This window comes from Xyrauchen texanus, chromosome 35 (assembly GCF_025860055.1).
Source record: "Xyrauchen texanus isolate HMW12.3.18 chromosome 35, RBS_HiC_50CHRs, whole genome shotgun sequence".
Taxonomy (NCBI): Eukaryota; Metazoa; Chordata; class Actinopteri; order Cypriniformes; family Catostomidae; genus Xyrauchen; species Xyrauchen texanus.
Genome location: NC_068310.1, coordinates 15,334,725 through 15,394,313, shown reverse-complemented (window position 1 = coordinate 15,394,313; position 59,589 = coordinate 15,334,725). Strand labels below are relative to the sequence as shown.

General features: G+C 39.2%; 2 protein-coding genes across 2 annotated transcripts; one reads left to right on the top strand and one right to left on the bottom strand.

Moving 5' to 3' along the window:
• The first annotated feature begins 9,286 nt into the window (after window positions 1-9,286).
• Window positions 9,287-35,269, top strand: LOC127628972 (transmembrane 9 superfamily member 4-like). Its single transcript, XM_052105971.1, has 18 exons — window positions 9,287-9,319; window positions 10,221-10,325; window positions 10,648-10,747; window positions 10,899-11,067; window positions 17,398-17,542; window positions 17,790-17,913; window positions 18,213-18,331; window positions 18,417-18,528; window positions 18,623-18,693; window positions 18,778-18,910; window positions 22,615-22,696; window positions 22,790-22,865; window positions 22,991-23,074; window positions 26,020-26,195; window positions 26,313-26,376; window positions 26,869-26,988; window positions 28,621-28,710; window positions 32,922-35,269. Exons 1-18 carry the CDS (start codon window positions 9,287-9,289, stop codon window positions 33,069-33,071), a joined length of 1,953 nt encoding a protein of 650 aa, XP_051961931.1. The 3' UTR covers window positions 33,072-35,269.
• Window positions 35,270-39,312: 4,043 nt separating this feature from the next.
• On the bottom strand, window positions 39,313-44,060 carry plagl2 (pleiomorphic adenoma gene-like 2). The gene is made up of 3 exons (XM_052106124.1): window positions 44,040-44,060; window positions 43,462-43,883; window positions 39,313-42,953 (listed from the first exon to the last, which is right to left on the bottom strand). Exons 2-3 carry the CDS (start codon window positions 43,761-43,763, stop codon window positions 41,480-41,482), a joined length of 1,776 nt encoding a protein of 591 aa, XP_051962084.1. The 5' UTR covers window positions 43,764-43,883; window positions 44,040-44,060; the 3' UTR covers window positions 39,313-41,479.
• Window positions 44,061-59,589: the final 15,529 nt, after the last annotated feature.

Below are 59,589 nucleotides of genomic sequence, written 5' to 3'. Positions count from 1 at the left end.
ACTTGCCGTCTACTGTGTCGTGGTGGGCCGCGATATGGCTACATACACATACACTTCAGGAACATCTTGGTCTCTGGGTCGGGCGTCTCAGGACCGCTTGGGATCTTTCCGGGTCCTCGAAGGGCTGTGAGTGGCGCGCAGACCCGAGGAACCAATCATCCAGCCACGAAGACTGTGGGGAGGACGGAGGGTTCCAGTCTAGCCCCATGCTGATGGCGGCCCGGGCAAGCATGTCCAACATCTGTGCGTCAGCCTCAGTCTGGGCATGCTGGCCCGAAGGCGGCAGCCCAGTCGAGTCAGACGCCGGACCACTCTCCGATGCAACGGCGAGCTCATCAGGCTCGGGGGGCTCAAGAGTATAGGCAGGCTGGCTGTGAGGCTAGCCGCTGTTGCCTCGTGCCCGGATGGAAGTCAACGAGCGTGCTGGGAAGCGGGTGGTTCATGGGGACGTACCCGGCGATACCGAGCCCGCTGCCATCCCCAAATCGCCTCCATTGCCAGCAGCGTCATCCTCAATCTCATGGGAAGAAGGAGTGACGCGGGGGCGGCTGGAGTGCCGTTCCTTCTGAGGAAGGAATGTTGCCATGGTTATGTTCTTGCAGTGAGAACATGAGCCATCCACAAATGCTGCCTCGGTGTGATCACTGCCCAGACACACGAGACAGCGCTCGCGGTCGTCAGGAGCGGAGAGCACTCTACCGCATCCAGGAACTACACAGGGGCGGAAGGGTATCTTTATAAAGACGTGTCCTGAAAAGGACGTTCAAAGCCAGCTGTGTATTTGCTCTTTTATAGGAAATAACTCTTTTAGAGAAATCAACTCTTTTAACTGTGCTGCCGAAGCGCCCAGGGGCAAAGCTGCACTGCTGTGCAGAGAAGGGAGAAAGCCGCTGATATGCGCCGTAGATCCAACAGCAATCGTACTCAGAGATGGGAGGAAACAGTGTGTGACTCGCAGCTCGCAGCATACACAAACAGTCGGCTCCGAAGAAAATTTCTGAATGAAACAGACGCATTTCCTTTATATCCGTATGTCCGGGGCGGGAAGTTCCTGAACCACAAGAGTGGCCATCGCCTGCCCGAATGACTGTGCTGTGACCTTCGTGGCTCTGAGGGCGAGGTCAGTCACCGAGCGCAGTTCAAGTCAAGTCAAGTCAAGTGGTTTTTTTGTCGTTTCAACCATATACAGTTAGTACAGTACACAGCAAAACGAGACAACGTTCCTCCAGGACCATGGTGCTACATAAAAACAACAAAGGACCAACACAGGACCACATGAGACTACACAACAAAATAAAATACCTATATAAACTACCTATATATACCTATATAAAGTGCACGTGCAAACATGTGCAAAAAGTACAGGACAGTACAACAAATTACTGACAATGAACAGGACAATAGATAGTGCAGCGCCGACCAGTACTCAGTAGTGCAAAAAGATGACAGTTTCTAAAAATGTAAACATAACATACTATGAGATAATGTTCTATGCACATAGCAGTTATTGAGGTAGCAGACAGTTATAAAGTGACAGTAATTAAAGTGCAACTCAGGACACGTGTGTGTGTGTGTCAAACCAGTCTCTGAGTATTGAGGAGTCTGATGGCTTGGGGGAAGAAGCTGTTACACAGTCTGGCCGTGAGGGCCCGAATGCTTCGGTACCTCTTGCCAGACGGGAGGAGGGTAAAGAGTTTGTGTGAGGGGTGTGTGGGGTCGTCCACAATGCTGGTTGCTTTGCGGGTACAGTTCCTGCAGCACGTCGGAATCAGGACTACCCAAGTGCAGATCTTTATTTGCCTTGGCTGGTCCCAGTCCCACACGAACAGCAGCAGAGGGAAGAGAGTCAAGGGAAAGAGAAAGCGTAAGAGGTGGGATGTGTCTTTTAACTTCTGCTGGATGTCCCTCCTCTCGAGTCTGGTTTGACCAATGAGAAAGGTGCAATTTCCAAGTGGGAAATTATCCTTTGTTTGGAAGCTGACTCATTTTCATGATTGGGATTAGTTTAAGCCCCTTTATGTTCTGATTAATATAGCAAGCATACAATACATGCTGTCAGAATCATGTATATACCCAGGACATTGTGAATAGGATCAATACTGTCTTGTAAAATGTTTTTGTACTGGATACTGTTTTATGCATGATTTATGACTACCAGTTAATATAAAAGTATTTGTATCATGTTTCCTACCAGATGAATCCTTGTGTGACATCCTGCACAATGGTATATATACAGTTTGTCTATAATTTAGTAAAGAAAAGTCTGTTGTTTTGGGCTTTGAGTCAGTGTGAATGATCAGTGGGGGAGCAGACATAACGGAGTCTGCTTGGGCCTACTTGGACCTTTGCTTGTTACAGTCTTGAGACATCTGTTGGCTTATTCATTAAATAATGAATAATTGTGTGTCTGACTGGCCCAGATCCTACACTGACAAGAAAATAAAATGTAAACGTCTCTCTCGAAAGATCTGTTTCTTCAAAAAGATTGCAGATGGCCTTCCTTGTCCTCTACTTCCTACTGTAGGATCAAGGCTCTTTAACAGTGCCCCTGAACTGCTGATTCCCATGCAGCCATTTCACAAATGTTTTGTTTCATTGCTGCTGGGAGTGCCTTGTTCTCCTCTTTGAAATGACTCCTGTACAAAGGCTTCTGTCCTGTAATATACATTCTAGCAGTTCAGCAGTTCTAATATTGGCTATGATGTTTGAGCCTTGTCTATGTTGGTGCGAAACTCACCGCTATAAAAACAGGTGCACAAACACCATTTCCTCAGAATTTCTGACTGAGAACAAGGAGCACATCGCTCATGCCTCAAGAACTCTGAGTCTTGTAGTGTGGTTAGCATTCGCAATGTCTCGTTTCCTTCATCTCAGGAAATGTACGTAACCAAATCCACTTGACATTGCGTATTAATACATATGGGGAACAGTATCCCATCACGCCTTACTACATGACACAACTTCCACGAGAGGCAACATGGTGGCGCAGTCTTATGTGACGAAGACCAACATGAGCATGCCACAGTGAGCGATCCACGTGATGGCCAGGAGGAGCGCACTCATAACGAATATATATGAACTATAGTCATATAGTGTAATTAACTCCTTATGAACCCAGTCGGGAAGGGAGTTTATTTATAATGAAAATGCTTGTGACTTTATGGTAATTATAACGGCCTGAATGCAGGCGGTTGTGTTATGATGGGGACCCGTACTTAAAGGAAAGGGCATACGTATATGTTTATATGGCCAATGAATAGCTAGTGCTCTAAACAGAGAGTTATTGTGAAGAAAGATATGTTACATCTAGGTTGTGAAAGGACCATCCTGCTGCAAAACATATGTCTTGTAAGGACACACAATTCGTCCATGCCCATGAGGAGGCCATGCCTCTAGTTGAGTGTGCTTTAACACCAATTGGTCAAGTCTGACCCTGCAACGCATAAGCCAGGGTAATTACATTTACATTTATGCATTTGGCAGACGCTTTTATCCAAAGTGACTTACAGTGCACTTATTACAGGGACAATCCCCCCGGAGCAACCCGGAGTTAAGTGCCTTGCTCAAGGACGGTGGTGGCTGTGGGGATCGAACCAGCGACCTTCTGTTTAACAGTTAGGTGCTTTAGCCCACTACACCACCACCACACCTCAATTGCATCGACAAGTCTTTGCTTGGAGATGGACATTCCTTTTGTGCGTACTTCATAGCATATAAAGAGCTGATCAGACAGTCTGAACTCACAGGTGCACTTAACGTATGCATGTAGCGCCCACACAGGGCATAACTAATGCAATGGTGGTTCCTCAACTGAATTAAATTGAGGAGGGAAGAAGGTTAGAAGATGAACCACTTGTGCTTTGAAGGATGTGGTCAGGACCTTGGGTACATAGCCTTTTCTGGGTTTGACAGTGGCTCTGGAAAGGCCAAACTCAACATGAATTGTCGACTGATAATGCATGCATGTCACCTACCCGTTTTACTTAGGGCAGTGCCAGCATTAGTGCTGTTACAATGGCTTGTAAAATGGTGTTCATGACTGAACACGTCAGTTCTGGTGTGTGTTGTGCGCTCTGGTCTCCGGTCAATTCTTTGCTTTTATCTGATTCAGCATTTTGTGAATATATTTCTAATTTAATAGATTATTTTTTCTTTACTAATCAGACTGATTCAATCTCTTATTCCTTACTTTGGGAAACTTTGAAGGCTTTTTTAAGAGGACAGTATAACATAATATATGTTAATAAAGAACGAAGGAATAGGATTAAAATGTTATCTGATAATATTCAAGCTCTAGATATTCAATATTCTCATAGCCCAACTCCTGAGCTACATAAACAAAGACCTAATTTGCAGGCAGAATTCAATCTGTTATCCACAGGTGAGGCAGAGAGACTTTTGTTACACATGCGTGGCAATTATTATGAATATGGGGATAAGGTTGGTCGACTTCTGGCCCACCAGCTGCGCAGCCGAGTGACTTCGCGTCTTATTACTCAAATTGCGCAACCCGGTGGTACACTAACCTCAGATCCTGTAGACTCTTAAAAAATGTTACTCCTCTCTGTACAAAACTGAGGCTTCTGACCAATCAGAGGAAATTAAAAATGTTCTTGGGCGTATTAACTTCCCTGAGGTTGATTCTCTTTTAGCATCTGAACTTGATAGATCCATTACCTTAGAGGAGATTATTAAGTCAATTCATTGGTTGTAATCTAAAACAAATCCCCTGGCCCAGACGGGCTGCCTTCCGAATTTTATACGAAATTTCAATTTCAATAGGCCCCACTTCTTTTGTCTGTATTTGAGGAATCTTTAGAGCTAGGTATGATGCCCCCAACATTGAGACAAGCATCTATAACTCTATAGTTTAAAGATGGGAATGACCCAACACTTTGTAACCCATACAGACCTATTAGCCTCCTCAATATTGATGTTAAAATTTTAGCCAAACTTTTGGCCTCTCGTTTAGAGGCAATACTTCCTAGTATTATCTCAGAGGAACGAATTGGATTTATAAAAGGAAGGTATTCTTTTTCTAATATCCGTACGCTTTTTAATATTTTATACTCAAGACAATGCAGTAGCTCCTCTGAGGTTATCATTTCGTTGGACGCCGAAAAGGCATTTGATAGGTGTGGAGCGGAGGGGGGTGCGCCCGGTCCCCAATCGGCCTGATGAGGCGCGCGAGGGATAAAGCCGGCCGGTGACAATGGTTCGAGAGAGAGAGAATTACGGGCATGTCAGTCATGTGTGTGTTTATGTTTATGTTTGTGCTTTTGGTTTAAGTTGTCATTAAATTATTATTTATATTGACAAGCCGGTTCTCGCCTCCTCCGTGCCCATCCTTTAACAGTGTTGCATTGGTGCCGAAACCCGGGAAGGAGGAGGGATGCCCGTCGCAGAGTCCTCGACACTGCCGTCCACCCTGGGGAGCGCCGCTGCCATCTGACGGGTGACGGAGTAGTCTGACCGCCCGGATGCGGGAAACGGCCGTCGTCCGCAGGGCAAGTGGGGACTGGATTCTCCGACCGCCTGGAGCGAGGGAGCCGCTGCCGGGGGCGGAGGAGTGCCCTGCCGTCCCCAGAGATGCAGAGGGGTCGAGGGAGACCGCCGTCCGCGAGGGGAGGAGGGAAGAAACGCCCCGACTGCCCGGAGCGGTAGGGCCACTGCCAGGGGCGGAGGATTGTCCCCATTTGCTGCCTGAAAAGCGGAGGGGCGTTCTGCCTGCTGGGGGTCGAAGGTTTGACTCCGGTTCGCCCGGGGTTGGAGCAGCTGTTGTCCGCCTGAGTGTGGAGGAGTGTTCGAGGACCACGCGACGGTACATCAGAGAACCGGTGAGTGAGCTTTTTCTCTCTCTCCTCTCTCTCTCTCTCTCTCTCTGTCGCACCGTGTTGGCCTTTTCCCTCGCCTGTTTTGTTTTTTGTTGTTGTTGTTGTCTTCCCCTCCTGTCTCCTCCCAGGGTGAGGAAGGCGGGGATGACCACGCAGGACGCAAGATACACCCCGCCCCGGGGATAGGGGGGGGTGTACGTCATGAGTGTGGAGCGGAGGGGAGCGGGGCCGGGTCGGAATATCGCGCGCCCGGTCCCCAATCGGCCTGATGAGGCGCGCGAGGGATAAAGGCGGCCGGTGACGATGGTTTGTGAGAGAGAGAATTATGGGCATGTCCGTCATGTGTGTGTTTATGTTTGTGCTTTTGGTTTAAATTCTCATTAAATTATTATTTATATTGACAAGCCGGTTCTCGCCTCCTCCTTGCCCATCCTTTAACAGTGTTGCAATATATTTTTTTTATTTTTATTTTTAATTTTTTTATTATTTAATTTATGTATGTATATACGTGTGTGTGTGTGTGTGTGTATGTATGCAAGTCCTGTTGTTCAGATTGGGAATTGTTCTGTTGGGGTTGGGTAGGGTTGTATATGATGTGTGGGGTGGTATAAAATGTAAAAATGCAATTTGCAACAATAAATATTCTATGATAAAAAAAAAAACAGATTCCGTCTGCTGTGTATCGACGGTGAAGGGTAGAGGTCTTCGAGACAAGAGATGATCGCTGCCTTGAAGGAATGAAATTCTGAGGAAATGTGCACCTGTTTTTATAGCGTTGAGTTTAGCGCCAAAACAGGCGGGGCTCAAACACCATAGCCAATATTAGAATATTGCCGCTATTATAGAGAGGTTTCAAGGCACTCCCCATATGCGTTACTGAGTGATTCTATAAGTGCGGGTACATTTGGCATTTCAAAAAGTTAAGGAAATAAACTGTTCACTAACAAAATTCTTTCCAGTATCTTATTGAAAACATATTACATTTTAAAAATGCAGTGCTTGCCAAACACAAGCTTCTTCCTGTTTTTACTTTTAATGAAAAAACAGATTTATTTAGTACCTTTTGTCAATTCTGTTACAGACAAATTAGGCAATGTGTAGAAATAACAATAAAACATAACAGGAAAAATCCTTCTTGTTCCATTAGACAAACCGTCCTTACATTCCAACACTTGAAACTTGAGATAATATTTCATCTATGTATACATTAAAAATGAAAAAAATACCTATGTCTTCTCAGAATCGCCCACTAGGAGCAAATATTTTTCATCTAAAAATGTATTATATACAATATCCAGTAAAAAAAAAAAAATGTAGTTGAAATATTCTAAGGTTGCAAAAATACATCAATAATGTTAATGAGACTTTAAACAACAATTTAATATTTTTTGGTGAAAAAAAGTTCATAAACAGAGTTGAACCTTTAAGTAACAGATTTGACAGAATTGACTAGGTGGTGTACAACCCCCCTGTCCCCTTAACCCCGTCCCTGCCCCCTGCACAACCATGGAAAAATATAGTTAGGTAACAAAAACAATTAATAATTTCATCAATGTAATAATATAATTAGGGGCAAACATTCTAAGATAACTATCATTCAAACGTAAAAAATACTGGCCCATATTTCCTTCTGTATTTCAACATGTTTTGGTTCAACCTTGGTTGGGGATGGAATTAATCTTATAATATCCTCATGAGGATACCACATCACATCTGATATTGAGTAGATGGCCCATCACTAAAAAAGTGAATGAATGATACTGAGGGAAGGAATGTTTTGAGATGATCAAGGATTGGGGAGAGTTGAGCCCATATAGCAGCAGGACCTTTTTCCTTGGAGGATGAAATGGTGCAGAAACACATGTGGTATATATATATATATATATATATATATATATATATATATATGTGATTGTTGCATTTCAATCACAAACACACACACACACACACCCCCCACAGTCTTACCTCTCTCACACACACACTACCCGTATTTCTCTCTCATACACACACACAAACACAACCTCACATGCACAATCATTAACACACTCTTACCCCCCTCTCTCTCTCTCTCTCTCTCTCTCTCTCACACACACACACACACACACACACAACTCTCTTTCTCTCTCTCACACACACACACACACACACACACACACACACACATGTTGTGTTTCCATGTTTTATGGGGACTTTCCATAGACATAATGGTTTTTATACTGTACAAACTTTATATTCTATCCCCTAAACCTAACCCTACCCCTAAACCTAACCCTCACAGAAAACTTTCTGCATTTTTACCTTTTCAAAAAACATAATTTAGTATGATTTATAAGCTGTTTTCCTCATGGGGACCGACAAAATGTCCCCACAAGGTCAGAAATTTCGGGTTTTACTATCCTTATGGGGACATTTGGTCCCCATAAAGTGATAAATACACGCTACACACACACACACACACACACACACACACACACACACACACACACACACACACACACACACACACATGTCAATTCTGTTACATACTGTCAACATTGTTAATCTACCTTGGTAACTGAGTTTGATGGCAACAGAATTGACAATTTTGAACTTTTTGCCAAAAAGTCCACTTGCTAGCATAAATGCTAAGAGCACACGGCACTAATGAAATCGTGATTAAAAGACTTTTAAAGAACCCACTGTGTGATCAGTGATAAATTCAATTTTCCTTTTGATATTCTGGTAATAATTTTGACGTTTTACAAAATAACTCTTGGTGTAAGAACGTTTTAGATTAAAATATTCCTCTGATTTATGGACACACATTTTTTATAAGCTAAAAGATATTTTAAATAATGTAATGTTGTAGAATTAGGAAAATTACTATTTAGGACATTTATAAATACAATTAATAAAATATTACCAAAAGAAAATTAAAATGAAATATTTTGATTAAACAATTGTACATGATGGAAAAAAATACACTGACTAATTCAGACAACAAGAAATCATGATTTTCAACTATATAAGACACTTTTTACAGAACAAATAATATTGTTATGGCCTGTAACATCTTGTGATCCTTGACAATGAGTAACAAATTATTAAAATAATAAAAAATATAACCATTTAAAAAAAAAAAAAAAAAAAATGACTTTGGACACCAAATGTACCCACAATTATAGAATCACCCTACTATGCAATGTCAAGTGGACTGAGTCATAAGGGAACTGTTATGTGGAAATCATTGTAATGATTTGTAATCAAATTATTGTAATTGTCATACTGCTATGTTGCTTGGAACTGCACCTAAGAATTTCACCCAATGTTGCACTTGTGTATGATTGAGTGACAATAAAGGGATTTAACCTCCCTGTTGTGTACATATTCATAAGCCCTAACTGAAAGCATTGACAGTGAAATGACAGCAGCACGATGACGCAGTGAGACAAATACTTGCTGTGACGTCAGCAATGACACGTGTTTTCAAGATGGCGGCGGCGATGGTGAGTGCCGATGCTAAAGTCTTTTCTATTTCTATTTAATATTTCATAAGACGTTTCAACCCACATTAGCGGAGCGTATTATATTTAATTTGTGATATTTTGTGTTGCTTTGTGCAAGCGTGCCATATGATGTGGTTTCTATTTCAGCGCTGTTAATCAGATTACAAATCAGCCGGCTAGCCTTAGCTGTTAGCATGAAGCTAATTATTAGCGAAGAGTGATAGTGCCTTAACGTCAGCAATAAACTCAAAACTAAAGCAGACAACTCTCCTTTTTAACTCACACGACTGTGTTGCACCGCAAACTGAAATGCATTCATGGCAGACACTTAAAATACTATCTGCTCGACCAGCCAGTCTGATATATTTGTACTGCTTTAGCGTTTTGTCAATGCCACTCGTAATCAATACAATTATGATATTGTAAGAGCTACAATAACAGTTAAAGTCACGATTATCTCGATGTTTTGCTCATATGTGTCTGTCCTGCTGGTTGGCAGTGTTGTGATTGTCTGATATGACAACTTGTGCATAGTTGAGGGAAGTATCGAGGACTGTTTATGACAATGTATATACATACTAACCTCAAACTGCTCATTTGGGTGGTAGTGGGCAAGTTTGTTGGGCTCTATGAATACATTTATGTTGTTTCCCCCTTAAGATGTCGTGAAGTTTGTTTCAGATTCACTTGGATTACCTGTTGAGGTGGTTTAGGGACCTGATTTCTATATCGTAGGGCACGAATCTGCTTTAAATGTATGTTTTTAATTTAGGGTCTTCTCTCCGACTGTGAATATTATTATGTAAACGTGTTAAATATCAATATGTTTTTGTCCTGCAATGGGATTATGGCTGGGTAATTAAAGAATTGTGGGGGTTTTGTGTCTTGTTTGTCTTTATAGATGTGGACACTGCTGCTAGTGTCCACGCTGCCTTCAGTAGCACCCTTTTATGTGCCAGGGGTTGCGCCCATCAATTTCCATCAGAACAGCCCTGTTGAAATAAAGGTGAGGCTTCTTTTAAAATGTTTGAAAAACAGTGGTATGTTCAAAGTTATTCCATTATACTATCATTCTAAAGAATATACTTGCTTTATTCTTGTGTTTATTGGACTTTGGTGTAGAAAACAGCTGTGAAGATTTTAGGGCTGATTTCTTATGTACTGACTTCCTGTTTTCCCCTGATAGTTTTATCAGTCTGCTTTGTTTGACAAAACCTTGATCATTCAAATCAGCCACTCCACTGATCCCACATGTTATCAATATAGGTCTCTGTAGTTTTGTGTTTTTCTAGTGCTGTTTAACATGTTTCGATTTTTCTAATTATTAGGCTGTTAAATTGACGAGCTCTAGAACCCAGCTGCCCTACGAGTACTACTCACTCCCCTTCTGTAAGCCTGACAACATTGTCTACAAAGCAGAGAACCTTGGTAAGTTGTAGGACCATGTGTCATAATTATAATATCATTACAGTGCATTCAGTCACACATTTCAGTATTTAATCTTAACTACATAAAAGAAACAAAAGCCTGTTGCCAATTTTAAGGGATTACTTATTACTTTGACTTTCTTTTCGCTCAGGTGAGGTTCTGCGTGGAGATCGTATCGTCAACACTCTGTACACAGTTCTCATGAACCTGGACAAAAAGTGTGAGGTGTTGTGTAAAAAGCCAGATAACCCCATCAAACTCAGCATGGATGAGAGCAAACTGCTAGCGGAACGCATCCAGGAAGAGTACTATGTCCACCTGTGAGTTTCTTTACTACTGTAAAACACTCAATAGGCAGCATTCATGAAACACAAGTTCTTCTAATTTCTGTATATTTAGTAGAGGTCTACTGATAAACAATTTTGCTGATACCTATACAGGGTGTCCGCAGGGTTTTAAGAAGTATTAAAAAGTGATAAATCAAAAGTGTCAAATTTAAGGCCATTAAAAGTGTTAAATGTGGTCTCAGAGGTATTATTTTTTCCAAATTAGGTATTATTTTTTTCAGACTATCAGGTGTCCTAATTCTGATTGAAATTATATCTACGTTCACGTTATTTCTTTTAAATATGGGCTTTAGCATCTCTCCGCACATAATCAAAGATCTTTCGTCTCCGTCTCAACTTATGTTTGACGCTGACGTCATATTCAGTGGTCGTTCGGCATCATCTCAGAACACTGCGCGCTCAACAGAAGTGGCTGGCTTACGTTTTATTTAAGGCCCTGTCCCAAATGGCACAATCCGGACTTGTGGACTTCCTCAGAGTCCACACTTCGGTGACGTCATGTAGTGCAGACTTATAGGGCCCCTCGCGCAAGTCCACAAGGGCGCATTGAGAAGTATTTTTGGGACAGACTCGATCGTGAAGCGTGGTTATTGTTGGACAGGAGCTGCAGGTTCGGTTCGGGGAAATATGCTGCCTATTGTTGTTGTTTTTACTATTGTGTTTGCGAGATGGCTTGCCATGCAGAGAAATCACATTTATACGCTCCGACGTCGTAGAAGACAAGATTATTTTTCATGCATACAAATGCTGATGTTATGCACGGAGGAAAGGGTAAGCAAGTAAATGTTATTGACTTTGTAGATAAACATATAACTTGTCAAAAGTCGTTAATGCATTAAGTCATTATTATTTGATTTACTGTTTAATTTTCTTTTTTCTTTATATACATCCATCCATCCATCGTCAACCGCTTATCCTGTGTACAGGGTTGCGGGGGGCTGGAGCCTATCCCAGCTAACATTGGGCGAAAGGCGGGGGACACCCTCTTTATATACATACATATATATATATATATATATATATATATATTTTTTTTTATGTGTACCTTGTTTTTTTATGTCGCTTTTTAATTTACAGGTTTAAATATCCATACTTCACTTACATATGACTCAGTAAAGCCCTGCCATTCGGTTCTATATAATGAATCGTTATGCGATCAGCCTATTATTCAGCTGCTATTACTATGTTTGAGACATCAACCACTGGTCGATGACCATAATGTTTGTATAAACTGTAGGTAACAACTGGTAAAATGTACACAGTCATAAAAACCATAATGATACTTGCACTTAAATATTTTCTTCTCAGCCATGTTATCAATTGTCTGTGTCCGTGAGCGAAAGCGCTCTTCACACCAGTTGTCTGATTGGCCTTTCGCAAGGACTCCTGGGTACTTGAAGTGCGTGAAGCCTGGATCTATGCGGGCTTCGCGGAAGACCGCTTCAAGGGTACAAAGGGGGCGCTGCTGAGCACACTTCAGAGCGTTAAAATACTAAATGGGATGGCCTACGGACTCGTAGACTCAGCGAGCACGCGCAATTTAAGTCCACGAGACCGAAAGTCCGCATGAAGTGCGCCATTTGGGACAGGGCCTTTTACTTGCTTCAAGGCATATCTTCAACGACTGGACAACCATCGTCGTCTTCATGGGCAAATGCAAGTTTTCTGGTAGCTGGGTGAACGACCCAGCGTTTAAGGACTGGCTCAGGCCTGTAGTAGGGAATAACAGGCAGGCTTATTGTTCGGTGTGTAAAAAAAACATCAATGTCAACTGGATGGGAGCTAACGCACTTCGGTCGCATATGCAATCCACTAAACATAAAAATAGAATGCGCTGTCGGAGAGAGCAGTTAATTCTACCAATCTCAGCTGTCTGTGCGGCTGCACCTCCACCACCACCGCCGCAAATTAGTGCCACTGTTGGCCTACTGTCCAACGCTACGGCTCTAGCAACGTCTGACCTCCGGGTGGCCATGGGTGCCACACCAACACTGCGCGCGGAGGCTCTGTGGTGTCTGAACACTGCAGTTAAACACCACTCATTGAACTCCAATGAAGGAATTTCGGAGCTGTTTAAAGAAATGTTTCCCGACTCTGACATCGCGAAGTCATTCACGTGTGGTAAAGACAAAACCGGGTACATCATCAGATTTGGATTAGCATCGTTCTTCAAAAAACAGCTTGTTGATGGCATCAACAAGGCTGGGCCATTCGTGTTGATGTTTGATGAGAGCCTCAATCAGGCGTCAAAGAAAAAACAGCTTGACATCCATGTTCGATACTGGGAGGATGACCGTGTCCAATCCAGATACATTGGATCTCAGTTTTTGGGACATGGAAGGGCCGAAGATTTGTTGCATCACATAAAGGTAAGTTATTTTTTATATAGCCCTACTTACGCTCTATCCTGTGATCACTCATTTGAAGAGTTATTTATTCACAGGTTTTGTATATTATAGGATGATGTTGGCTAATTTACTGTTGGTTACACAAAATAATAAAATTGGCCAAAGTCCTGCAGTTACTTGAATGAAACATGTAGGCCCACCTGCATTTATTGACCTGTGGGGTATAGCTCAAGGTACAAGAAAATTATGTTTTTAGTATTTTGTTAAATTCAACAACTTATCACAGTTATGTAAGGGATAATGTATAGCGAGGCGGTTGTTATAACGAATGCTACCACCCCGACAGGATGACTAGGAGCCCGAAGCGGAGGGATCTTAATCAGCCTGAAGGGGTGGTATTCGCTATAACGACCGCCTCGCTATACATTATCCCGCTTATTACATGGCTACCTACCAAATAAATCAATAATTTGACTCAAAATAGTTTATTGGAGTTTATTGATTTAAAAACGATTGTTTTGCTTCCGCTAAAGGAAATAGTCCCTTCCGTCTCTGAACTGCGTCCATGGCAACGCTCTGTTTTTCATGGCAATGCTCTGTTATACTAAGCAGCGTCTGTTATCAAGAAATAACAGACCGCATTCTACATTGGAATTCTACCAAGCCATGTAATAAAGAAATTTAATATTTGGCTCAGGTTTTGTTGTTGGGAAAAAAACACTAAATAATTTAATTGCTGAATTACCAATTATTAATTGAAATCAAATGTGTATGCAGTAATGCTTCTCCTTAACCAACCTTTGTGAATGTTGAGATCTATTTGAGATCCTGTTGAGATTCTGCCAGAGCGTTTTACTTCTTTCACATGGACAAGCCACCGTGGAGAGGGGCTTCTCCATTAACAAGGAGGTGGAAACCTGTAACCTTCTAGGTGAATCCTTGGAGGCACTGAGGTTAATCTGTGACGATGTCAGTAGCTGTGGTGGTGTCCTCAAGGTGCCTTTAACCAAGGAACTGCTGGCTTCTGTGGCCTCAGCAAGGTCCCAGTACAGGCTCTACCTGGAGCAAGAGCGTAAAAAGAGGGAGAGTGATACTCAAACACAGAAAAGGAAGGCCGCAGAGGACGAACTACAGGAGCTCAAGCAGCAACGCAGAGTCCTGGACGAAGTCTGTGCCATCCTTGAAAATTATGCCAACAAATTGGCCGAGGAGGCAGAGGGGAAAGCTGGGTCAAAAATGGCCCAGCTAATCACCAAATCAAACACACTTAGAAGGAGACACAAGGAGAAAAAAGAGGAACTGGTCAAAATGGACAAAACTATTGAGGAAAAGGCCATGGAATTAAGGCACATTCCATAGGATTTTATGCCCACAAGTTCATATTAGGGCTATAGCACAAGTGTAAACAATAGTTCACCAGTTCATGTAGTGGATGCCAGTTTGTGAATCAGCAACAGTTCATAGAAGATGCCAGTTTGTAATGCATCAACTTGCAGTGAATGCCAGCCAGTGTGCTGGAACTATCCGTTTTCTCCATTGCACATTTTATGTAGTTTGTTTTATTTTTATTTACTAAGTGAAATAAATATGTGCAATATGTTGTCAACATCAGTCTCTAAATCTATTCTTTTTTGTATGTTATATATGTCAAAATCTGTGTAAATAATAGAAAGGTCGCTGATTAACACTTGCAATTCAGTGTTGTGATGGTTTTAAAAAAAATTCTGAAGGTAGTAAAAAAGGTATTAAAAAGTAGTAAATTTAACTTAAGGATTGCTGTATATACCCTGCTATAATTAAGGTGTTGGAAAAGGTGGATAACCGATAAATCGGCAGATAGTTTTTAAAATCGATTTATAGAATGTTAAAAACATTTCTTAGTCTTTCCTTACTGTGACGGGTAGAGACATTGAGGCTACAAGAGTCCAAAATGAATAAAATCCCAGATGCAGTCCAAAATCACAATAATACCAGAAAAATTCAGATTTGGTGCATCTTTTTTATAGTTTAATATGAAAGCATTATTCACCAGATTAAGGAATTTGTATATATTTCACCAGATGAGGTTTTGTATGATTATTCACAAGACATGAAGATGGGGCACCTTTTCACGTAGTTACATTTTTCTTTGCATTCCCTCACTTCAATTCAGGGGCCTGGGTAGCTCAGCGAGTAAAGATGTTGACTATCACCCCTGGAGTCACGAGTTTGAATGCAGGGCGTGTTGAGTGACTCCAGCCAGGTCTCCTAAGCAACCAAATTGGCCCGGTTGCTAGAGAGGGTAGAGTCACACAAGGTAACATCCTCTTGGTCGCTATAATTTGGTTTGCTCTCGGTGGTATGCGTGGTGAGTTGTGCGTGGATGCCGCGGAGAATAGCGTGAGGCCTCCACGCATTATGTCTCCATGCTAACATGCTCAACAAGCCATGTGATAAGATGTGCGGGTTGACAGTCTCAGATGTGGATGCAACTGATATTCAGTTAAATAAATCAATCTACCGCTCATTAGTTCATAAACCCATTCCTATGTAAATTGTTCCATTGAATTGAATGTGACGGTTTTACGATATGCGCACATTTATGCTTGTCATGAATAAGGGCCAATTGTGTGGTAACCATACAAAGAGCTGCTTCTTGACCAATTACTTTACAAAAAAAACATCTCCCTTTAAAACTCACCTTTTTTTTTAACTTAAAAGACAGACTCCTAAATGGAATGTTGATTAGCATTGATATTAGCTTCAGTAAGTTATTTTTTTTCCCCTAATCAGTTTGTCTAGAAATTATGTTTCTATGATTCTAATTCTTGCATATCTTAATTTGAACGATGCAATCTCTGCTATATATTTGTACCTACACTACTAATCCAAAAATGTGGACACACCTGTAATTATTTTTTGGTATATTCCACATTTTAGAAAAAAAGTGTTAAACTATGAAATATCACAAATGGAAGTATGCATCACAAATGGAAGTATTTTATTTAATAAAAGTTCAATAAAATTATTTAACATGTTTTTGCTTCTTAAAAAAGCCACCCTTTGCCATGATTACAGCTCTGCACACTCTGGTCATTCTCTCAACCAACTTCATGAGGTGCCACCTGGGATGCTTTAGTGTTTGAGTTCCCATGTATGCTGGACACTTGTTGGCTGCTTTTCTCTAATTTTTCTTCTCCAGCTCTTTTTTTTGTGTGTGTGTGTGTGTGTGTGTGTGTGTGTGTGTGTGTGTGTGTGTGTGTGTGTGTGTGTGTGTGTGAAAGAAATCAGAAACACTAAGTTGACTTTTCTTTAGCAAAAATCTGTTTGTGCTTAACAAAATTCGAAACACTGCCCCCAGTGGCCAAAGCAGTAGCGTATGGGCAAGTGTGATCTCCAATTTCCTGGTGAAATGTCCACAGAGAGGTGCCAAAAGTGAGTTGTTTTCAGCTGTACAGGCTGTAATGTAGTGAAGAGAAATACATATTTCATAAACTGCACCCACCCACCCAAACCCCAAAATGAAAACTAACCTTCAGTGAAGAAAGTGTAATGTTGTTGGGAAAAATAGAACTTCCTGGTTTCAACTCCGAACCTGTGTCTCCCACACTGCTGTTGCAACAGGCAAACAGACAAACTGAAGCCCAACTGCAAAAATGTCTGATCAGAGATGGTGCTTGTCAGTGATTTGGCATAATTTGGCCGATCTTAGGGTACTGGAACTCTCGGAAACAACATGCCGACTTCTGTGCAATCATGTTGCGTAGTCACAATTTATGTTTGTATAAAAATTTAGAAAAAACGAATTCCAAGCATTTACACAAGACTTTAGATAAACAGTCTTTAAGATCATAAAACTAAATTCACTCAAGTGCCACCAAACTTGTTTTGACTGGAAGTGTAAACACATCATTCAGATTTGAGGTAAGCTAGATATCAGTAGTGTTTTGACTATCATGTCTGTGCATATGAACAGCATTGCAGATAATCTCCCTGTGGCAACTCGACTTGAGTTTTACCCAAACAAAGAGGAAGGAGCAGAAGAGGAACAGAGAAAGGACACCGCAAAAGATATTCAGTTTGAGCATGGCTACAGGCTCGGCTTCACGGAAAACAAGAAGGTACTTCTTAATAGCATTTTCCCCCATCAACACAATTGTTTCCAGTCCTTTACCTCTCACTCAATCATCCATGATTTAATTATGGACATTCATTTCTGAAAACAAATAATTGTAGTTCTACTATTTTTGTATCATGGTTTCTTAAAAATCACATCACAATTTTTGTGATTAGGTGATATCATTGTTTACTCTCAGCCATACATTTGAATGATTGGTTGATGTGTGATGTTTTGTACCTCCCTTGCAGTTCTATTTGCACAACCACTTGTCCTTCATACTGTACTACCACAAAGAAAAGGTGGAGGAGGAGGATGAACACAATTACCGTGTTGTACGTTTTGAGGTCATGCCAAAGAGTGTAAAATTAGAAGGTAAGTCACATATGCCCTGACATTTCAGCTTTGCTTTTTAGTTCTCTCTAGCGAAAGGATGTGATTTAAGGAATCTACTTCAATGAAAATGTATTTCTTTTCATTTTATAGTAAGAGTTTTATGAAGGCAATAAAGCACTCAAGGTCTTTGCATGTCTAACATCAACCTTTTGTCATAACTATATTTACAGCATAGCATAGCCTCTTGTTGCTTAATTACGAGAACTGCTTCTGTCACAATTACATGTTTTCCTGTATTTTGTTTACTGCACAACTTTTTCATAATGTGTTTTGTCTAGATATAAAAGCTGACGAGCAGGGCATATGCACATTACCTGAAACCATCGCTCCTGTCCCTCAGGAGATCGACCCAGCCAAAGAGAACAGCATTCTCTTCACCTACTCTGTGCGCTGGGAGGTGAGACACAGCTCCATCATCATATAGCCTGTCTTTGGTATGTGTTTGCCAGGTTTATATAAATAGCTGCTTTTGCTCTGTGCAGGAGAGTGAAGTAAAATGGGCGTCTCGCTGGGACACGTACCTCACCATGAGCGACGTGCAGATCCACTGGTTCTCCATCGTCAACTCCGTGGTCGTGGTGTTCTTTCTATCAGGTATAAAGGATGGTCAACATGCTCAAATTACTTTCTAAACGCTTTTCAATTGCACTGGTGTCATGTTTTCTGTAGCTAAAGTGTTTATATGCAGGCATCCTAAGTATGATCATCATCAGGACCTTGAGGAAGGACATTGCCAACTACAACAGAGAAGATGACATTGTGAGGAACTTCATTCTGATTAGTCTCTTGACTAATACCATTAATGTATTGTAAAATGTTATCTTAGTGTCCTCTCTCTTTTAGGAGGACACAATGGAGGAATCTGGATGGAAGAACGTTCATGGTGACGTGTTCCGTCCTCCTCAGTATCCCATGATCCTTAGCTCTCTGCTGGGCTCTGGTATCCAGCTCTTCTGCATGATTCTCATTGTTATCTGTAAGTACAACACTGACAAGCTATATTACTAACATCTTGTACCAAAATATCAGTTAAAAATATGGGTTTTTACCAAAACATATTGAGCTACCTACAGTTGAGGTCAGAAGTTTACATACACTTAGGTTGAAGTCATTAAAACTCATTTTTAACAACTCCACAGGTTTTATATTAACAAACTATAGTTTTAGGAAGTTGTTTAAGACATCTACTTTTGTAGGCGTCATTGCTTGCACTGAAAAAGTGTGTGCAAGCAATGACACCTACAAACCTGAAAAAAAGCTGAAATAATTGATTCTCTCTACTATTATTCTGACATTTCACATTCTTAAAATATAGTGATCCAAACTGACCAAAGACAGGGAAAGGTTTCTATGATTAAATGTCAGGTTTAACAAGTTTCAATGTATTTGGCTAAGTTGTATGTAAACTTCTGACTTTAACTGTACATTGGCAGACTTTTATGGCATCATGGATGCGCTTCTGATAAAAAGATTATTCCAAAACTTAGGCTTGATGAAAACATCTATTTAACAAGGCATGAGAAATGTTGATTATAAAAATAAATATACTTCTGTCAATATGAAAAGTGTTATAAGTCAATCTAATTTAAAATGGGCTTGTTTTGTGTGTGCAGTTTATTTTTTATGCTTATTTTGTTTCCCAAACTTTATTAGCATGAGTACCTATACAGCACCATATGTGAGGCTCAAATACCCCTTAATTGACACAACCAAAGATGTGTACCAAAGGCTAAATATAATTTAAAGTTATCATTAATATTTTAATATACCTGATGTTCATGATGAATTGATGAACCTGTTATGACTTCTATACATAAACAACAATAAAAGCCAGCTCATATGAGCAGTGAAACTCATGATTATAACAAACTATGAATGCTGTTTAACTGTTAACTGATAAATATTAATTTTACACATTTTATTTTATCATTTGTTTTTCATCATTTTGGTGCTCATGTATGTGTATATACAGCCGTGGCCAAAAGTATTGGCAGTGACAAATTTTGTGTTTTGCAAAGTTTTGTGCTTCAGTTGTTGTGGTGTTGATTCACATTGTTTCTAGATTATTGTGCAGAGTGATCAGATGCATTTTAAATAATTGCAAAAAGCTTCATTGGCCAAAAAAATTAACTATCACAAAACCCAAATTTCACAGTTTTTTGGCCCTAGCACAAAATGACCAGCTAACATAATTTCACTAATCCTATCAGCAGCACCTGGGAAAGTGTGAACGAGTACTAGTCAGGTGAAATCATTCTATCGTTTCAATTGGATCATAAGAGCATACTGATTGTTATAAATGGGAGGTAAGAAGTGCTTCCAGTCATTGTGTTCTTGTTAGCAATGGTTACCTCTAAAGAAAGACATGCGGGCATCATCACTTTTCATCAAAATGCCCTCACATGCAAGGAAATTGCTGCAAAGAATATTGTACCTGAAAGAACCATTTACCGGATCATCAAGAACTTCAAGGAGAGAGGTTCAGCTGCAGTGAAGAAGGCTTCAGGACGTCCCAGAATGTCCAGCAGGCACCAGGACTGTCTCCTTCTGAGGAGTCGCTACGGAATCGTGTCACCACCAGTGCAGAGCTTGCTTAATATTGGCAGTAGGTTGGTGTGAGTGCATCTGCACGCAAAGTGAGTCAAAGACTTTTGGACAGTGGCCTGGTGTCAAGAAGGGCAGCAAAGAAGCCACTTCTCTCCAAGAAAAACATCAAGAACAGACTGAAATTCTGCAGGAAGTACAAGGATTGGACAGCAGAAGACTGGTGCAAAGATATTTTCTCTGATGAAGCCCCCTTCAGACTGTTTGGGACATCTGGAAGATCGATAGTCCGGAGAAGAAAAGGTAAAGGTACCATGAGTCCTGTGTCGTGCCAACAGTGAAGCATCCTGAGACCATCCATGTGTGGGGTTGTTTTTCTTCCAAGGGAGTGGGCGCTCTCACAATTCTGCCCAAAACACTTCCATGAATAAAGATTGGTATCAAAATGTCCTGCAAGAGCAACTTCTCCCAATAACTTAGGAGCCATTTGGTGATGATCTGTGCATTTTTCAGCATGATGGAGCACCATGTCACAAAGCAAGAGTAATAATGAAGTGGCTCGGAGATCATTACATTTGAAATTTTGGATCTGTGGCCAGGCCGATCTTAATCCCATAGAGAACCTGTGGTCAATCCTCAAAAGGCGAGTGGACAAGCAGAAGCTCACAAATTGTGATCAACTCCGAGCACTAATAAGTCAAGAATGGATCGCCATCAGTCAGGATTTGGCCCAGAGGCTAATATCCAGCATGCCAGAGCGAATTGCAGAGGTTATGAAGAACAAGGGTCAACACTGTAAATATTGACTCTTTGCATATATTGAGTGTTTTGCCAATAAAAGCCTTTAAAACTTATGAAACGCTATTAATTGTTTTCCAGTATACCAAAGAAACAGGTTAAAAAATAATCTACAAATACTGAAGCAGCAAACTTTGCAAAACACAATGTATGTTACTGCCAATACTTTTGGCCAAGGCTGTGTATCTCTCTCTCTCTCTCTCATATATACATATATATATATATATATATATATATATATTAGTGCTGTAGATTTAATTCAGTGCAATTAATTATATAATAAAATACAGTGTTAAAAAAATATAGGAAAATTAATCATGTTCCTGGACCGCTATAAGGAATATTCTTACCGTATGTGCAATTCAAGCTGGCAGTACCACCTATTTTCAGCAGGGGGCAGTAAGAGGAACTCCAACTGTATTTGCAAAGCGCAGATATAACCACACTCAGGCTTGCTTGACACTTGCAACTGCACAAGATGAATACGGAAGTGTCAAACTACATTTAACTTGACACAGCGACCTAAAAATGTTATGTTTATGACGCAAAACATACAATCTCACCAAAGTGAGATGCTCCAAAATTGTCAGTCTGACATGTAGAAAAAGTGCTAAAACTGTAGTCTATTTAAGAATACCTGTAGTTCAGCATTTTGGTTTGGTTGAGCGCATGGAGTGGAGTCACACAGCTTCATTAGAATTACATGGTGTTTTTTTTATCAACAAGTGACCTTAAAGAACAGAAAGAACAGAAAGGGTATTAAAAGAGACCTTATCAATGACAGGATTGCATAGATCTCATCTTAAGACACACATTACACAGAATGAATTAAACCAAACCTTTACTCTCAACATGCAGTGAAATGACCTTGGTGCTTAACTTTGCATATTAAATGAGCGATCTTGAGATTTTAAGAATCTGTATCAATTCGCTCAAACAAAGATTTGCTATTAATTGAAAAATCTATATTTTTACCCAGCCATATTCCGTATTTTATTTAAATCCTACATAGTTTTTTTTTATAGGTCTAGCAAAATTCTATTCTTTCCCCCTGGTTGGGCATCACTGATTTAGAGTATTGTGTTGTTACCTTAACAACATGCTAATGGCAACAGTGTGTTGTAATCATTTGTTAGTAGAGTTGCCTGCATGCTTTTTTTTTGGTAAGAGACAGAGTTGTTGCCTATATACAGTTTATTAGATTGGTCGCTTAAGAGTTTGCATTTCAGTTATGATGCTACCATCCTATGCAGTGTAGCTCTCTAGGTTTTGGAACAGAGCCCATGTGTCTCCTTTAGGCACTCCTCAACATGATCAAACTGTGCTTGTGCTTTATAGTTGTGGCTATGCTGGGAATGTTGTCTCCATCCACTCGAGGAGCTCTGATGACGACAGCCTGCTTCCTCTTCATGTTCATGGGGTAGATTAACAATAAAACTCCATGTGCTAAATCAAGTTTTGCATTTTCAAAATTGTTCATAGTCAAACTCCGACCGTATGTCCTGCCTTGCAGTTTGTTTGGAGGATACTTTGCAGGTCGCCTCTACCGTACTCTTAAAGGCCACAGATGGAAGAAAGGAGCATTCTGTGTGAGTAAAAACACTTGAAGAGCTTGTTGCATCAAAAATAATTAAACTTTGAGTTTATGCTGTCCAAAAGATGAAGCAAATAAAATAGCATTTAAGAAATGTTGTGTATTTGTGTGTCCTTGTAGACTGCAACTCTGTACCCAGCTGTTGTTTTTGGAATCTGTTTAGTGTTGAACTGTTTCATCTGGGGAGAGCATTCATCTGGTGCTGTAAGTATCTCTTCAAACTCACTCAATGTACTGCAGTATGCACAGAAAATCTATAGTACAAACTAGGCTTGGCTAAAACATATTGATTTTCTGATGCATCGAGGTCTTCATTTGAAAAACGTTGATATTTATTCTTAAACCCCAAGATCAATATGTACTCTGTGCAACTCTCTACTACAATGGGAGTAAATCATTCACATTTGCAACATAATTCCATGCTATGTGTACAGATTAAGTCAGAAGTTTACATACACTTAAGTTGAAGGAATTCAACTACATTTTAACCATTCCACAGATTTTGTATTAGCAAACTATAGTATTGGCAAGTCGTTTAGGACATCTACTTTGTGCATGACATGAGTAATTTTTCCAACAATTGTTTACAGGCAGATTGTTTTACTTTTAATTGACTATCACAATTCCAGTGGGTCAGAAGTTTACATACACTAAGTTATCTGTGCCCTGAAGCAGCTTGTAAGATTCCAGAAAATTATGTCAAGCCTTTACTCAATTAGCTTCTGATAGGCTTGTTGCTTATTGGAGGTGTACTTGTAGATGTATTTTAAGACCTACCTTCACACTCGGTGCCTCTTTGCTTGACATCATCTGAAAATCAAAAGAAATCAGCCAAGATCTCAAAGTCTGCTTCATCCTTGGAAGCAATTTCCAAATGCCTGAAGGTACCACGTTCATCTGTACAAACAATACTACGCAAGTTTAAACACCATAGGACCACGCAGCTATCATACCGCTCAGGGAGACTCATTCTGACTCCTAGAAATGAATGTAATTTGGTGCAAAAAGTGCAAATAAATCCTGAACAACAGCCAAGGATCTTGTGAAGATGCTGGAGAAAACAGGTAGACAAGTATCTATATCCAAAATAAAAAAAGACCTATATCGCCATAACCTGAAAGGCTGCTCAGCAAGGAAGAAGCCACTCCTCCAAAAACACCATAAAAAAGCCAGACTACAGTTTGCAAGTGCACATGGGAATGAATATCTTACTTTTGTAGAAATGTCCTCTGGTCTGATGAAACAAATGTAACTGTTTGGCCATAATGACCATCATTATTTTTGGAGGAAAAAGGGTGAGGCTTGCAAGCCGAAGAATACCATCCCAACCGTGAAGCATGGGGGTGACAGCATCATGTTGTGGGGGTGTTTTGCTGCAGGAGGGACTGGTGCACTTCACAAAATAGATGGCATCATGAGGAAGGACATTTATGTGGATATTGAAGCAACATCTCAAGACATCAGCCAGGAAGTTAAACCTTGGTCACAAATGGGTCTTCCAAATGGACAATGACCTCAAATATACCTCCAAAGTTGTGGCAAAATGGCTTAAGGACAACAAAGTCAAGGTATTGGAGTGGCCATCACAAAGCCCTGACCTTAATCACATAGAAAATTTGTGGGCAGAACTGAAAAAGCAATGCGAGCAAGGAGGCCTACAAACCTGACACAGTTACACAAGTTCTGTCTGGAGGAATGGTCCAAAATTCCAGCAACTTATTGTGAGAAGAATGCGGAAGGCTACCCAAAAAGTTTGAACCAAGTTAAACGATTTAAAGGCAATGCTACCAAATACTAACAAACTGTATGTAAACTTCTGATCCACTGAGAATGTAATAAAAGCTGAAATAAATGATTTTCTCTACTATTATTCTGACATTTCACATTCTTAAAAAAATTAAGTTGTGATTTGTTTTTTTGGTTTTTTTTTATTTTTTATTATTATTTATATATATATATATATATATATTTTTTTTTTTATCCTTTTTTAAATATTTTTTTATTTCTATTGTATGTGCATTCTATATTGTGTGTATTGTTTACTGTACATTGTATATTATTATTGTGTTGTGTAAATATGTTGTTAATTGTAAATTGGCATATGTCTCATCACTGTCATGACTTCTATGTTGCGCGGAACTGCACACAAGACTTTCACCCACTGTTGCACTTGTGTATATGGTTGTGTGACAAATTATTTGATTTGATCCTAACTGACCTAAGACAGGGAATGTTTTCTATGATTAAATGTCAGGAATTGTGAAAAGCTGAGTTTAAATGTATTTGTTAAGGGGTATGCAAACTTCTGACTTCAACTGTATGTATTTGGCAACTGGTGGGTAAATGTTTAGATTTTACTCACCATTGACAGTGTAGGATAGTGGTGAAGTATTCAGTTGCGAGATCCTTTCACCTCGTGATTAGAGTAAAAGTTGTTCCGTGTAATAATTTATGTCCAAAGACAAAATCCACGCAATCCATTTGTCATTGAATAATGTCTCTATTAATACTCTTTCTGTTCTCTACAGTCTATTGTTGATCAAAACAACAAAAAATAAACATTTAATTCTAATCATGCATATCACAGGTGAGATAAAGCCGCAGAGTCTCTCTCGTTAACATGCGCTCCTATACAGATGCTCTGTATGTCGTTTTTTTGTTAGAAGACAGTAACTGTTTTAGCACGTGTTCAACAAATCAATGTAAATACTTGAAAATGGTACAAATTATACAATTAAAACAATACACGTGTATCAAAAAATAAAATATGAAATATTATATCTTTGTTGTTTGGATACATGGATGTGTTCATTTGTAAAAAGCCAAAATGTGACAAATGATAAAAACAAATTAAATATAATTAGTAAAATATATATCTTTTGTTAATTTTGTTATATTAAAAGGTCCCCTGTATAATTAAGAGCATGAGCTGGAAAATAATTTTTCATATGTATGCAAAAGGGACATTATTACTGAAATATACCAATATGAATTGATCTCAAATCGAGAGCTTGTGAATCGGAATCAAATCGGGAAATCTGTATTAATACCCAGCCCTAGTAAAAACTTTAATTGCTATGAACACAGGCCAATTTCCTCTTATTCAGTGTATATTTAATACAATCTCTAATTTTTCACATTTCTCTCAGGTTCCTTTCACTACAATGCTAGCTCTGTTGTGTATGTGGTTTGGTATTTCTATGCCTCTTGTGTACCTGGGCTACTATTTTGGTTTCCGGAAGCAGCCATATGACAATCCAGTTCGCACCAATCAGATCCCCCGACAGGTCCCCGAGCAACGCTGGTACATGAACAAGTTTGTTGGGTACGTGGTACTCTCTGTATTTGTAAATCTATTTCTGACCAGCAGTTTCTCCAGTCTCTGATGCCATGTGACAGTCAGTGCATGCTAACGTGAGGTGCCGATGCTTTCTCCTTTCAGAATCCTGATGGCGGGAATTCTGCCATTCGGTGCCATGTTTATCGAGCTCTTCTTCATCTTTAGTGTGAGTTTAACCTGCCCCTGTTCTCATTACTTAACCAAAACCACCTTCATTTACAGTAATACAGGCACAACATTTATTTAATCCTGGACAAACTCTGTGCAGATTTGCACAGTGTTAAAGCTTGATGATGCTCTAAAGATGCTTTCACTTGAATCATGGGAACATAGTGATGCGCGCAGGTGAAAATTTGTAATGCAACACTAAAATTTCAAACAATTTTATCTTTCAAATTGCGTTTTTATAACAATTTGACCCCTCTGGTTATTAGTTTTCTCCTGAACTTTTGGAAGTGCAGTCATTGATTTCTGAACAATACACATGACATATTACATTGATGGTGTTGACACAACAATCTGATTCCATGCATAACTTCACGAATTGTAAATGGCTCATATGACGGACTTGTATAGGTACACGTATGTTTTGTTTGTTGAACTTGTGCTACGAATGTATTTATTTAAGTTCATTTTGGTATGTCATGCACTCTTATAGGCTATCTGGGAAAACCAGTTTTATTACCTGTTTGGCTTCCTCTTCCTTGTCTTCATCATTCTTGTGGTTTCCTGCTCTCAAATCAGCATTGTCATGGCCTACTTCCAGCTATGTGCAGAGGTGGGTGTGTGAACTGAGCCATTTAGTACTTACTGCAATAAATGTATGCATTCTGTTTAATAAACCAACCCATTCTGTTTATTGCACGCACAACTTTGTTAAAGGGATAGTTCACCCAAAATGATCATCACATCACTTTATCATAATCGAGTTGTTTACACAAGTCATGTTTTTCATACCCGTGTTGGGCGGCTGTGGCTCAGTTGGTAGAGCGGGTCGGCCACTAATAGCAAGGTTCTAGATGACACAACTCCACATGCCGAAGTGTCCTTGGGCAAGACACTGAACCCCAAGTTGCTCCCAATGGCAGGCTAGCACCTTACATATCAGCTCTGCCGCCATTGGTGTATGAATGTGTGTGTGAAATGGTGAATGAGTCACAGTGTAAAGCGCTTTGAATACCGTTAAGGCTTAAAAAGGCGCTATATAAGTGCAGACCATTTACCATTATGGCTGTTACCATTCTCTTTCATTATATGGAAAAAGATGCAATGGAGTAAATGGTGACTGAGGCTAGCATAATACCTACCATTTCCTTTTTATGCACCACGAAAGAAAGTCGTACAGGTTTGCAGCAAATGATGGCAGAATGTTCATTTTGAGTTTAACTATTCCTTTCAAGCAAAAACTGCAGTAGCGTTTGTAAAAAATCTGATTTTAAAGATCTTAAAGGAATAGTTCACCCACAAATGAAAATGTTCTAAAAATCTAAATTTGTGTTTGCAGAATAAAGAGTTATACAAATGCATTAATGAGAATAATTTTTCAGCTACGTAGGTCCTTACAATGGAAGTGATTGAGCTTTTGGAGCTTCCACGTTTTGGCCACCAAAGGCAGCATAAAAGTAATCCATTCGACTCTAGTGGTTTTATCCATATCTTTAGAAGTGATATTATAGATGCGGATTAGAAACAGATCAATATTTAAATCCTATTTTACTATCCATCTCTACTTTCACATTCTTCTTGTTTTTGGCGGTGCATATCGCCACCTACTGGACAGGGAGGTGAATTTATAGTTAAAAAGAACCTAAATATTGATCTGTTTCTCACCCATATCTATCATATCACATCTGAATTTATGGATTTAAACATTGGAGCCTTATGGATTACTTTTATGCTGCCTTTATTTGGATTTGAGTTTTGGTCACCATTCACTTGCATTGCATGGACCTACAGAGCTGAGATATTCTTCTAACAATCTTCATTTGTGTTCTGCAAAAGAAAGTAAGTCATACACATCTGGGATTGCATGAGGGTGAGTAAATGATGAGTGAATCGCATTTTTGGCTGAACTACTATACCTTTAAGTTCCCTTAAATTATTTAGAGAACTGCTCGAAATAACACCATCAGACAAAGCACTTCTTTCATTTTCCAGAGTTCTATAACCTTTGGCACACTGCAATGAAATATTCGCTCACCCTTGCAGTTAGATAAAAAAGGCAAATATTAAGAGTTAGGATAACAACAAAAGCAAAGGTCAATCCATTTGAATTATGTAAATACTGAGCATGCTGAATTATCTCTAAAATGACGATAGTGCTCACTCCAGTTCTCTGCACCATTTAACTTATTGTTGCTATCGATTGAATAAACACAAGTGTCAATTATTGTGGTTCCTCCCCCTGCAGGACTATCGATGGTGGTGGAGGACGTTTCTCGTGTCCGGAGGCTCTGCATTTTATGTCCTAGTCTATGCTGTTTTCTATTTTGTTAACAAGGTAAACTTTATTTCAGTTCTTTGTTCTTGTCAGCGGTTACAATTGTCTGGATTAAGGTTTTGTTGTGCGATTTGATTAGAATTTCTAGATGAAACGAGTCCCAGATATTGGGGTGACACACACCTGGTCCAATGTAACTCAAAATCAAACGAAATAAAAAACTATGGATATTTTGCACATAAAAGTTGAAGACTTTTTTGGTCCATTTAAGTTTTTTTTTAATTGCAATGTTATTTTCATGACAGTTACGCACATTTTACGCCTATTCTCATTAACGCAATGTGACAAAAGGCAGTTAAAAATCGCAGGAGATCAGCGGTTACAGAAATACTCAAACCAGCCCGTCTGTCACCAACAATCATGCCCCAGTCCAAATCACTGATATCAAAATTTTTTCCCCATTCTGATGGTTGATGTGAACATTAACTGAAGCTCCTCACCCGTATCTGCATGATTTTATACATTGTACTACTGCCACATGATTGTCTGATTAGATAATCTCATCTGTATTAGATAATCCGGTTGGTGCCTGATGGGCAGGTTTGAGTATTTCTGTAACTGCTGAACTCCTGGGAATTTCATACACAATAGTCTCTAGAGTTTACTCCGAATGGTGCCAAAAACAAAAGTACGCGTGCGCATACAGTGCATCCGGAAAGTATTCACAGCGCTTCACTTTTTCCACATTTTGTAATGTTACAGCCTTATTCCAAAATTGATTAAATTCATCATTTTCCTTAAAATTCTACAAACAATACCCCATAATGACATCGTGAAAGAAGTTTGTTTGAAATCTTTCTTAATTTATTAAATAAAAAAAATGAATAAAATCACATGTACATAAGTATTCACAGCCTTTGCTCAATATTTTGTTGAAGCACCTTTAGCACCAATTACAGCCTCAAGTCTTATGGTGTATGATGCTGCAAGCTTGGCACACCTATTTTTGGGCAGTTTCTCCCATTCTTCTTCTTTGCAGGACCTCTCAAGTTCCATCAGGTTGGAATGGGAGTGTCAGTGCACAGCCATTTTCAGATCTCTCCAGAGATGTTCAATCGGGTTCAAGTCTGGGCTCTGGCTGGGTCACTCAAAGACATTCACAGAGTTGTCCCGTAGCCACTCCTTTGTTATCTTGGCTGTGTGCTTGGGGTCGTTGTCTTGTTGGAAGATGAACCTTCGCCCCAGTCTGAGGTCCAGAGCGCTCTGGAGCAGGTTTTCATCAAGGAGGTCTCTATACATTGCTGCATTCATCTTTCCCACGATCCTGACTATTGTCCCAGTTCCTACCGCTGAAAAACATCCCCACAGCATGATGCTGCCACCACCATGCTTCATTGTAGGGATGGTATTGACCAGCTGATGAGCGGTGCCTGGTTTCCTCCAGACATGGAGCTTGCCATTCAGGCCAAAGAGTTCAATCTTTGTTTCATCTGACCAGAGAATTTTGTTTCTTATTGTCGGAGAGTCCTTCAGGTTCCTTTTGGCAAACTCCAGGCAGGCTGTCATGTGTGCCTTTTACTGAGAAGTGGCTTCCGTCTGGCCACTCTACCATACAGGCCTGATTGGTGGAGTGCTGCAGAGATGGTTGCTCTTCTGGAAGGTTCTCTTCTCTCCACAGAGAAACGCTGGAGCTCAGTCAGGGAGGTGACCAAGAACCTGATGGTCACTCTGACAAAGGCCCTTCTCCCCCGATCACTCCGTTTGGCCGTGCGGCCAGCTCTAGGAAGAGTCCTGGTGGTTCCAAACTTCCATTTACGGATGGTGGAGGCCACTGTGCTCATTGGGACCTTCAATGCTGCAGAAATTATTCAGTACCCTTCCCCAGATCTGTGCCTCGATACAATCCTGTCTCGGAGGTCTACAGTCAATTCCTTTGACATTATGGCTTGGTTTGTGCTGTGAGATGCACTGTTAACTGTGGGACCTTATATAGACAGGTGTGTGTATATAGGGGTAATTGGATGAGTTTGACATTTTTATTTATAATTTATAATGAAATCTTTTAATTAATTTTCACAATTATCCCTATTTTTATCAATACCGAAAAATAAAGAAATGGGAAACAACTAAGCATTCTTCATTTTTGTTGCAACATGAAATAATAATTTTTAGTAAATTTGGTAGTGCCTATATTAACAAGTAATTTCAGAACTAGTTTTGGTTGTGACCATGATGTTTTGGTAGTGATCTTATTTTCATGGAACACCCTTTACTTATTTGTTTTACACATCAAATTACTCACTGGATGTTTTTTTTTTTTTTTTAACCATTTTGAGTAAACTCTGGAGATTGTTGTGCATCCCATGAGATCAGCAGTTACAGAAATACTCATAACAGCCCATCTGGCACCAACAATCAAGCCACGGTCCATTGATATCACAGTTTTTCCCCATTTTGATGGTTGATGTGAACATTAACTGAAGCTCTTGACATGTATCTGCATGATTTGATGCATTGTACTACTGCCAGATGATTGGCTGATTGGTAATCACATGAATAAGTAGGTGTACAGGTCTTCCTAATAAAGTGCTCAGTGAGTGCATGTATAAATTATGTATTATTTTTTTTTAAAAATAAAATCTGAAAGAACAACTTAATATCACTACCAAAACAAATATGGCAATACCAAAACAACCATAGCTTGTTCGGTAATGACAAAAACTGTTTCAGTATTGACTTTAACAATTTGGGTTTGTCAATTCAAGCTAATTTTGCCCTTATATTAAAATGTCAGTGCTGTAGACTTCTAGACATTACTCATTTGAACAAAGTCACGAATGACATTTTTTCAAATGTCACATTTTGTGTTTTTTAAGACTAACAACAAGTTCGGTAATGACACTTTTTAAAAACACATCCAGGTTTTCTGACTTTACAACACTATTATTTCAAAATGTTAAAAGGCATCTACTCACCACATGGTCCAGGGAGAGGAAATTACATAATTTGTCTTCCTGGTCACAAAGTGTCTGGTGTAGCCAAGTTTTGTTTCAATCCAGAGAGGCTTTTTGTGTTCGTTTTGGTATTGACAAAAAAAATGGAGGACAACAATTTGTCACTCTAAATAGATACAAATTTTTTTTTATATATTATAAATATATATGAATGCCAATAAATATATATTTGTGTGTGTATGTATATATGTATTTATGTGTATTCCACTACAGTTACTATTTAAATCATTGATATTTAGAATACAGTTATATTCAGAAAGTATTTTGATTACTGAAGAGATTATTTTGCATTTTATTGTCATCTGTTTAATTAAATATTTAGTCCTTCAGATGGAAAACATATAAATGATGTGATCCAAAGTGCATTTGAACAGTGGTGAAACACTTTCTTATGATGTGTTACATTCATACGAGCAGACAGAGAAGTACGTTTGGAGCAGAAGAAATAGAAATAAACCTTGTGTAACTTTTGTCAACTTTACACAAATCTAAAATGCTATTTCTAGCCAGTTTACATGCACATGTTACCAGGCACGATCACATTTTTTTATATACATTTCTTTTTTTTCTTGTAAGACCTTTTGATATTAGGGCAAAAATCGTATTCTTGATAATTTCATATCTACAAATCCTTAAAACAAGATCAATTTGATTTATCTTGTTTTAGAAACAACACTGCATAAGATATTTAGGTTTTTCAGATAATGTATTTTTAACATGTGTATTTTGTCTTACTGTACTGGCAGAGTTTTTATAGTCAAAACAAGTGAAAAAAATCTACCAGTGCTGAAGAAGTAATCCAAAGTATCTAGAATACGTTACTGACCTTGAGTAATCTAATGGAATACGTTACAAATGACATTTTACAGAATGTATTCTGTAATCTGTAGTGGGATACATTTCAAAAGTATCCCTCCAACCCTGTATATGTGTGTGTACATGTGTGTGTGTATGTATATATATATATTATAATATGCGGGGGGGGCCAACATTTTGCACCACTCCTGTAGAATGACCCAGGAGTGTTTGTGTGTTCTTAAATGTAGGCTTCATTTTCTTGATGCAAAATGTAATTTAATATTGTTTTGTATTGATTTTGGGCTGAGAATAACCAGGACATTTTCTTGACAGGTTTTTGTGAGAATACCCCATTTGAGGTTTATGTTCTGAGAAACAATTGTAGACATTTTTTTTTTTTTTTGTCTATTTGTCCAAAAATACCCACTTATCTCAGTGTTTTGCCTTTTTCTTTCTCAGCTGGACATTGTGGAGTTTATTCCTTCTCTGCTGTATTTTGGCTACACAGCCCTCATGGTTTTGTCTTTCTGGCTGCTAACGGGGACGATTGGCTTCTACGCCGCATACGTGTTCATACGGAAAATTTACGCTGCAGTCAAAATCGATTGATATGCATCTCCTTTTGGTTTTTGATTTAGATTTTTTTTCTGTTTTGTGAAGCAAGCACTGATGTGTGTCTCAATTGACAGAGTATGAGGTACAACAGCGCCCCCCATGGATTGGAGGTTTTCTACACGGGGGTCAAAAACGTCCCTGTCTCTGCAGAGTGAAACATCATGAACTATTAAATTTTTTAATGTCTGTATATCTTTTTGCACACAAACAACATGGGCCAAAGTGTGACGAATGACTTGTCCTTTTTTGGGGTGGGGATGTAGGGGGCCGGGTTTTCATGCTTTCATGAATGAAGACATTGAGGGTTAGTTGAATATGATATCATTTTACAAGTTAACTTTGTGTCCTCTTTTAATATAATGTTTAATTTGAACCTGTTCCCATGTCTTTGATTCAGAACTGAGTTTTTGAATGCTTGTTGTCTTGGGGTGTGTGTGTATATATGTGTGACAAGCCTGCTGGAAGTGTGGTCACTCTGTGGTCATTATATGTCGCATGGACTGAAATTATGGAATGTAAAGACATGACAAGGCAAGTACATTAAAGAACAAGTATGTTTCCTAGTGTTTCCTTGTTCTTGTCTGCTCAATTCAAGCCCATTAGACCTTTATTAAATTGTTCCTGAAAAGCTGATGTAATTCCTGTGACCCTTTCAAAACAATTTTTTTTGTGAGGGGGTTTGAGTAACAATGTTGGTACGTGTCCAAGTGGGTCACTCTAAACAAACAGCGCCACAGAAAGACACTGCTTACAGTTTTTGAGAAAAGTTGAGATTGAATGACTTCCTAATAGTTGTCTATTTGGATAGGAGAAAGTATTTTAACAGAAAAAGTTACACATCATCTTTAATTCCGGATTTAGTACAAGTTGAGCTCTATTGTCAGCATTTATGGCATAATATTTATTACCACAAAAATGAATTTCGTCTTGTAGCAAGTTGGGGACGATTTTTGGAGGGTTAAAACAGAAATGTGAAGCTTATAATATATAAAGGCACTTGCGTTAGTTCTTCTGTTAAAACGTTGTTTAAATTGTTGTTTTAGGGTTTGTTGACGACATCATGGTAACAAAGTTGTAAATTTGGCTATAAATTTACAAAGAAAAGGTTAGTAATGAGTTTATCACACTAAAAACGTGTTAACATGCAAATTATTTATGTCTTGTGGCTTTACTTTTTTCCATTGCAAGTGCTTCAACTATAACCACGATTTATTAATTTTTTTTTTAAGAAAAGGAAGGACGAGTAAAAATGTTTTGTGGTAATCAGCATTCTGCCACAAATGCTGTCAACTGAGCTCAACTTGTATTGAACCCGTAATATTCCTTCAATTTCACATCTGCGATTATAACACTATAGCCATTTATTTATTTTATTATTATTTTTGTGGATGTCCATTTATGTCCTCTCATGACATTGATGGTGGTACTCCACCTTCTGTATCCTAAAAAAACAGGATGTGGAGCAACATCTGTGCTCCGTGCAGCAGGTTGCAGTGTATTTGTTGGGTGGCAGGTGAGGGTCAGTAGAAGGTAGTAGCTTGCAATGTTAAGGTTTAGATTTGAGTCAATGTTGTTGCTACCATTAATTTATAGGTTTATTGAACATCCCCAAAGACAAATGTAAAGATCAACATAAGCATTGGTACACATTATAGATTCCTCATTAAAAAAAAAAAAACACTTGCAGCATACTCGGATCTCATCTTTGGAGACTTTTGCCAGAAAGTGATGCGGTTCTAAGGGGTAATGGTTTAAAACACAATTGCCAAATGATTCTTTTTTTATTTTTATTTTTTAAATACAGTTACTGTAAACACAATGACTGAACCAGTCTGTATTAATTGACATCTTCCTCATCTGTCCACCTTTTCTTCAAACTTCAACATCCCTTTGTTTGTTTCTAATGCAAGGGGTTCTGAATTTCTGGAAGACTGTATGACAAACAAAAAAAAAACAAATGCAAGGACAACAGAATATATTTTGTACTCATGTTCTTCATTCTGCCTGTTGTGTGGGGGTTGGTGGGACTCTGTATGTTTGTGGTGTAAATACAGTGCTTTATATGGATGCTTTTTAGGTTATTACGTCTTTGTTTTAAGGCAAAAGCATGTTTTATTTGGTTACGAATATTTATTTTCCTCTCTCCTTTAAGAATGTCTATTTCTAATGTATAAAATAATAAAAGTGCCAATATGTTGGAAGTTTCCTGCAGAGGTTTTTGGTGCACATACTCTGAAGTTTAGAGGGGATTTGATCACCGTATGTATTATGACGTTCTTCTCCGATTTGGAAGATTTACAGGTTTTCTCGTGGAGAAGGAAGTTGGAGCCTTAGCTGTTCTTGGACTACAAGACAAGACTGTATTGCTAGTTTGGTATTTGTGGGGGGGGCTTAAAACCACTATAAATTATAGGTTTGAATATGGAGGTATAATTAATACTGTCTCATGCAGTTTTTTTTATTATTTCTTGGAATTGTGCGTTTCTTGTCGTTTCATTGACTGCGCACTGTGGTGTGGTTTCCTGTTCTGGCTGTATGGCATGCGAAAGGCTGGTTATGGCTGAAAACTGCCAGTTTTTCCTCACACCCTCATCCACCACTGAAGGTTTCCACCTCAGACAGGAAATCAAGTGCACAAAAAATCAGACAACACTAATATGAAACCGTGGGTTTGTCTTTTAATCATTTTAACATAACACATTACAAGTCAAATGGTACAATGTACTGTACAATAAGTAAACAGGTTTGTTGTAATGTCATCTCTTTGGATCAACCAATATACATATCTGTCAACTGTACAATGCAGCAATTGTCTGCAGTTGAGCTGTGTAACAAAAGCACACTGTCTCTGCTATGCATTTCTTTTGTACAATTCGTCCTCTCCTTGTTATCTAAAATAGTGTAAGGATGAATAGTCCATTTTTGTTTTCACCTTTTTATTCCAGAAGTCATGGTAATAAACAAGAACTAAAAATTAAATGACTATGTTTGCTAAACAAGTTACATATAAAGCTTGGAATGCAAGACTTACATTAAGCTACAAAATATAAAACTAAAGTGGATTTTGTCCTCTGCGGACAGAAGCCATTTTCTCACTATAAGCCGAAAGACTGTTTTATTTAATAGTTTTTCATTTTTACATTTCTTAAAAATGAAATTTCTTTCTTTTACCTTAAGTCGGTTACCTTTTAGAATTTCCCTTAATATTTTTTATTAACCAACTAGTATTTGGGGAATAAAGGACAAGTGCATCCCTATAGCAGGTACAGAAGAAGAAAATATCATTTTAACTTTATAACTTGGTTAATTTGTCCTCACCATGTGAAGTCCTTTTTATCAATAGGTTTAAAATACCCCACTGTCTTGCCAGAAGAAAACCTGTACTACTGATAGTTACAGCTGAAAACGAATAACAGATTCTGACCTCCACCTATGCTGGCAGTTATTATGTAAAACTTCATTTAAACCAAAAGTGCTTGTTTTGGGGCAGGGAGCGGGGGGCAATTTCTAGTAAACCAGTTGAACCTGCCAGCTTGTTATTATAGTGTTGATTGTAAACACCTCAGTCATAGCTGGAGCTGGAACTGGAAAGGTTTTTCCAGTTTTTCTTTTGTTTGTTGCAATGATGGTGGTTTTCTGTCAAGTTTCAGACAAATATTCTCAGCCACTTATATATATGAGCATAGTCTTCACTGTCTATTTTATAATTAAAGGACAAGACAATGGGGAAAGGGCCAATGCAGTTAATAAGAGAAAAGCTATCAAAAAATACTGTTGCTCTTTTAGAAAAGGAGGAAAACAATAATTACATAAAGATGAATCAACTCTACACATCAAACTAATGTCACATACAAGATCAAATACAAAAATTAAAAACATACAAGACTGAAAAATACTCTTTTTAAAGGTTTGAAAGTGCTAGAATTCAGATCAGCTCACAGAAAACCCGGGGAGGACAAACTCTTTTATTCACATTAAAAATGAATCCTCCTATTTCTTTTCCTACTTTTCAGTCTGTGTACACTTTTGTAATGTCCAGTTTAAGGAGGAAAGTTCATTTCACTTTAAGTGAGAACTTTAAAAAAAAAAATTATAATTATTATTATTATTAAATTATGATGATTATATTTGGACATGTAAAATAAGTGTGAAACATACCAATTGTTTAAAAAAGGCATGGATCAAAATGTATGTACTGTATGTCAGCCTAATATTATAGCAGGTTTTTGCTATAACGTTTTTGGCTTCTTGTCCTATAACTCAGAGAATTATTTCAAGAAATAATTCTTACAGTATAAAACAACATTATTTAAATTTTTCTTTAGTTAGCGATTGTGCAAATAGGAATTTCTTCTCCCCAGGTTTTTGGTATTAAAAAAAAAAAGGTAAAAAGAAAAAAGAAATGAGGTGATGCGTTGTGTTGTTTTGAGGTTCTGTTTCAACAAACAGAAAATAATATAATGACAAAACGACTAGGCAATATCCTAATCAAATGTCCCATGCTTTGAATGTCAAAGACCTGGCTGGTGACTCCTTTGTTCTAGAAACTGTCTCTTTTCACACCCTTTTCATAAAATGTTCATTTTGAATCAAAGCAGCTGAAGAACAGAGAGAAAATGGACAAAAAGATTCATGTGTACTACTGTGCATGTTTTCTGCTCAAAGATCATTTGCAGTTTGAAATGTTTTCAGAGTGGTCTACAGTTGCTGGCAACCATAGCACAAAAGCAGCATATTATTTTGTCTTAGTTTTGTGTTGTAGCCTCATGTTTTTTTTTTTTTTTTTACAAAGGTTTTAACTTTCTATAGTCTTTCCAGCTTGTACGAAATTCACATTTACTATAAAATCAGAGACTATTTGCTGAATGGATTTACTTAAATGGATGAGGTGGAGAGAGAGGAGAAATCCATTTGTTTGTATCAGGCACTACTTTCACTGCTTTAAATGTTTCAATTATCTGTTATTTCCCCACAATTCATCATCACATGGCCATTTGTAATGAATGAATATTTGGTAGAACTTGTGCAGTCCATTTGCTGCAAAATGGCAATTTATAGGAGATTATATGTCAAATAAAAACTCATATCTGTTATATTCTATTCTCTTGCTTTTGTGATGTTTTCTTAATATTACTGGTTAGTTCCCCCAAACATGAAAACTCAATCATTCACTCACCATCATGTCGTTACAATCCCATTTGAAACAAAAGAAGACAGAATGTTTCAGACTGACAGCCTCAGTCACCATTCACTTTTGGTGTATTTTTTCATATAATGAAAGTGAATGGTGACTGCTTACCATCTCCTTTTGTGTTTCACAGAGGAAAGAAAGTCATACACATTTGGAACAACATGACGATGAGGGAGAACTATCCCTTTATAAGCACTGCAGCTGAATGTAAAGCAATTTGAATTGTGGTGACAGCAAAGGCGTAGATTTGGCTTGAACATTATGGGGGGTTGCAACATGAAGCATTTACAGGTTTCCATTGATCATGGTATAAATTCTGGGGGGTTGTACTTGCTTGTTTTGATTATTGGGGAGGTTACTCCCCCCGGAAACTATGCCCCTGGGTGTCAGCCATTTGTCTTTGAGAGGGCCTTAGAAACTGTACCACCAAACACACTCTTAGACAGCATCAGTCAGGCTTGATCAAATACTGTAAATAAAGAGCACAAACTGAAACCTGGATCACATTATGGGCCTCTAGTACATGCTCTAAAGATTATAGACTAGTCCATGCTACTGGATTATGCCACTATTGGCCTATTTATTACATTTAGTTTAAAACCCACCTTAATAATCTCATTTGACGCACATTAAAAAGTGAGGAAAAATAAAACAAGGAACAGGGAAAGCTAAAGGGAAAAGCTAATACTTCATCCATTTTTGATCAACATGATGCAAGATACATAATAATGTAAACCTGCTAGACATTAAAAAAAATCAATCTGCATTTTTTTTAATACAACTATCTAAATTATAAAATTAACTGAAAAAGAAGCATTTATAATATATATATATTTGTATGTGGTACTTCGTACACTGCAAAAAAAAATATTCTTGTATTTGTTTTATCTTCTTTTTTTTCCATTCACATATATCAGGGTTATCATTACAATGTCTCTCTCTCAAATAAACCTGCCTAAATACAATATATATTGTTTTTCTTTTAAAATATATGTCATGATCTGGTGGGCAGGATCTGGAAGTTAGATATTGTCGCCATGGAGACTTAAAGGGACAGTTCACCAAAAATTTTAATTTTTTCATAGTTAACTCACCCTCATTTCATTCTAACCAAGTATTATTTTGATTTCCTTGAAACATAGAAGGAAGAAGCAGAATGTCTGAGACTATGTTTGCCATGCATTGAAAGTGGATGGTGATTTATACTGCCAACCTCCAAAAGAGCACCATTAAAGTCTCATAAAAGTAGTCTATACAACTTGTCTGCTATAAGTCTTCTGAAACCATACCATAGCTTTGTGTGAGGAACAGAGTGAGATTCTATGCTGGTATTCACTATTATTCTTACCGTAGCAATGTAATTTGTGGTCATGTTGATGTCGCATCAGGCTTGGTCACATGACATGACTGGCAAAACATGCCCAAAAGCAAACTTTTTCAAGCTGCAGGCCAGAGACCTCCAAATGAGTGTGGAATCTCCAAAAGGGGGCTGCAACAACTCAAAAACAACGTGTGGTGGTGGTGGTAGTGGTCTAAGCACATAACTGGTAATCTGGTAATCAGAAGGACATTGGTTCTAGCCCCACAGCCAACCCCATTGTGTCCTTGAGCAAGGCACTTAACTCCAGGTTGTTCCGGGGGGATTGTCCCTGTAATAATTGCACTGTAAGTCGCTTTGGATAAAAGCGTCTGCCAAATGCATAAATGTAAATGTAAAAAGGGCACATCACTTTCACTCACAGTTAAGGTTAAGGTTAGGGAAAGGGTTAGGTAAGGGGCTCCCTATTTCTTTAATGGCTATTTGGAGCTCCTGCCCCTTTTGGAGCAATGCCTGCAGCAATACTCTTCCCCAATTTTTTAAAGCAAAAGAAGCGCATATGAGATTTTAAGCACTGGTGGAGATGTTCATCATAAAAACCCATCTATGGCTTCAGAAGATTTGGCGGTCTTTTGGTTTTCTTGAAAAACACAAGCTTGGACATTCTGCCTAACATCTCCCAATATGGGTTTGGAACAAAATATGGGTAAGCAAATGATGACAACTTTTTCATTTTGTTTTAATTATTCCTTTAAAATTAGTGCTGGAAGGAGGGAAACCATCTTGAAAGACTCAGATAGCTGTGGAGTATTCAAAGGTACTTGCAGATTATTTGAACTTTGTGTCTCTGTGTGTGTGTGTGTGCGTGCGTGCGTGTGTGTGTGTCTAATGGGAGTCTCTTTTCAGAAACCGTGAAGGTAGAATGGGGAAAGGGAGGGGATTTCAGTGGGCCACCATGGCAACCCAAAGAGGTCAAGTGCCTTCGGCTGTAAACAAAGTGCTTCTTTTGAGAAAAAATGTAAACCTGTAAGATTTTAACGTATATATATTTTTTTGCTTTAGTTCTGTCAGTGGTCACATTGTACCAAATGATCAAACTGTGCAGTTTTTTGCCATCTTCGCCTCTCGTATAAGCTTAGTTCTTTCCGATATTAATTAATTTGTACTAAAACAAATTAAAATATATAAGAGCTGGAAGAATAATTATTTTTTAAGATAATATTTTCATCTAATGAGGTACAATGTATTATGTTTGAAATGGCTTTTGAGGTTGTTAAAATATTCAGTCAATAATATTACCTGTGATAATAATGACTTGTTTTTTAACTCAGATTTAAGCTTCTGTGCCAATTTTATACCAATTTTACTCCTTCATTCATTCACTAATTCTTCCACTCCTGGCCATGAAGATGGTTTTACTTTAAGGACAAACAACTATTACCTGACTTTACACTTTGTAGAATAGAGACAACATAGTAAGTCAAGTCTCACATTTGGAAACGAAAAAATTAATTCTTAGATCACTTCAAACTAGTCTTTCAGACATAATATATTTTCTACATTAATCTTTTCCTTTTCTACAAGTATTATTACTTTATAAAGTATGCAGTACGATGCTTTAAGGCCTACTGGTGCTGCTGTCTAACTAAATAAATCGTAGGAGAGGGGAAGGTGGGAGAGGTTCAAAAGAGTATTAAAAAAATCATAGCTAAGCCTAAATAAAAGTTTCATGACATTTCCTATGCTTGTTTTTCTCCAGGCTCATTAAAAAGCTCTTGTGCGCTTTTGTTAAGGCTTCTATGTGTGTAAGGGTTTTACCTCCCCAACCCTAGGGGGAACTCTAAAGCTCCTCTGCCCTGAGCCCCTGTGTTGGGCCAGGTTGGGGTGGGGACCTCATTGAAAGGCCTGGTGAAAGCGAGGCAGAGTGGTCGTACTGAGGCTGGAGCTGAACACTGGTGGGAGTGGGTGCAGAGGCCCAAGACCGAGGCCCCCACCGGAGCCTGGCTGCTCCTGAGGTTGAGGTTGCAAAGAGGTAAGAGGCACCGCAGCTGTGGCAGTGGCAGCGTGTGGTTCGGTAGCATGCGAAGATGCTGACGAAGATGAGGAATTAGAAGAGACAGTGGAGGAGGTGGAGTAACCCATCACCAAACCTCCTGAACTCATGGGGGTGCTGTAGGGTGGCAGATTGAGTGGAAGAAAGCCCAGCAGATGTGAGAAGTCCACATTAGCAGCACAAAATGACTCAGCAATGAAAGCAGGGCTCTTGGACATGAGGAGGTCCCCACAAAGGTCATCCGACAATCCTGGCGGAGGTTCCAAACCCTCCTTATTATGCAAAGCTGCTGAGTGGGAGTCGACCGAATGTGGTGGTGGAACTGGGAGCCCACTCTGTAAATCCATCAGGAAACTCTCCATCTCCACCTTAAGAGGCTTCTCCAGCAGGTATGAGGTAGATCCTAGCTGATACTTGGGCGGTGGTTGCGGGTGCTGCTGTTGTTGCTGGTTCGGCAAGGAAGGCTGCTGCTGGTGATGGGGTGGAGGTGGGGAGTGGTGGTGATGATGAGGGTGGTGGTGATGATGATGTGGGTGATGGTGGTGCAGTGATGAAGGAGGTTCCATGTGGCAGCCCATCCCCATTGCAGTGGACAAAGAGCTAGGAACTAGCGAGTGATGGTGGCCCACACTCGGACTGGACATGGCCTGGAGATGATGATGGTTGTACATGCCCATGTGGAAAGGGGTGGCACCAGGGAAAGGCTTTGCCATCATTGAGTCCTTGGTAGGTCCCATGCTACACATCATAGGGCTTATTTCTTCTTTTACAGCACAAGTTGGAGAACCAGACCCAAGTAAACCCAACATATCCGGAGGTTCTGTCTTGATCTTCAGCAGCTCCTGCGAGTGGCTCTTCTTGACATGCCGCGTCAGATGGTCTTTCCGCCCAAAACGCTGAGCACAGTACTGGCACAGGAAGTCTTTGCGGCCCGTGTGCACCACCATGTGTCTCCGAACATCCTTTCGTGTGTAAAAGCGTCGATCACAGTGGTCACAGGGGTGTTTCTTTTCCTTGGCACCACCAGAAGACTTGCCTGAGTGGCTCTTGAGATGTTCTAGGAGTGCAGGCGTGCTCTCGTAGCTTTGCAAGCAGACCTTACAGGTCAGATCACCAGCTGTGGCTGAGTGAATGGCCATGTGGCGCTTGTAGCCCAGCTTTGTGTTATAGTGTTTGCCACACTCCTCGCATTTAAAGGCCTCTTTGTTGGGGTCGTGAGTCTGCAGGTGATTTTTAAGGTGATCTTTGCGGTGAAACATCTTCTCACAAAATGAGCACTGGTGAGTCTTCTGTGGAGAGTGTGTGGCCATATGCCTACAAAGGAGACAAAGACAGTCAAAAGACTGCTGCAAATAAGCACATTTCTATTAAAATACTGTATTCACTGTATTCTTGTCAGCAGCACCAGTGTAACCAGAAACAAGGAGAAAAGTTTGCATGAAGACAGATGTGATGTTCGCATTTTATCTAATGGGAACCTTTACTGAATTAATATACAGCGTGAAGCATCTACATGATCCATTGATCATGGTATTAATATTGGGGGTGTACTTGCTAGTTTTGATTATATACCCCATACTCCCTGGAAACTACGCCCCTGACTGACCCTTTTTCAATTTTAAAGTGAGCCACTATCCATTCCCATTGTTTTGAATTGTCGGACCAAGAAATTAATTAAAACAACTCAATTTTTGTGCTCTGCAAAAAAAATTACAAATTATTGAGGTTTGCAACATCATGAGGGTGAGTAAATTCTGGCACAATTTTCCTTTTGGGTAAATCATTCTTTTAAATCTTGGTCAAAATCACAGCACTGACATACCTAAAGAGCTTATATTTGGAGCTAAAAGCCTTTGGGCAGTGGGGCTGGGAACAGTAAAAAGATTTCTCTCCTGCGTGACAGAACGTGTGGAGCCGGAGCTTGTCCTGCGAACTGAAGAGGGCACCGCACACCAAACACTCGTTCCCACTGCCTCTCCCTTCCCTCTCCCTCTCTCTCTCGTTCTCTCTTTCCGTCCTCCCTGCAGCAGGACCTCCAAGCACTTTGGTGGCGGCTCTTCGTTCCTCGTCCTCCAGCGTCAGTGTGTCAATGTGGTGAGGGGCATCGGCGGCAGCTGCTGCCATGGCAGCCCTAGGGTGCCGTTGCCATTGAAACTTGTCCGTGGCTGCCCTGCCTTCCAGGCTCTGGTTCAATCTTGCGGACGGCGTGTATGGTAATGGGTATGATCTTAAATCGTCTGCTATCTGTACATATAAATGTGAACAATAAAATGCCATGTATTACAACAAGGTAAACTGAATGCTCTGTTAGTAGTAGATGTATTTGTGATATGCATGTCATTAATATTTGTTGTTTTTTCTTGTCTTACACATAGGGAAACAGTGAATCACAGTGCTTACCCTTTTGTATGTTCTGAAAATGAAAAGTGCTTTTTTTCTGTCTTTCCTTTTTACCTCCACGTTCTCATCCAGTCCCACCTGCCATAACTGGAGTCGAGTAGGTGGCAATAGTGCTCATCATCATCTTCAGCCTTGCGTAAAAGAGAAAGAAGATATATATCAGTGATGTTTGTCTTTAAACTATGTACATTAATTATATTTATATACACTGTCAGCCAAAAGTTTGGAATAATGTACAGATTTAGCTGTTTCACAAGGAAATTGGTAGTTTATTTACCCAAAGTGGCATTCAACTGATCACAATGTATAGTCAGGACATTACTGATGTAAAAAAACAGCACCATCACTATTAGAATCCAGACAGGCCCCATTTCCAGCACCAATCACTTCAACACCTTATCCTTGAGTAATCAAGCTAAATTGCTAATTGCACAGTTGAAACTATTTGGTTGGTTCAATGAAGCTTAACATTGTTTTTGTGTTTGTTTTTGAGTTGCCACAGTATGCAATAGACTGGCATGACATAAGGTTAATATTAGGTCAAACATGTCTGAAAAACTGAAGATTTCATATTTGATCATTTGAAATTTACTCTCAAGATAATAGATAAAGAAACATATTTTCAAATGCACATAGAATTATAAATGTTTTCCTTCATGTGAAATAAGGGCTTGTAGGTTGCAAAATTCACTTTTACATGGTTTGAACATAAATGTGTGTTGGCAGTATGTGTACACAACCACCCTATAATTATAAAAATCCACCCAGTCCTTTTATTTAATCAATATTAATCATAAGCACTGTCTAAGAACCGTTTGCAGATTCTGTACAAAGTGACGTCATTTTGTACAGGCCCTGCCCATGACTGTTGATGGACCCTGCCGACAGACATGTTTGTTTGTGTGTGTTGTTTCGTTATAGCACATAGCGAACATTGTAACAGCATTTGTTTGTGTGTGTGTGTTGCTCATCCATCGTTGCAAAACTGCTGAAAAAACTCTACAACAAATAAATTAATTTATCAAATAACCATTCGGAAACTTCCTGGTTCATTCTCAAAGTTGTTACTTCTGATGGAGTACCTCCCTCATCAGTGTCTGACTCCGGTTCAAACATATTGGGCTGAACACCACTATTTTCGCAGTCTGTCATATTTATGATGTCTAGTTATCCGAAGCAGAGATGTCCAAACTCCGGCCTATTCTGGATACTGGGTAGGGAGCACCAGCTCATTTGCAGATAAAGACACACAAAAACAGCTCGTTTTATTCCCACCCAAAAATTGGCATTTTCAACATGGTATAATAAATGAGCTGTAGGGTATTTTGAGCTGAAACTTCACAGACACATTCTGGGGACACCAAAGGTTTAAATTACATTGTGTGAAAAGGGTCACACAATAGGTGCCCTTTAACATAACGTGAGAGAGTGGAGAATTAAGGACAGAAATACAGTATACATTATTACTATTCCATAATGTAATATGAAGTGCTGTCTGGGTTTCAGTATCCTGGTATCCTTGTGCAATAATTTTTATGCAGTATTTTTTTAAGCCTTAAAAGTAATCATATAGACCCATTTTATTATATGATTTCAAGTTAAATATCAATAAATTACTACTTAAGGTGTAGGCCTATCTGTAATAAGCATAGATACACCTTTAGAAGTATGACAATTTGTTATTATGACAATTGCGTATAATAATCAATTATGCAATTATTTATGAAAAAATATTGTCAGCCAGATTTCATAATCATAACAGCCCTAGCTGAAATGGAGCAGGGGTGTGAACATCAAGGGGTCTGAGACCACATTAATGTGAAGAGGACCAAAAAAGAAACTGGGTCCTCCTTTAAGTCCACTTACTCTGTGAACACCAAAAGCACTGAGGTCATTTGAGGCTGGTTCCCTTTCTGGTTCACTTTATCCGAACTGGGTTTGGTTCACTTTAAACACACTACATGTGAAACCACCCTTAAACGGATGCCTTCATAAATGGAAAATATGCTCCTGAAAATCAATTACAGGGGGCAACTACATTTTTATCACTCGTTCAAAGCATTGGCACTAATATTTTTGCTAGACTGGACAATGAAGCAGAGTTTATTTGCATCAACATTGAGGTAAAATGTACAACCGCATGTGGGCATCCATTGTAACAGGTTTACTTTGCCACTACGCTAGATAGAGGGCAGTCTTTGTCCATTGTCTTTATTGGCATTATCTTTTATTGGTACACACAGGATATGGCACACCTATAAACCATGTCATGATCTTGAGTAATACATAGTTATTTGACACTTTTCATTTAATAATTGCAGGGATTGCAACATCAGTTAACAACTGAAATGATTAATCTTCACCAGGTATTGCCTTTACTTACTCAAACAGGAAAATAATTTCAGAGATGAATATGGCCTCACTGAACTTTTTATTCAATTTCAGCCTTTTCACCATTTTTAATTTAGGGACAGAAAAGAGATGACAGAAAAAGAGGGTACATTTATTTACAGGGTAAATCTTGCTAAATGTTTATTTGCAATTATTTCTTTATCATTTAATGTACATTTAAATCACTATATTTTGCCTTATGTCACTCTGACATAATGAAAAAAAAAAATGTGTTAACATTGCCAGTAGTGCCAGTAAATTTGGCATCTTTCTCTCTCAAAACTCTCTATTTTGTGGAAAGTCGTGGAAAAATAATAGCAGAAAATAATGGCAAAATGTTTTTGATGTTCGAGCACATGGGAATGCAAAACATATTTGCAGTGATCTCCCATTTACCACTATAAACGTTTACCTTGCATAGTTTATTTCTGCGTTCCAAACCCAGAAATGTGAAGGGTCCATTGGTATATTACTTTGCTTGAGCAATAGTATGGAGTAGACTATTAACATACTCCTCAAACATCCCTTTTAATACGTTACTACTTTAATTTTAGACAGAGCATTATTATTTAGTATTAGCATGGAGTATTGTCCCCTGATGTCCTTTTCTTGACTGTTTTCACAATCTCTCATATACATAACCTCACCTTAATGCTATAGTTCAAAATCCATCCGTCCCCTGCTGACCACACAGTTGCTAATGTGTAAACAACAAAGTCACATGAGCCTAAAATAAGTCAACTTTAACATACACACACATTCACACAGGTTATGTTATACAATGGATTTCATTACCACACTATTGATGACTGACAACTTATTTTCTAATATTGTTATTAGTCATATATTTTACACATCTTATTATATGACTACTGTGCAAATTATCATACTCTTAATATATTATCAGTACAGTAAGAAACATGAGTGGGTATTATTTTGAGTTTATTTTCATCTATGCTGTTGTTTTTTTCTGTGGAACAAAAAAGTATCATTTTTTGAAGGATGTTCACAAAGTCCTTTCCAAGCACAAGTCTAGCTGGCGTTTGCATCCATAATTAACACATGGCACTTAATTTTCCCTTTCAGTATTATTGATGCTGCATTTTTGAACCAACGCACAAATGCAGGCTACAAGCAAACTTCAGCCAGACTGATCTCACAGTGAAATCAGAAACAGTAAGTTGACTTTTCTTTAGCTAAAATCGGTCTGTGCTCACCGAAATTTGAAACACTGCCCCCATTGGCCAAAGCGTTACCAGAAACAACATGCCCACTTCCCATGTGATCAAGTTGCTTCAGCAGAGTGGAAGATTATCAGTGAAAAACAAGTAAAAGTTTGGTCTGTTCCTTACACAAAGCTATCGTATGGTTTTAAACTTGAAAAATAGACATGAAATACAGTGCAAGATTGGTATACACTACTTTATGATACTTTTATGATAAACCTTTCAGCTATGAGAATATTTTTCAAAAATAGCTACTTGTGTGTTCTACAGAAAAAAATCACAGCATAAGGGTTTTGGATCAACATAACGACAGAATTAAAAACATTTTGGTTGATCTATTTTCTAAGGAAAATGAGGCTCTATGTCAGAGTACATGTGTGTCCAGGTAAAAGTACCATTGTGTGTGCTTGTATTCTGTGAGGTATTCTCTGTGTGCACGAACATACATGAAAGCAGTATGATTATTCATGTGTATGTAAATAAAAGGAAGTGACAGCTGTGTGGCGCTGCTGCAGTCGTCACACAGTGGGGAGGGTGCAGGGGGGTGACACTACTCCATTCAGTTGCTCCAAGGAGCCTTGCTCCATTGTGATGCTGCTCTACCACAAACATTCCACATGCACACATACATTCCATCCGTCACGCCTGCGACCAATGCTAGATCCACACAAATGCTCCAAAAGCAATTCTATTCTTAAAAAAGAAAAATCACAGCTTCTCCTAGACAGTCATGATATTACAGGGAGAACAAATCAATATTTTGTTTTAAGTCCCATGCTTCTTAGATTTTTCTCCTGAGAAATCCCCCTCCCCCCCCCAGCAATCTCACACGTGTCTTACATGAGGTTCAGAAGAGATCTCAACAATGACACAAACTGTACTGAAGAATGCAATACAAATTCAGAATTTTTATTTTTTTTTTCTCCAAAGAAATTTTGGGATAAGAGAAGAAGGTTTGAGTATTACTGCTCAGTTACCATTCACTGCATCTATTTTATTTATGATGAAAATAAATGATGACTGAGGCTAACGTTCTGCCAAACATCTTATTTTGTGTTCAACAGAAAAGAGTAAGACATATGGGTTTGGAACAGCATGAGGGTAAGAAATGATGACAGAATTAACATTTTGTGTGATCTATCCCTTTAAATAAAACATAAACGAGACCTTCTTTAAGTCACCTGGGCTATGAAAGAACAATGTCTGAGAAATACATTGTTCCTCTGGCTACTTTCCCTCCAATTCAGACTCCATATTTAATCAATTCATTCCAAACAACAACATTGTCCAAACGTTACCCATTAACATGCAACCACAATATTTCACTAGCTAGTATAAATCTGCAACATTTTCCTCTGCTTTAATTTCATATCAGCGTATCCAGGCGATTTGAAAAGGCTTTGAGTATTTCATTAGAGTTTGAAAGGTTGGTTAGTGGGGCTGGGCGGTTTCTGTCCGTCCTCTGAGAAGGCCACACAAACTCTGCTCAGTGAATGCTGCCACAGAGGGGGGAACTGGCCATACATATTGCCTGTGTGAGTGCGTCTGAGGTTTTGTTTTGAGATTAAAGGGTTTTCACATTCCTCTGGCCTGGGGGTCAGAGGTAACTGTGTACACCATGCTGCCTCCTGTGTGCAGGTTTAACCCCTTCTGTGCAATGGCAGAACGTAAGGGAACAGCTAATTCAAGGTCACAGACACAGTAAAATAAAGGCAGTGTGCCAGATTCAGATCAATTACAGTGCTCAGAAACACTGCAGCTGGGGGTCTTGCGCTTGTGATTTTCAATTATTTGCTTATATTTATTCCTCATTCATTGTACAAATCATGCAAATTAGTGATTTTAAGAAATGTGAGAAACGTTTCTATATTACTACAAATCACTGCACAGACAGTGATTTCACAAAGGCACAGTAAATCAAGCAGCATTTTAAAAACTGTAACTATTGAAAAGAAGTATTAATCATAATTATTATGATTATTAAATTAGATGCATTAATGTACAAATAAATAACTTATAAAAAAGTGTTAATAAACAACTTACAGGCTATTTTTAATGCAACTATATCTAAATGTTAATGTCAAAACTGTTCAATTTGACTCAATACTTTCATAAGAAATCATCTTGTCAGTTTAAATCAAGGCATTTACAAAGATTTTACTGTATTGATAAGCATCATTCTATGATCCATTGCAAATCAAAACATTAGCATGAATAAAATCTGGCATCACGTGGCACTGTTCAGTCTATATGCATGCTATAGCATATATAGCCGAATAATAAAGAAAAGCAGCCAATAAGTGCCAAACATAGATGGGAACTCCTCTAATCCTGTTTTAAAAGCATTAAAAGCTAAATAATAATAATGAATGAGTAAGTGACCCTAAACTTTTGAACGGCAGTATATATATATATATATATATATATATATATATATATATATATATATATATATATATATATATATATATATATATATATATAAACACTCACCTAAAGGATTATTAGGAACACCGGTTCAATTTCTCATTAATGCAATTATCTAATCAACCAATCACATGGCAGTTGCTTCAATGCATTTAGGGGTGTGGTCCTGGTCAAGACAATCTCCTGAACTCCAAACTGAATGTCAGAATGGGAAAGAAAGGTGATTTAAGCAATTTTGAGCGTGGCATGGTTGTTGGTGCCAGACGGGCCGGTCTGAGTATTTCACAATCTGCTCAGTTACTGGGATTTTCACCCGCAACCATTTCTAGGGTTTACAAAGAATGGTGTGAAAAGGGAAAAACATCCAGTATGCGGCAGTCCTGTGGGTGAAAATGCCTTGTTGATGCTAGAGGTCAGAGGAGAATGGGCTGACTGATTCAAGCTGATAGAAGAGCAACTTTGCCTGAAATAACCACTTGTTACAACCGAGGTATGCAGCAAAGCATTTGTGAAGCCACAACACGCACAACCTTGAGGCGGATGGGCTACAACAGCAGAAGACCCCACCGGGTACCACTCATCTCCACTACAAATAGGAAAAAGAGGCTACAATTTGCAAGAGCTCACCAAAATTGGACAGTTGAAGACTGGAAAAATGTTGCCTGGTCTGATGAGTCTCGATTTCTGTTGAGACATTCAGATGGTAGAGTCAGAATTTGGCGTAAACAGAATGAGAACATGGATCCATCATGCCTTGTTACCACTGTGCAGGCTGGTGGTGGTGGTGTAATGGTGTGGGGGATGTTTTCTTGGCACACTTTAGGCCCCTTAGTGCCAATTGGGCATCGTTTAAATGCCACGGCCTACCTGAGCATTGTTTCTGACCATGTCCATCCCTTTATGGCCACCATGTACCCATCCTCTGATGGCTACTTCCAGCAGGATAATGCACCATGTCACAAAGCTCGAATCATTTCAAATTGGTTTCTTGAACATGACAATGAGTTCACTGTACTAAAATGGCCCCCACAGTCACCAGATCTCAACCCAATAGAGCATCTTTGGGATGTGGTGGAACGGGAGCTTCGTGCCCTGGATGTGCATCCCACAAATCTCCATCAACTGCAAGATGCTATCCTATCAATATGGGCCAACATTTCTAAAGAATGCTTTCAGCACCTTGTTGAATCAATGCCACGTAGAATTAAGGCAGTTCTGAAGGCGAAAGGGGGTCAAACACAGTATTAGTATGGTGCTCCTAATAATCCTTTAGGTGAGTGTATATATAGAGCATTCAAATCTAATACTAAGCACCGGAACCATGTGAGTGTAACAGGTGTTCTTAGACCAAATTTAACCACTTTACTTCCCAACTCCTCTGGACCTAACCATAACTTTACTCTAGTTATGGGCGCACCATTTGCACCAGAAGTCTAATTAGCAAACAAATCACATTTAATGCACACAGATTTAAGGGAAATTTGAGAGAAAGTATTATATTTATACAGCAGATTCACTGACCAGCAATTTTAATTCAGACTTTGGTTAAAAGATTGTCTTAACATGTCTTGCGTCTGTGTGGGTTTTATTAACCGAAAGGCACACGACTCACAACGTGTTCCGGAAAAAAAGAAGTTTAGTTACCAAAAATAGCCCCTGAGTTCACCACACTAAGCTAAAGTGACAACAGTCACGCTCAGGGAGAGATGATAGAAAGTGAGAGAGAGGCACGAGTGAGATTACGAGAGTGTGGTAGTTAAGCAAAGCAACAGATGGCATGGAGAGTGGGGGACAGAAAATAATTTTAGAGAGGAAGGAAAGAGGAAGGAGGAGAGAGAGAGAGGGAAGGGGAAAAAAAGAGGGAGTAGCTCCTGGTCAGTGATAGTACCACAGACTCCAGAGGGGAGGATGGCAAGTTATGCTTTACTGACCACATTGACAAGGGATGACAGGCAGAGGAAGGGGGAGCAACTGCAACAGGAGATCCCATAAATGAGAGCTGCAGGGATAGAGTGTGTATGCGTGTGTGTGTGTGTGTGTGTGTGTGTGTTATCTGCATGTTCAGGAGCTTAAACACAAACAAATGCAAATTTTAACTTTAAGGCTGCTGTAAAAAACAATGCTGCATCTAAGCTGATAATCGGTTTTACCAATATTCCCTTTTTCTACATAATAGGTTATCAATTCTTTTAAGGGTTAGCTTAGCAAAAAATGAAAATGATGTTGTTAATCACTTACCCACATCCAGCGAAGTGGATAGCCACAGTCTGATGGCCGATTAATGTTGTGGAAGATGAAAGTTTAAGAGGTTCATGACTGCCGTAGGCGAAGCACAATGTGCTGTAACCGTGCACAACATCTTATCTAATTATCTTTAGAGCGCTAATTCTAAGTGCAATTTTCATGCCAGTGAAAGTGGCCATTGGTGAAAATGTTTGCGCTATCTATTAGTGTATGCACACAAACTGTGGGTGTATTGTATGTTAACGAATAGGGGTGTAGCGGTTTATTGTGGCGCGATACATCGTGGTTCCAAAATGTGGTGATGCGCATCATGGACATGGGACGTTTTTTGAAAATAATTTTTCCGTCTGTTCTATACAATACGTATGATATCCTAAGCCTACATAATGTGGGCAAACAAATGGAAATCACTCCTTTCCACACGAGGAGCTCTAAAATACAATTACACATTAGCACACAGGTGTTGTATGCTGAGCTCAGCTGAAACTCGAGAGAGACCCTTTTCAGTGGTGAAAATTAAAATTTACAGAGCTTTAAAGATTGAGACATATTAATCTACAATATACAGTATAATGCTGAATATTATGTGCATCGATGCTTTTGGAGAGTATAATCCTAATGTCAAATGTCATGTCTAATTTGATTTCATCAGTAAATTAAACACTTATAATCAGAGACAATATTATTATAGAAAAATGCTACTTTAATGAAAAAAATATTTTATATATTATATAATAATATATTATTAATATTTCCATTTGGTGTCACCATCGCCCTGTTCTGGACTGATTTTTAGTCTCTAAAGGATCATTTAGCCCTTTTCAGAACAGTAATTTTAGCAAAATTTTAAAGGAAACAAAATGTTTTGCATATGTTTTTACAGTAATAATAATTTTAAAAAAATTCAATCTGAACTTTTCTTGATTCAGGCTTAGTTTTAAGAATGGTGAATCAAATCGAACCGTTAGTTCAGTATTGTGAACTGGACTGAATTGTGAGATTAGTCAATCGTTACACCCCTATATATTGAAGTGGCGCAAAGTGCAATTTTCTATTTTCCTGAGAAATAGGTAATTGAGCTAAGACGTTTGAGAAGCAGGTCTGTTTTCAGCGCAGTCTAAACTCAGTTCTTGCATTTGCAATTTGGAGAATCGACCTGCAAGTGATTATAAAGTTAATGTCCAACCACTATTATTATTATGTTTATATTTTCAACTTTATTTATGATCTAATTTGTATTGGTATTTTTTCCATCTGTTGTCATAGAGTGATTTTTATGTCTCTGCAAAAGAGGCTGGTGGAAGAAGCTGGACAGAGTGAAATGTTCCCCTTCTGTCACTCCCTCGATGTTGTGTCGGTGAAGTGACACTAGGGGTCTCTCTTGAGAGCCTCAGTTGCCTCTGAGCTTTGAGAAAAGGCCAATAAGAATTGGCGAACAGAATTTGCATGTCCTCCCTGGACATACGGGTATAAAAGGAGGGAATCGTGCATCTGTTTAGTCACATTTTTTATTCGGAGCCGAGCGGTTGTGTGTTCAGCAGGATACTGTTCCACTAAGCACCTCTACAACAGCTTTTGCTGTTGGATCTTAAGGCACGTTACCAGCAGCTTTCTCTTCTCTGATGCCCCTGGGCGCTTCGACAGTGCTTCAAAAAGAGCAAACAACCTCTAAAAGCTGAGCATCTTTTTAAAGACGCGCCTTTTTAAAGATGCCTTTCCGCCTTTGTGTAGTTCCTGGATGCGGCAGAAATCTCTCTGTTTCTGACGGTCATGGGCACAGCCTCGCGTGTCTGGGCTACGATCACACTGAGGCAGTGTTTAAAAATGGTTCATGTTTTCATTGCGAGATCATGACCATGGCAACGTTGCGGGGGGAAAAGCCACTTCAGCCGCCCCCTTCGCCACGCCTTCTTCCTTCGGGATTGAGGCCAGCGCGGTCCAAAAACTCCCACTCCCACTCTGGTACTCCCTGTCGGAGGCTGCGCAAAATACGCCCTAAAGTGGCTGAACATATAAAGAGGCTGTCCCCTTCCACCTTGAAGGTTTTGTAGCCACTATACCGGCCCACCGCGATGCAGTGGATGTTAAGCCCTTGCTGGAGCACGACCTGGTCATCAGGTCTCTTAAAAGGTGCAGGAGGCTGCATCCTCCCAGGCCATGCCTGTTCCCCTCATGGTGTCTCTCTGCACCCCCTGTGGGCCCTCAGCAGGACCCCCTTCAAGCCGCTAGACTCAGTCGAGCTATGTGCCCTCCTCTGAAGATAGCCCTCCCAATTCTGTTTGCTTCCATCAAGCGTGTCGGGGACCTGCAAGCGCCCTCTGCCAGCGACACTTGCCTGGAGCCCGGTCCGGTAGATGTTCACATCATCCTAAGTTGGGCTACGTGCCCAAGGTTCCTATGGCCCCCCTTCAGGGTCAGACAGTGAACCTGTAAGCGACTGCCCTCAGGAGGAGGCAGACCCAGCCTTATCGTTGCCGTGTCCGGTGCATACTTTGCGCACCTGTTTTGGACCGCACACGGAGCTCTAGATGATTCCGAGCAGCTCTTTGTCTGCTGTGGTGGACAATGGAAAGGGACGCTGTCCCCAACAGAGGTTTGTCCACGAGGTCATCAACACCCTTGCACCGGCAGTTGAGTCCACAAAAGCTTGCACTCCCTGGATATTTTTCCTCCATAGCCCTCTGGCTCACGAATTCGGCAGAGGAATTCCCAACCAGACCCACTACGGTACTAATTACTCTGTACTGGAATAGGTGCTCCACAGGTATCAGTCATCACGATTACCCCGTGTGTTATATTTTCCGCAATACGGTCCCCCTGTCTGCAGACCCACATCTCCCTTGGGCAGCTCCCCCTGCCCCCGACTGCTGTGTTTGTAGAGCTTTTCCCTCACCAGGTGGGATCTACCACTGCGCCACTTCCATGTGTGGCTCATAAGCCCATGTGACAGAAGGGGAACAGAAGCTTCACCGACACAACGTCGAGTAAGTGACAGAAGGGGAACGTCTAAGTTACTGTCGTAACCCCCATTCCCTGATGGAGGGAATGAGTGCCTCTAACCACAACACCGTTCTAACCACTGTAATGGCCGAACCTTATTCTCGGCTCCTCAGTGTAAATCCTGACTATCAAATGCACGATTCCCTCCTTTTATACCTGTATGTCCAGGGGAGGGACATGCAAATTCTGTTCCCCAATTCTCATTGGCCTTTTCTCAAAGCTCAGAGACCCCTAGTGTCACATCACCGACACAACATCTCATTCCCTCCATCAGGGAACGGGGGTTACAACAATGTTAGTAATTTAGTAATATTTCTGGTTTAATTATAATTATTGTTATTTGTTTTTTGTTTCAATAAATGAATTTATATTGCAAAAATCCATAACCTAACCTGGAAGTCATACAATCACTGTACACTAGCCAAAATTTGTGTGTCACTTGATCATTATGATTAATAATACTTTCATTTTCTATAATTTCCATGCATATAAAAAAAGGAGCATGTCACTGTCATAGAATGCCTGACATTTAACAAGGATGCAGTTAATGCACAAATGAATGTAAGTCTATATTTCTATTCTTCTAATTCATTGCATACAGTCCACCTCTGAATTAAGTTGCACTTGACCCAGCCCATCAACGTTTTGCAGGCACAATTTCACCAAACCCACTTGCATCTAGACTTCACAAAAATAATGTGCCCCATCCCCATTGACTTTGCATGTATGAATGATCATGTATCGCTGCACTTAGCACTCTTAAAATAGGGCCCATAATGTGCATTGCAATGAAAAACCAACCAAGGAGGAATAGCTTTTTCAATCAGCCAACCTCCCTCTTATTCTTTGGGAAATGTTTAATGTTACTTGGATTTTTTTACTGTGAAAGCCTTGGATTGGAAAATATTAAAGGGCTTTTTTTTCGCACCAAAGATGATCATATCGCTTAGAAGAGATTAATTTAACCGCTGGAGATGTATCGATGACATCTATGCTGATTGTCAGTGATTTTTTGAGCTTCAAAAGAGAAATCTCCATTCACTTGCATTTAAAGGAACTACGGAACTAAGATATTTTTCTATTTTTCTTCAAATGAGTTCTGGTGAAGAGAGAAAGTCAAATACACCTGAGATATCATGAGGGTGAGTAAATAATGATAATTTTTGGGTGAAATATATTTAATAAACATTATTAATGTTTCATATTACTGTTTTCTTTCCAGAAGGAACTAAATGCATTTTACAGGAAAAGAGGCATATGCATAGTAAAATTTCAGCACTTTTAAACTAACTATGAAAAATCATGTGATTAATTGCTTTTTAATATTTCTATCAACTGACAGCACTAGTAAGAATACATATGAATACTCATGAGATCACATTACCCGGTTTTATCGATAAAAGTCTGTGATGAGGACGTGATCAGCTGATCAGCGGGAGAGGGAGATAAAGGGGAGCCGGAGTCACCAGTTAGAGAGAGAGAGACTCACGCAGCCACTGATTCAGCGCTGGCTGTGCACCTTCACGGCCCATCCACGCCCTCCTCCTCAACACAAAGCCATACCAATGAATGTTAATAAACCCATTTGGTGGGTCTCTTAAGAATGGTATGCAAAAACGCCATTACAGTGTGTGTTCAACAGGAAACAACTGCGTTCACATCTTCATAACTTTAATGTGAGATATATAACAGAAATGCTAGTTTTTAGCCTTTTTGCCAAATTTTAGTTAATATAAATTGTTATCAATAATACATTTTAAAATGACTGCTATTAAATATTCAAAATGTTAATGTTTCTGTTGTTGTAGTCTAATGACTATTTAGTTTCTGTATCAAATAGCAATAAAAATGTTTTAAATAAGTTATTTCAGACCTGTAATTACAAATAAACACCAGCCTATTCTCTTAGCTGTTCAAAACACTGTCTTTACTGCACCCACTCAGGTCCTGTGGCATTCGCTGTGACTGAAAGGTTTCACTTCCTCAAACAGTGTCCGTTTGGACTGTACAGAGAGCACAGTGGGGTCGCAAAGAGCGGAAAGACCCCCTCCCCCATTCACCCATCAGCACTACCACTACCACACTACCATCACTGCCACAGAGGCAAAGCCCTGCCAAACCCTCAAATCCCTGACAGTTACACAGCACTGGCCCTGGCTACAAACACGGGATGTGGCCACAATCTGCACCATCCCCGCCTCCCTCCACATTAAACACATCCACCAGCCTGGGAGATAAAACACAGGGAAACACAGCTAAACTTAACCTGCTGTGGTTGACCGTTACAGCAGGGCTGCTCACCTCATCTCCCCTATGTTTCATTATTACAACAGAGTTAATTGGAACATGCTCTTACCTTTTTACAATCGCACAGGAATATGTCAAGTGGACAAACATTTACATAAGTTAACATAAATACAATTAAATTACTTGTTTTATGAATTTTGTGCCAAGAAAGACACTCAAAAGAATAGAAAAGAACCATAAAAGCACCATGCTTCACTATATTCCAAATTGTCTGAAGCCATAGTGCGGTTTTGTGTGAGGAACAGTCTGAAATCTACAGACTGATCTCACTGAATTCAGAAACAATAGGATGACATTTCTTATGCTGAACTTGGTCTGTGCAAGAGTATGTGAGTGGAGTGAAGCAGCAACGCTCAAAGCATTCTTTAATCACTCCGCTCCAGCTCCACTAGGGGTTGTCCATTTCCTGCTCCGCACTCCTGGATTAGAGAAACCCCGCTCCGTGTTCGCTCCATGGCAAAATGAGCGCCTAAATACCTCTCCACTGTAAAGTTGTTTCAGTTGTTATTAGGCCTATGTATTATTGCCTAATTATTGCCTATTATTTTCTATTATTGCACTTCTTTTAAGTAACCTTGCCCTATAATTCTGTAAACAGAAGAAAAGAAAATACATTCTCAGAATGTTCTACACTTTTTAAATCAAAACTAGATAAGACTGTCAAAACGATATGTCTAATGCAGAGTTTTTTTAAGATTTTAAATCTTCCTCTATTGGCATTTGCTGAGCTTCTTCATCTGCAAATGTACAACACATAAATTAGCCTACGGCACTAAAATACATTTTGATGGCAATCGATTAAATTCAAACTATGCAATATTAACATGTTGATTAGTTCAGTTGGTTTTTTACATCGTTAAAAGTTCAGTTCTATTTAATACGGGAGATAATAGCCTAATAGAGTTAAGATTGAGATGCATTAGATTAGAATGATGTAAATCTAATAGTGGAGAGAGATATGTATTACTGACCTTTAGATTTTCTCTCCACATTTGAATGGATTATCATCCATTATTCATTAAGGTCTGTTAACAGGTGTTTTGCCCATGATGGAGCATTAGTGGAGTGTTCTTGGAGCGAGAGAAAACAATGACGCTCCAATTTTTTAAAAACCGCTCCTCGCTCCAGGCAAAATCATGCCACTCCACTCCTCGCTCCGCTCACATACTCTGGTCTGTGCATACTGGAATCAAAGCACTGCCCCCAGTGGCTGAAGCGAGAAGTGTTTTTGAATATATGGGCTAGATGTCGACCAATTGTGGATTTTGACGATGCCGATGGTGTTGGAAAAGGCTTATAACGATTAATCAGCTGTTATTTTTTTTATCTGATTATAGAATGGATTATTTTTTTTTTTATCTATTTAGATTTTTATAACCTATATATCCACCAGATGAAGGACATCTGGACCAATTTCAATAGCAGAGCTTCAGTGATATACTTACTGTACACTTGCTAAATGAACAGGTGTTCCACGTAACATCTGAAGCTATGTCGAGTATTTTTGCAAGAATTATTGACCAATAAAGCTGTATCTTTCTTTCTTTCTTTCTTTCTTTCTTTCTTTCTTTCTTTCTGATGGATAAAAAAGCTCTTAATATACATGTAACATAAGGACATCTGGCCGACACATGGTCCCCACTTAACAACATCTAAGTGAAGAAGGGGAGGAAATAGACTAATTAGAAAATTAACAAGCTCCACAAACAAATACCAATTAAAGAGGCTTCCCTCCCTGATCTAACTTGTGGCCACACAATGACAGATGAAACAGATGCTGTTTAGTAGTCTGATATTGGAATCAGACTATCAGAAGCTACAAGCTCTATATAACAGTGTGTGCATTTAAAGACACTAGTGTCAGATGGCTTTTTTGATTTCCTCAAGGATTTCCCTTCTATCAAAGCTGGAAACATAGTTTTAAGACAATTTGAAATTGTGAGGCTTTTTTGGTT

Coding starts and splice junctions, on each gene's coding strand:
- LOC127628972 (XM_052105971.1), top strand. CDS start 9,287: ATGACACGTGTTTTCAAGATGGCGGCGGCGATG. Junction 26,377..26,868: donor AGCTCTTCTTCATCTTTAGT/GTGAGTTTAACC, acceptor GCACTCTTATAG/GCTATCTGGGAAAACCAGTT. Junction 28,711..32,921: donor TTTTCTATTTTGTTAACAAG/GTAAACTTTATT, acceptor TTTCTTTCTCAG/CTGGACATTGTGGAGTTTAT.
- plagl2 (XM_052106124.1), bottom strand. CDS start 43,763: ATGGCAGCAGCTGCCGCCGATGCCCCTCACCACATTGACACACTGACG. Junction 42,954..43,461: donor TCCAAATATAAGCTCTTTAG/GTATGTCAGTGC, acceptor TCTCCTTTGTAG/GCATATGGCCACACACTCTC.